Source organism: Rhinatrema bivittatum, chromosome 7 (assembly GCF_901001135.1).
Source record: "Rhinatrema bivittatum chromosome 7, aRhiBiv1.1, whole genome shotgun sequence".
In the NCBI taxonomy this organism is placed as follows: Eukaryota; Metazoa; Chordata; class Amphibia; order Gymnophiona; family Rhinatrematidae; genus Rhinatrema; species Rhinatrema bivittatum.
In genome coordinates this window covers 188,229,104-188,290,051 of record NC_042621.1, presented here as the reverse complement: position 1 = coordinate 188,290,051, position 60,948 = coordinate 188,229,104, and the positions used below count along the sequence as shown (strand labels likewise).

The 60,948-nt window shown below is 41.4% G+C and overlaps 1 protein-coding gene across 1 annotated transcript; it reads left to right on the top strand.

Moving 5' to 3' along the window:
- The first annotated feature begins 18,032 nt into the window (after window positions 1–18,032).
- Window positions 18,033–56,579, top strand: ZNF488 (zinc finger protein 488). The gene is made up of 4 exons (XM_029609651.1): window positions 18,033–18,049; window positions 34,266–34,488; window positions 52,957–53,185; window positions 54,704–56,579. Coding segments are annotated over exons 1-4 (1,572 nt in total). The 5' UTR covers window positions 18,033–18,047; the 3' UTR covers window positions 55,822–56,579.
- Window positions 56,580–60,948: the final 4,369 nt, after the last annotated feature.

Sequence of the window (60,948 nt, the reverse complement as noted above, 5' to 3'; positions counted from 1 at the left end):
ACCCTTGTAGATGTGTAGTAAAGATTTCTAATAATGTTTATGTTTTCTTTAACCCCGACCATTTGAGAGAATTCCTGATTAGTAAGAGTCAGCCTCCATCTACTTAGAATAAGAGAGTAATCTGTGTGGGTTCTATGTTTTTGTGTTAACTTTGATAATTTACCTATGATCTTCTCAAGTAATAGTAAATACGCTCCCCCCAATGTTACCTCTTTAGTTTCTATTGAGATACTAAAAATGAGAAGGACTATGTTAATAGTTGTATATCATATGATTATATGAATATGATCTTTTTTTTTTTTTCTTACAATAATGTTTTCTTGTATCTCATGAAACTGTTTCAAACAAAATTATATTTTGTGAATTTGTGTAAAAACTGAGAAATAAAGAATTTAAAAAAAAAAAAAAAAAAAGAGGATTGTTGATCCATCACCAGATCCAGTGGAAGGTTGAAATTGCCCCCGAAGGGAGGTCAGCATGATTGCACAACAAGGATGAGAAATCCTGAAAAAATATAGAGGCATCAGAGTTAGGAGCATACACATTAAGAAGCAATAGAAAAACATAAAAGTTTTGCAATGATTGCTATCCATCTGCCCTCAATATCAGATTCCTGGTGGAGAATTTGCGTTTGTAGTCATTAGTGAAACAATATGGCCGCTCCTTCTTTCTTCGATACTGTACCAGTGAATGCCACAATCCCTTTTTAGCTTAAGTGATTCCACATGAGATAAATGTATTTCTTGCAAAAAAAAAAAAAAACAATATCAGAATGCAGGGATTTAAAGTAAGAGAGCACTTATGCTTAATACAGTGATTCAGCCTGTTTACTTTCAATGACAAACTCTTTAAATCTGTGGTCATGAGAATAAAGGTAAAAGCTGGAGACTCAAAAAAAGAACCAGTAGTGCACCCTTGAACAATAAATCACTGCAAAAATGTTGATAGTGAAGAAAACAGTGCTCACCAAAAATAGAAAGTAAACTCAGACCAGACAGCCTAGTCAAGGCACTACAGCTGCAGGAGTAGGACAGAAAGGAAAAGAAAAACCAGATGAAGGAAAAAATAATAGGCACAGCAAAAAAAAGACCATGCCATCACGCCCAAATTCGGGCTTGGGTAGGGTTGAGTGTGCTTCTTGCCACAGGACAAAGAGTCATAATGAGAACTGCGGCAATGAGGAAATAAAAAAAAAAAAAAAAAAACATAGATAAAAGAGCCAAAGACTATATATTAGAAACATTAAGTACAGTACAATAAAATTTAAAACGGAGAGGACTTAGGTACTAGAGAACAAAAGTCAAAGATAAATAGTCAAGTAATTGCTAAAAGCGAGAGCATAACATGAAACACCTTTGATCTTCCGATACTGTGAAAATGAAGATGAGGAGAGACACCATCAGTCCAACATGGATCCCTCCAAGAAACTTCGTGATCATCTCCATCACAAAAAAGATATTATCAAGAAAGGATTGGAGGTCTTCAGAGACTCATAGGCCTTGGTTGTGTTGAGATGTGCCACCCTCATCCAGGCAGGATACAGAAGGCCATACTGCGCCCCAATGTCTTTCAGCTTAGGCCACATAACCGAGAACAGTTTTTACAGTGAGCAATGATGGGAGCCAGATCTGGTACAAAATGTAGGCGCATGTCTTTGTAAGAAACTGGTGCCTTCCCTTTCACCATAGTGAGGATCGTGAGGGCTTGCTGGTATCATAAGATTTTCAGGATCATAAGAACATAAGAAAATGCCATACTGGGTCAGACCAAGGGTCCATCAAGCCCAGCATCCTGTTTCCAACAGTGGCCAATCCAGGCCATAAGTACCCAAAAACTAAGTCTATTCCATGTTACCATTGCCAATGGCAGTGGCTATTCTCTAAGTGAACTTAATACCAGGTAATGGACTTCTCCTCCAAGAACTTATCCAATCCTTTTTTAAGCCCAGCTATACTAACTGCACTAACCACATCCTCTGGCAACAAATTCCAGAGTTTAATTGTGCGTTGAGTAAAAAAGAACTTTCTCCGATTAGTTTTAAATGTGCCCCATGCTAACTTCATGAGTGCCCCCTAGTCTTTCTACTATCCGAAAGAGTAAATAACCAATTCATATCTACCCGTTCTAGACCTCTCATAATTTTAAACATCTCTATCATATCCCCCCTCAGCCATCTCTTCTCCAAACTGAAAAGTCCTAACCTCTTTAGTCTTTCCTCATAGGGGAGCTGTTCCATTCCCCTTATCATTTTGGTAGCCCTTCTCTGTACCTTCTCCATCGCAATTATATATTTTTTGAGATGCGGCGACCAGAATTGTACACAGTATTCAAGGTGCGGTCTCACCATGGAGTGATACAGAGGCATTATGACATTTTCTTTTTTATTCACCATTCCCTTTCTAATAATTCCCAACATTCTGTTTGCTTTTTTGACTGCCACAGCACACTGAACCGACGATTTCAATGTGTTATCCACTATGACGCCTAGATCTCTTTCTTGGGTTGTAGCACCTAATATGGAACCCAACATTGTGTAATTATAGCATGGGTTATTTTCCCTATATGCATCACCTTGCACTTATCCACATTCAATTTCATTTTCCATTTGGATGCCCAATTTTCCAGTCTCACAAGGTCTTCCTGCAATTTATCACAATCTGCTTGTGATTTAACTACTCTGAACATTTTTGTGTCATCTGCAAATTTGATTATCTCACTTGTATTTCTTTCCAGATCATTTATAAATATATTGAAAAGTAAGGGTCCCAATACAGATCCCTGAGGCACTCCACTGTCCACTCCCTTCCACTGAGAAAATTATCCATTTAATCCTACTCTCTGTTTCCTGTCTTTTAGCCAGTTTGAAATCCACGAAAAGACATCGCCACCTATCCCATGACTTTTTACTTTTCCTAGAAGCCTCTCATGAGGAACTTTGTCAAACGCCTTCTGAAAATCCAAGTATACTGCATCTACCAGTTCACCTTTATCCACATGTTTATTAACTCCTTCAAAAATGTGAAGCAGATTTGTGAGGCAAGACTTGCCCTGGGTAAAGCCATGCTGACTTTGTTCCATTAAACCATGTCTTTCTATATGTTCTGTGATTTTGATGTTTAGAACACTTTCCACTATTTTTCCTGCCACTGAAGTCAGGCTAACCGGTCTGTAGTTTCCCGGATCGCCCCTGGAGCCCTTTTTAAATATTGGGGTTACATTTGCTATCCTCCAGTCTTCAGGTACAATGGATGATTTTAATGATAAGTTACAAATTTTTACTAATAGATCTGAAATTTCATTTTTTAGTTCCTTCAGAATTCTGGGGTGTATACCATCCGGTCCAGGTGATTTACTATTCTTCAGTTTGTCAATCAGGGCTACCACATCTTCTAGGTTCACCGTGATTTGATTCAATCCATCTGAATCATTACCCATGAAAACCTTCTCCATTACGGGTACCTCCCCAACATCCTCTTCAACAAACACCGAAGCAAAGAAATCATTTAATCTTTCTGCAATGGCCTTATCTTCTCTAAGTGCCCCTTTAACCCCTCGATCATCTAACGGTCCAACTGACTCCCTCACAGGCTTTCTGCTTCGGATATATTTAAAAAAGTTTTTACTGTGAGTTTTTGCCTCTTTGGCCAACTTCTTTTCAAATTCTCTCTTAGCTTGTCTTATCAATGTCTTACATTTAACTTGCCAACGTTTATGCTTTATCCTATTTTCTTCTGTTGGATCCTTCTTCCAATTTTTGAATGAAGATCTTTTGGCTAAAATAGCTTCTTTCACCTCCCCTTTTAACTATGCTGGTAATCGTTTTGCCTTCTTTCTTTGCTTTGTCGCAGCAGCCGAGACAGGATCTGGTGCACCCATTCTATTTCTAGTGGAGGATCAAATTGCAAACAGAGGCAAGCCAGTATCAATTATCGGAGGAAGAGAACATGTCTGGATCTTCCCGACTCTCAGGAATGCCTAAAATGTGAAGGTTGTTTCTTCTGTTTCAATTCAAAAGATGTTCCATTGTGCACTGTAGAGCCACCAGTGAGTAGTTCAGTGAGACCAGCTTCACAGGTGTCAACCCTCTGTTCTAATGTTTCGACACGAGGGTGAAAGGCAGCCATAATGTTAGCCAGGTCCGTCAGATCCAATTTAATGGCACATGTGGTCTCCATATTCTGTCGCAGAATATCCTTAAGAGTGTGAAGTTCCACCATGACAGGTCTGCAGTAATGGAGGCCTTGTGAGGCACTGATTTCTCCGGAGTCAGAAGATCATGTTTTGTGCATTTAGTGCCCATGTAGAGGGCAAAAGCCACCTCAATTTTACCAGTTTTTGGGGCTGACATAACTCCAGAGAAGTATGACAAAGTCTCCAATGAATAAGAGCCAAGCCGCAGTTTATCAGGAAAGAGATAACAGAGAATCGAGGAGCTTAGGAATCGAGCAGCCATCTTTTAGTGATGCTTACTAGCACTCCCCAAAGTTCATTAAATTCACTGGATCCTGAAATTCAAATTTTGATGTTAACTGTTAATACAATCCCTAAAACTAGAAGGACAATCAACACTGGAAAATATTGTCCTCCAGTCTATAGGAAAAGAACCTAGTTTTGCTATTAACAGTTCAAATGGTGGAGACTAAGAAACATGAAAAATATGGATGTGATAGAAACACATTTGACAAGTTTATTGACCAGGAACTTTTGTCATAATCAATACCTGACACTGTATATGGTCTGATAATAATACATCCACCAATAGTTAATCAATAATAAATTACACTTTAATAGGTATGTATGAATATAGGAATTAACAAAGCAAATCCTATCTGCACTATACTTTGAGTCACAGTGCAATAAGCCTCTTATATCTTTATTATAGACAACAAATGCATCACTGAAAACATATTGTCTTTAGTGTATAAAGGGGCCTATGGTCCCTTCACTGAGGTTTATGCTTCTCACAGCAGGGGGAATATTGGAATTGTAAGGAGTGGCCACGTTGGTGCAGTCCAGGGTGTTGGTCAGAGAAACCCCAGAATATTCTGGGAAGAAGGGTTTAGAGCTGGGAGAGATAGAAGTCAAGTCTCTTTTTCTCTATGCAGGACTTTGGAGTTTGTGAAAGAGGAAAAGGTTTGCTTTCTGTCCCCAGTTCTCCACAGTCCCATAAATATAGAGGGCCACACAAAAATGTCCCTTTGGTGGTACATCTGATACTTTACTATAAGTAGCTGTCCCTGGGGGGGGGGGGGGGGGGGTTCTGCAGTGGTGTAGAGGGGGTACCCACTCTGGGGATGTGTAATAATTGTCATTTTAAATTGTAGCAAATATTCTTATTTTTGGAACATTAATTCCTTGTGTGAAGTGTCTCCTTATTGCTATACCATTTAAACACTTTGGTTCCTCAAGGCAATACTTCTCCCTGTCAGAGGACACATGCCAGGGTTTTACAAGACTGAGTTGTAACTAAGCCCTGGTATTGAGTTTGTTCCCCAGACCTGGAAGAGGTCTGCATATGGAATATAATAAGAAGTTCAAAAACATAAAATCCAATCCCACTTCTCTGATAGAGTTCACAGGAATCAGCCCAAGGACTCCCATGGCTATATCTTCATCTGAAAAACTAGCAATAAAATAAACACAGCCTTAGAAAATTGCTGAATTTCATATGGTTTTCCTGCTGGCAAATTCATTCTTGTGCTTATCTGACCTCTCTTTTCCCACATCGCATATTTTAAAAAAACTGCATAATTCTGAGTTAAAAAAAGACTTCAGTTTTCCCTCTGAATAGTTTTCAAGATGCATCCAACCTTAGAAGAAAGCAAGTGCTTTTTTTTTTTGTAAATCATTTTTCTTTATCCGGATAAAAAAATACCACAGGATAAGGATTAAAAAAAATGTATGCTTGATGTGGGACAATAATCACATGTTGAAGTCAACATGTTAGACATGAATTGAAACGGAAGGTCAAAACACTTCATATAGATCAGGAGTGACTTTTAGATGCTGTATGTTATGAAATAATATTCAGAACTGTTGGCCACTATAGAATACACCCCCAATAGACCATCAGATAATTAGCCAGATGGACTGGGATATCTCCATCTCTTACTTCTGGGAGGGAGCAGCAGGGAATGGGTTTTCCTATTAGCATCTGATGAACACTTCCAAGTGACTGGGCTGGCCATTGTCAGAGACAGGATGTAGGGCTTAATGAATTATCGGTCTGACCCAGCAATGGCACTTCTTATATTCTCATGATTAGCCTATATATATCTATATACTTATCTAAATTACAAAACATTCAAGCAAAGCAGAAATTCTATTTGTTACTAGTACAATGTTAGTTGTTAGGTATTCGTAGACCAGGGCTTTCCAAACTTGTCCTGGGGACCCCACAGCCAGTCGGGTTTTCAGGATATCCACAATGAGAGACTCAGAATATGCAAATTGATCTCATGCATATTCATTGTGGATATCCTGAAAACCTAACTGGCTGTGGGGTCCCCAGGACAGGTTTGGGAAACCCTGTTGTAGACACAAACATCTGGAAAACCCATGCATATTAACTCATACACACACACACACACGTGCGCGCACACACACACACTATCTACATGCATAATCACATCACAGACCCAAAGTTTTGAAACCATGGTTTAACTGCAATATGAATTAGAATTTAAACTTCATTTTTAATATGATCTAATATTTGGATTCCAAAGGCAATAATCAGATAGGTTCTGTTATTTCACTTGTTGACGTGTTCATAAAGACTTCCTACATGGCGTAACATACATTTATATGGAAAGACATCTTTCAAAAGTAATATAGCTATTGCAGATATGGGGATTATTTGAGTGTGACAAAACAGTTGATCGCTTATATCAGATTATATTTTACCTTCCAGCAAGCAAATCCATAATTATTACTCCTCCAAAGAGGGCTTAGGACGAGATGGCAAGTCAAATGTATGAATGTGTGTGATGCTAGTGATCAAATCTTAAACATAAATGCTAGGGATGTGAATCGTTTTTCAACGATTAAAATTATCGTCCGATAATGTTTATATCGTCTTAAATCGTTATAGAACACGATACAATAGAAATTCTAACGATTTATCGTTAAAAATCGTTAAATCGTGTTAGTGCGCACTAACTCGAGTTAGTGCGCACTAACTCCCCGTTAGTGCGCACTAACTCGATTTAGTGCGCACTAACTGAAAATGATACAAATAAACACTTTCCAGGTCACTGAAGGTCAGTTAGGAATGAATATGTGTTCCTATTGGCTGGCTGCCCTCTTATCTATTGATGTTACCAAGGTTACCACTGAGGTGATGGTTGGGGGGATGGGAAATGGAACTGGAAACTAACGAACACCAACAGAAAATGAAACAAAGTGTTCACACTTCCCAGGTCAGTAAAGGTCACTTAGGAATGAATATGTATGTATGTATTCCTATTGGCTGGCTGTGCTCTTATCTATTGATGTTACCAATATGGTTGGGGGGATGTGAAATGGAAACAGTTGGAAGCTTGACAAAAAAAGTAATGTAATGATCAGCACTCACCTGACTAGAACTTGTTTGTTTATTATTTTTGTTAGCAGGCACCTGAAATGCTAGTGCATGTTGAATTTGCCAATCACTGTGCATTTTAGAAAGGTGGTCCTGGCTGGAACTGTACACAGTTCAAATATATGTAATTGATTGTTGGTAAGTGTATTTTTTAAGTAGCCACACTGGCACCAGTATGTTTACTTTTCCTCCTACTTAACTCACTAGCTCAGCTTTGTAAGAAGGGCTTCTCTGCTTGTGTGTTGTTTTTGTTTGGTGTGAGGAGAGCAGAAACATCAGATCTTTATTCAATCTACTACAGTCATCTCTTACAGTGCCCTATCCCTATTAATACCAGGAGTGTTGTGATCTTCCTGCACACAGTGCCCTAACCCTGATACCAGTCTGAGACAGCTCCCTCCCTGCATTACTAGTGAGAGGCTGGCTTCACAGACAGGGGGGAGCTGCCTGACCCTCACTCCTGACTTCCCCCATGTCCCAGCTAGTGAATGGTGTGTGGGTGAGGGGGGGTGGGGGGGAGGATGGTGAAGTCTGAGACAGCTCCCTCCCTGCATTACTAGTGAGAGGCTGGCTTCACAGACAGGGGGGAGCTGCCTGACCCTCACTCCTGACTTCCCCCATGTCCCAGCTAGTGAATGGTGTGTGGGTGAGGGGGGGGGAGGATGGTGAAGTCTGAGACAGCTCCCTCCCTGCATTACTAGTGAGAGGCTGGCTTCACAGACAGGGGGGAGCTGCCTGACCCTCACTCCTGACTTCCCCCATGTCCCAGCTAGTGAATGGTGTGTGGGTGAGGGGGGGGGGGGGAGGATGGTGAAGTCTGAGACAGCTCCCTCCCTGCATTACTAGTGAGAGGCTGGCTTCGCAGACAGGGGGGAGCTGCCTGACCCTCACTCCTGACTTCCCCCATGTCCCAGCTAGTGAATGGTGTGTGGGTGAGGGGGGGGGGGGGAGGATGGTGAAGTCTGAGACAGCTCCCTCCCTGCATTACTAGTGAGAGGCTGGCTTCGCAGACAGGGGGGAGCTGCCTGACCCTCACTCCTGACTTCCCCCATGTCCCAGCTAGTGAATGGTGTGTGGGTGAGGGGGGGGGGGGGAGGATGGTGAAGTCTGAGACAGCTCCCTCCCTGCATTACTAGTGAGAGGCTGGCTTCGCAGACAGGGGGGAGCTGCCTGACCCTCACTCCTGACTTCCCCCATGTCCCAGCTAGTGAATGGTGTGTGGGTGAGGGGGGGGGGGGGGAGGATGGTGAAGTCTGAGACAGCTCCCTCCCTGCATTACTAGTGAGAGGCTGGCTTCACAGACAGGGGGGAGCTGCCTGACCCTCACTCCTCCGGGGTATTGTGATCTTCCTGCACACAGTGCCCTATCCCTGATACCAGGGGTGTTGTGATCTTCCTGCATGCAGTGCCCTATCCCTATTAATACCAGGAGTGTTGTGATCTTCCTGCATGCAGTGCCCTATCCCTATTAATACCAGGAGTGTTGTGATCTTCCTGCATGCAGTGCCCTATCCCTGATACCGGGATGTGTGCAAGAAGATCACAACACCCCCGGTATCAGGAATAGGGCACTGTGTGCAGGAAGATCACAACACCCCCAGTAGCAGGAATAGGGCACTGTGTGCAGGAAGATCACAACACCCCTGGTATTAGGGATAGGGCACTGTGTGCAGGAAGATCACAACACTCCTGGTATTAATAGGGATAGGGCACTGTGTGCAGGAAGATCACAATACCCCTGGTATCAGGGTTAGGGCACAAGTTCTAGTCACATTGACTGATCACATTACTTGTTTTGTCAAGCTACCAACTGTTTCCATTTCCCATCCCCCATATACTGTCAGTAGGAAACTTGGTAACATGAATAAATAAGAGGGCAGCCAATAGGAATACATATTCATTCCTAAACTGACCTTAACTGACCTGAAAAGTGTCAAATTGTATCATTTTCAGTTAGTGCGCACTAACTCCCAGTTAGTGCGCACTAACTCGAGTTAGTGCGCACTAATCGGAAAAAACGATTTTTAACGATTTTTTAACTAAAAAATCGTGCCTAAGACGATTTTCTTGCCCTGCCACACGATTTCTATCGTTAAGACGATATGGAAAACGATTCACATCCCTAATAAATGCACATGCTAAAAATAAAGAATATACCTTTTTTAAACAAAATCGATCTGTGCAGATTACTTTCATTAATTGTGTAGTTTTCTACAGAACATTTTTAATGACTATTTTTTAAACAAATAAAAAAACTTGCAAAGATTTCTTTAAATGTGCTGTAGTGTTGCTATGCATGAATGTTTCCCATTCTCTCACCTTTAACAAGTAAAGACTATACTGTAAATTAGAACTGGGCCCTTTTTGTCAGTGGCATAGCTAGGACTGAGTTTTTGGCAGGGTCCAAGTTTAACATGAGTGGGCTCCAGGCAAACAAGTCTGAGCCATGCTAGTTCTTATTGACAAATAATGCCTTACGTGCCCTTAACAATGGATTTCTAAGTAAATGGTGTGCATCAGATGTCATGCATCATAGGTGACACTTCAAATATTTTGGGCCGGATTTTAATAGCTATCCACGGGCGTAGATTTGTACGCGCAACCCGGCGCACACAAATCTACGCCCAATTTTATAACATGTGCGCGCAGCCGACGGCCGGCCCGTGATCCCGGGCACAGCAGCAAATGGCCACTGTGCCTGGAGGCTCCGGCCACGCCCCCACCCCGCCCCGGACCACCCCACCCCACCCACGCCCTGCCCCTTTTTTCGAGCCCCGCGACATTCACGCGTCCCGGGGCTTTATGCGTGCTGCCGGGCCTTTTGAAAATAGGCCCGGCGTGCATAACCCCCCCTTCGCACGTAAATCTGCCTGGATTTACGCGCGTGGGCTTTGAAAATCTGCCCCTTTAAACTCAGTGACCTCAAGTACTTACCAATGCTAAACCATATACACAGAAACACAAATATTTAAATTATATTTAAAGATGTCCCAAGAAGCAGTATCCCATAACATAATTTAAACATGACCAGACACAAGTCTATTATAAAGACAAACATCTCGACATATATCACAATATTCTGCAAAGTATTTAAAAGCCTGTTGGATGTTATGAGAAAATATTTACCATAATTTAGCACATATCCTTCAACTCTGTTTTATGACAAATAAATGACTTACAGTGTACAACACATATTGTTACAGGGAAGGTTTCAGTGAACAGCACATAGTGTTACAGGGAGGGTCTCAGGATACAGCACATAATGTTATAAAGCGGGTGTCAGGATACAGCACATGAGCACATAGCGTTAGAAGGAGGGTTTTTCTCTCAACACTCCCCTACTATTCCCTACTGTCTTTCTCTCTAATCCTTCAAATCTCCTACTTCAAACCTCCTACTTTCCCTTTCTGCTTCTTATACATATCTCTTACTGTGTCTCTTGCAATAGGCAGCAAATCAATAGCTCTCCTCTTGCTCTGTGTGAGAAAACCGGTCACCATTGTCCGCTTCCTTCCTCTTCTAAGTTATGCCAGTGCAACGAGTGGCTGCTGAGCACTGCCAGTGCCCACTCTTCAGTGGCGGCTCGTGAGTGCTGATGTCATCTGTACCTCTTGAGCCTGCGCCATGGCTGTCCCTGGCCCTATCTTCTCCCTTTGCACCACACAGGCTAATGCCACTGTTGATAGCATTTTTAACAGGTGGACCTGAATCTGATTACAAAGTGGGTGGGCCACCCATGGCCAGGCCTCTGTTTTCTGCAGGGTTTTGCTGGATTGCTGAGAGCTTTGTCAAGGGTAGGCTGAACTGTAGCAGATTGGTTTTGGATGAAGCAGGGTGTTGTCAGAAAAAGAGGTTTATCTGACTCACTGACTTGCCAAAAAAATTAGAGTTTGGGTAAGGAAGGACATGAATTAAGAATGAAATATTAAATTCAACCATGTGTGGTAACTAAATCTACATTTGCAGAAGTGTTTAAAGTATCTGAAAGTGACCCCTGCCTACTTCAGAGAGTGCCAGGAAAAAGGGGTTACACAGAGATTGCAAAATCCAAACATACACACACTCCCCTATTGTAAACACGGGAAGGTCTCTGATGGGGACAACATTCTACAAAGGCAATCTGGCTGAATTAGGTATGAATCTTGGCTAATTGCTTGAATAGCTGTTTTGCTCCCATTTGAAAATATAGCCCTAGGCATCTAGCAGAAGGTAGAGTCCCAAACTGTAGTAGTTCCGAAGGGAGGCTGGTGTTAATTATTGCGAATGTCAGTGGCAATTATTGAGTGCCAGGGAAGTGAAAAAAATAAGAGGAGCAAGAGATGGGAAAAAAGAGAGAAAGAGGACTAAAAAGGAGAATAGAAGGGTTCAGATTGGGTTTTCCCTACCTTTAGTCCTACTGATCTGGCACACTGGACCTTTGGACCTCTGCCCATGTAAGCAAGGCTGTCACTGCTAATAAGCTGCAGCAGAATTCAGTTGGTCTTCTGCCTTCTCTCCTCTCCTCCATCTTGGTATTTTTTTATTCTAGACTGCCATTCTGAACACAAGGATTACCCAAGGCAGTTTACAACATAAGTAGCATAATAAACATATAGTACATACTTAAGAACCATATAATATATAATAAAAAAAACAAATCAAAGAACAAATGAAAAAGCACAAAATAAAACAATCTATAAAAAAACAAATACCAAAAAGTAATTATGACCAGAGCCCATTATTACAGAGCATAATTCAAAGTTGCATAAAATCAAATTTAGGGCACAAACAAATTAAGAAAAATAAAATGGCACCATAGAACATTCTGTCTCCAGGGAAGCAATGAAAAGACGGGGAGGCACTTTGAGTCAGCATTTGCAATGGCCGCATTAGCTGTAGAGGGAGGGAGTTTGCAAGCTCAGAGACCCAGTTGTGTTCAGGCAAGTCAGGGGCTGGGTGTCACTAACTGATAGGCCTGATCTTATTAGGGGGTGAGGGATGTTAAGGCAGAGAATCACATGCCCAGAGACTCAATCATATTGGTGAGTAGGGGGTGGTTCATAGACCCAGAGGCTTGATCATGTTTGAGTAATTGTGGCATTTATGGATTAAATTATGAGAAGGTTGTGGGCAAAAAGGCCTTATTGCTATTCTGAGAGGGGGGTTATCATGAATTCCCCACACTAATTAGCCCGATCACTTTGGGCCCGGTATTACAGTAATCTTGATTTGTTGCTCATAGCTAGCCTTACCATGGTTGTATTGTCTTTCATATGGCCACAGTAACACAGGTTATTATCTGTATATTATTAATTAGTACATCAGCATCAAACAAATTATGGGGATGATGCATCAAGCTGTGTTAGTGCTCTAATGCATGTTATATTGTGTATATCATATGATATATAAGATATTTAGCATCTCCCCACTCAGATACCCTCTCTTATTACAATGACCTTCATTGCATGCAATTTGCATGCATGAATAATACAAATGTATGCGAAGAAGGTCATTACTAGCCAATTTGATGTAAATATTTTATCAAGGACAACCGAGAAGGTGCCAGCTGTGATAAAATAATGACACCTATTTAAAATATGTTAGATGTGAGGTGGGAGGCCCGGAACCCTAATGTGGGTCCTGAGGCTCCTGCTGCATATTTAAAGTGGCATGAAAAAAAAATTGCAGCACGTGGGGAGGTTGAGCAGTTGTATTAAATAGCTAGTCAGAAGGCAGGCAAAAAACTAGGAGTTTTGTGTGTTTGTATTAAATAGCTAGTCAAAGGGCATGCAAATACCAGGAGTTTGTGTGTTTTGTATTAAATGGCTAGTAAGAGGGCAGGTAAAAACAGGAGCTTGTATGTTTTATATTAAATAGCTAGATGGAAGGCAGGCAACTACCAGGAGTTTGTGTGTGTTGTATTAAATAGCTAGTTTGGAGGGCAGGCAAAAAAACAGAAGTTTGTGTGTTTTGTATTAAATAGCTAGACAGAGGGCAGGCAAAAATCAGGAGCTTGTGTGTTTTTGTTTTAAATAGCTAGTCAGAGGGCAGGCAAAAACCAGGAGTTTGTATGTTTGTCTTTCCCTCCCTCCTACCCACCTGTAGCTCATCCTTTGATTTATAGGCACATGACACTTTCACACTAAAAAAAGAAAATTAATCAGCCTTTTAACTTAAATTCAGAAATTCCCCATGCCTTATCAAGAGTTTAGTCATCCCCTTGTAGTTCACTGTCAGATAAATAGTGAAACTGAATACACTAAAACATTTAAAGGACTCTAATTGTACGCATTCCTATTCCCATAGCAATCTAAACTTAATTATTAACTGAACAAAATTAAGATGAAGGCATCAATCCAGCAGCAAGAGGTGGGGGGGGGGGGGTGGCTTCTAGTTTTTTGCATTGAGTGTCACAAGTATGATTTTTTATCTACTAGTGAGAGGTTGTATATGTGCACCTGGTGCAAACAGTTCCTGTCTCTCAGACAACGAGTCTGATCACTAGAGGCTAAAATGGCAGACCTGAGGGAGCTGAGGCAGACAGAGAGACATAGTAGCCAAGTCCCAACTCCATTCTGGCAACCCTGGTGCTGCCTTGAAGAAGAAAGGTCTCTAGTTGGAGAGCATCAACTTGGTGCAGCAGGAAATGATCCTGTAGCAAGGATCTGCTCTCCTGGTGATGCATTGTCCTCTTGCACCGAGGATGTGTCTCCCAGGGCTACTGTTCAGGAGGGAAGAGTTAGGTTGTCCGTAATAGTTGGTGATTCAATTATTAGGGATGTAGACAGCTCGGATGTGCCTTACTGCATGTTGACATACCACATGGCTACCTGGTTGTCAGTGTGGATCAGGACAACTTTGTTGGACAGCTGATCTCTGGAAGCCCATAGTGCATACAAAGAGCAGGGGACATACAAAGAAGTTACTGGGTAATACTTTAAAAACTAATAAGAGAAAATATTTTTTTACTCAACACATACTTAAGTTCTGGAATTCGTTGCCAGAGGATATGGTGAAAGCTATTAGTATAGCTGCATTTAAAAAATGTTTGGACAGGTTCCTGGAGGAAAAGTCCATTAACAATGATTAAAGTAGAGTTGCAGAAATTCACTGCTTATTTTTGGGATAAGCAGCTTGGAATCTATCTCCCCCTTGGGATTCTGCCAGGTACATGTGACCTGGCTTGGCCACTGTTGGAAACAGGATATTGGGCTTGATGGATCCTTGGTCTGACCCAGTATGGAAAGCCTTATTTCTTATGTTCTTATATACTTGATGACCTGAAGCTCTAGCAAATTGATTTGACAAGAGCGTTCCTGAGCGGATCAGAGACCCTGAGTGCTGAGCCCATCTTCATGAGCTCCCCACTCCAGGGTGGATGTATCCATGATTAGGACAATTTGGGTAGGGGGACTTTGAAAGATAGCCCCTGTTCCAGATTTGAAAGTACCCGCCACCAGGACAATTAGTCCCGGAGAGACGGGGTGACTCAGATGCAATCCTGGAGGCTCTGAGTGGCCTGGCACGAACCCTAGTGATTCCAACACCCGAATGGACAAGAACATGGACCTGGTGGCCCCTGCCTGAGAAGTGCTCTTAACCAACTAATCATCCAGATATGGGAAAACATGCACTCCCAACCTGTTGAGGTGCAACACCACCATGGCCAGACATTTTGTGAAGACCCATGGGACTGACGCAAGCTTGAATGGCAACACCTGGTACTGGAGGTGCTGTATTCCCACCACAAATCGGTAATACTTCCTGGGATTGGGTAAGATCTCAATATGAGTGTATGCATCCTTTAGGTCAAGGGAGCATAGCCAGTGCCCTTTTTGTAAAAGGATGATCAAGGTGCTCAGGGAAACCATCTTGAACTTCTTTTCTTAGAAACTTGTTCAAAGCCTTTAGGTCTAGGATGGATAGAGTCATAAGAACATAAGAATTGCCATACTGGGTCAGACCAAGGGTCCATCAAGCCCAGTATCCTGTTTCCAACAGTGGACAATCCAAGTCACAAGTACCTGGCAAGTACCAAACATTAAATAAATCTGAAGCTACTATTGCTTATCAATTAATAGCAGTTTATGGATTTTTCCTCTAGGAACTTATCCAAACCTTTTTTAAACTACCTCTAGTCTGGCTCCACCTCTAGATCTATCCCTTACCCTTGGAAGGTTCCAGTAGAAAAAACAGTTGCCTTCCTAGGTTAAGGGATGGGTCTGGGGGGAGGCAGACTGGGGAGGGAGTATTTGATTGTCAGTGGTCAGTTGGTGGGAGGGGGAATTGCAATGTCTAGGAAGGGTTTGCTTTGTCATCAAAGCATGAGCTATGTGATGGGGGTGATCACAGTGTCTGAAAGGGATTTTTTTCATTAAGGGCTCAAGGGTTGGGGGGATCCCAGTGTCAGGAATAGGGGTTGTTCTTTAGAAGATCAGAGTTCCCGCTTTATAAATTGTCAGTAAGCTGCTGAGTAGCTAATACAAGTGAATTGTCAGCCATAACCTAACTCGCTAGCTGGAAATTCATCTAAACTTAGTCAGCTATAACTTCTGACTTTCTTCAAACTGCTACTTATAGTAGTTTTTAATAAACTCTCCACTTCTGATGAACAGAAGAGCCACACAAGTGGTATAACCATGGTTCAACCAGAATTAGATCCTAGACTTTCCATACTGTTAGTCCTAGATTCTAACTAATACACCATTCTCTCCAGGTAGAGGTTTCAGCCCACTAAAGGCATTAATCAGGGAAGTTAGATAGCTGGCTATCTTGGTCTCTCAGTGGGTTTCTAAAAATTGGTTGCTTAGTGTTTCTAAAATGAGTACATTTTTTAAGTACATTTATTTAGTTAAACCTTTCCCTCTTCCTCACTGTCCTTTCATGGTTTTGAACTTGTACCATGAACTACCAGAATGCTTCACAAAGCATCTTCTGTGAATTCACAGTACAGTATCTCCTTCTGCCTCTCTCCTTTTCTTCACTTCCCCCTCCTCTTTTCCCCTCTCTCTTTCTGTCTTCACCACCTCTCTCTCATTTCCCTTCACTCCCTTTGTCACTCTCATCTTTTCACCACACTCTACTCTCACCTCTGCTCCTCCTCCCCCTGGGTCTGAGCTTTCACTTAAGCTCCTCCTTCTCTCCCTGTGCCGCTCTCTTGCGCCCCTTCCTTTCCCTCCTTTTTGCTTTACTTCCACCTTCCCCCTCTTTCTCTCTCCGCCTTTTCATCCTTCTGCTCTTCCCTCCCTCTTTCTCAGGGCTGGCGATACTTGACTCTTTTCCTCAGTGTGTCACTCACTCTCTAACTCTCCAGCTGACCGCAATGAGCTCCTAAGGACTCTTCTCTACTCCCCGCCTAGAAGCACAGCAGCCAAGTCGGCAGGCAAGATTTTTTTTTTTTTTTGCATTATGTTTTATTAGTGTCCAGCATCAAATGTACAAAGCTGATTTTTTTTTTATTTATCACCAGATATTGGGAGCACAATTGGAAGGTTGTTTTTTGTTTTTTTTGCTGTTGTGGTTGCTTCAGATTTTAGACCATAACTAGAAATGGGATGCAAGAGTTCTTCATCTGTGTATGAGTTTGCTTCAGACCTAAGTTACAGAAAACAGATTTAAGCAGGTCTGTGGTGATTCTGCTGATGCCTTTTTTCGTTTGTGCCTGGTAGTTCACAGGATGTAGTTTCTGGTTTGTTTGAGGGCTGCTCCTTTCAGCACTGAGAGAGGGAGCAGAGCGTGGCACGCTGTCATTCTCTTCTTCCTACTTCTGCTGATGCTCTTTTTTTTTTATCCCCTCTTCTTTCTCCCACTGAGCACCTAATGCTTGGCTGAGCACAGATTTGGGTTCTTTCACATTGGTTTAATGGTAAAATACAGAAAGAAAAGGCAGTTGGCTAACAGATGCACAGACAATAGAAAGGGATGGGTGTCCGGATCTTCTGCCAATAAAAGGCAAGAACAATTGGAAAGCTTGATCTTGCAGCCAGTGGTTTAAAGCATTCAGAGGAATGGAGGATCCAGTTCAGATTGATGTCTTTGAGATGAATGCATCACAGACCAAGCCCCAGAGATGTCAACTGAAATAGTGATGGCCTTAAAGCACTTTCGGGGGAGGTCTTTGCTTACTTGCATAGGCTTGTGTTCACAGAGTGGGCTATATAATGTATCAATATTATTACCAGATGGTCCCACTATATAAAAATCCTTGACTATAACAAGACATTTCTTATCTTGCACTATACATTTTATACAGTATTTGTAATAGCAGTACCATTCTGCTACAACAGACTCTTTTTTTTAAAGAGACATATGTATTGGCAAAGAAGGATTAAGCTTGGGTATCTGTATATTTGGGTCAAAAATGATGATTGCAATTTTCCAGCTACTCATTAACGAGGTCTTATTTCCCTGATTATAACGTTTTCATTAATGGCTTATTTGTTTAATTTTTTTCTACATACAGTTTGGAGCAAGGAAGGCATAAGAAGGCATGTGAGTATATTATATAAACTGTGGTATGGAACAGTGAGAAAATCTCATTAAAGCTGAGTATTTAAAGACTCAAAAAGTCTCATGTGAGCTGAATGCAATCTTTGTATAAGAATGAAACCTGTCTGTTAAATCTGAATACCAATAACGCTAAAAAGAAAAGCTGACAGTGGAGAAATATAGAGACCCAGTATTTATGCATGGCACTATGAAGTCATTCGTCTAATTAGGTTTAAACCAGGGTGACTGGAGTTAGATGTTACATTATGCATTATGAAAAACTTCTGAAGATAGTGATGTTTGGATTCTTCTCCGTTGTTAGTCTTTGTTTCTGGACTTGTTTAAGCGATTTTTCAGCATCCAGATTAAGCGATTTTTCAGCATCCTTCAGGGCAAGATTAAAATATCTTGTTGAATATATATATATATATATATATATATATATATATATATAATTTTTTTCTTACTTTCTGCAAACTTACTTTGCTTCTTTACTGTTTTTTGCTCTGTATCTGTCCAGTTTTTTTTAAGTATTTTCTCTTTATGGTTAGAGTTCTTGTGGTAGAAAAAAAAAAAAGAAGAGTTAGTGTATATTTGGGGGAATTCTTTTCAGGTATTGCAAACTATTAGTTCAGCAGAGTACATCTTCTTATTTCCCAAAAATCAGGTGAGAAGTTTGCCACCCCATAGAAAGAGTTTTTAGTGGTTTCTCTTTATAATAAACCTTAGTGATACCAAACAGAAGTGCTGGAGGCCAATGTTGCATGCAGGTGCAGTGCAGTCTTGCTCGTGTCCTGTTTTTCACTGCCCTGTTAAATATTTGAGTTACCAGAAGACTGTATTATCCAGAGTTAAAATAATGAATCTCCTTGCTGTTCGAGACTAATACAGCAATAGACTCCTAGCACTGGTGTTAAGAACTGGCATAACCAGTTTCCCCATAGATTCCTAGTTTTACTAGTGCTGTAGTATTTACATTTTTTTCTAACAATAATCTACTCAACACTGTGAAAATAAACATACCGCTAAATCAAAATATCATGAAGATCTAGGCTGTTTAAGATTGAGCCTGGTTTTCATCAGCGTTAAATTTTCAGGGTCTCTGGCAGCACACTTTCACTCAAACTTGTCATTTGAGAATAATTTACATTTTAAACACCTATGTGGTTTTTTTTTGCAAATTTAAGTGTTTTACACACCTTCTTATATATAAGGGCAAGCGCTCACTGTTCCATGACTAAAGAGTGCCAGAATTAGGGCACAGTTTTGCTTTCCCCCTCACTCATAAATCTGGTCACATTTTAGTGCCATCCCTAAGTGGTGCAGAGCTCCTAACTGTTACTAAACATTCATACAGCGGCACCGTTGTCTCCAATATACATTTTCTGCACCATTTGCTCGAGTAGTTACAAACCTTTGTAACAAAATGCACAAAGGACTCTTGCCATACAAAGGATCAACACTGCACCTAATACCATATTTAAATCAATAGTACCCTAGTTTTTTGTTTTTTTTTTTTTTTGCAAAACTGCATACTGCTATTTTGCCATGCTAAATATTGCTTGCAATATTTTCCTTTACTGAGTGTCTCATATTGAGGTTGCCCTACTAATGAAAATGACACACTGTTTAAAAAAATAAAAAAAAAAAGAAGGTCCACACAGTACTAATAAGCTTACTTTCCAGAATATGTGTGTGCATAAAAATGTGGATCTTCCCGCCCCCATAAAACCTACCTCTTGGTCTCCCTGTTATGTCCTGAAAATTTGATGTTGATACGACACTAAACAAAAAATGTGTTAAGCGGGATACATGGAAAGTAGGCTAAAATGGTTCTGCATATGAATGGTTATTAAGGGGGCAATAATCAAACTACCTGCATTGGTACAAATACTGCGGGCACTTTTTGCTCATGGGGTTTGCTACACAATTTAGCTTTGATGATTGCCATAGGTGCCTGTGATAGTTGTGCTTGCTTTTTGAGCTGCAACATTTTTAAACAAAATAAAGCACATGGGATTGCAAATGCGATCTGCAGCACGCGAAGAGAGGTTGCGCCGTGCAGCTCTCTCATTACATCTATTGAATGCATTTCCTACTTTTCCTACCACGGTTAAGCGGACAGGGCGTATCGGGAGGGCTCTTCCATTAACTTCTGAAGGAGCCCTCATCCGACAGTTGCCACTTGATAGCTACCTGGCCCAGACAGCAGGACCTGCTCTGGAAGAAGCTTCTTTGGCTGCATGAGAACAAATGGCGCTTCGGTCAGCAGCACTTTAAACGTCTCGGAGTTGCAGCGCTGTGACAGTCCCGGAACGTCCTCGTCCCGATGAGGCTGTTCGTGTTTGCTCCGCTCCCCCTCCTGGTGCCGATGGAAACAACACAAATTAGGGCCATGCTTGGGAGGAGCTCGAAACTCTTACCAGGCGTTAGCAGAGGAGAGCATTTGCCCGAGGGAGGACGAACCGGCACAACTGTGAAATACCCACGAGGCTACACCAGGAAGTGTAAAAGAGAGCAGTCCTTTGGTGAAACCTTCCGTGCTTCTGGCTCATTAACGGTAAGATGATCTCCTTTGGTTAAGCCAGATATGCTCATGATGGATTCTTTGTGGACTATAATAAGTGCATCCTTGGAACAAGCACATTCTTCTTTGGTTACTTTGTGCATAAACACAAGTCCAATGCGGTATCTCTCAATGCACAAGCTTGAGCAGCATGCAAATCAAGTTTTTGATCCCCAGACTGAAATGGTTTTAATTTAAATAACTTGATGATGACCTGTAAGACTGAGAACCCGGAGAACTATTCACGGTGCTTGAACAGATACGAGCCATGTTTCCATCTGAGGCAGTTCCAGCTATAAGTGTGCAAAGCTTTCTTTCTGCTCTCAGGTGACAGTGTTGTTGAGGAAATGAGCCAGGGAGCTTCTCAAGAGTAAGGTCACCTTTCTGCAGACAGTTTGACTATTATGGATATTTAAGAAATATCTAGTAATGCAGGAATAACGAACAGAGGAATGTTCCTAGTCACTCTTGTTTTTCCCCAGGATAAGGACTTCATTATGAAGTTTTTCTTTCGAAATAAGTCTGCATTATATCATGGCCAACAAGTCTGGCAATTTCCTGATATTTCAAAAACCACACAAGTGCAGAGCAAAAAGTTCTTGGCAATGTGTCAAGAGGCTCGAGCCTTTGGCACATTGCTCATTATACGTTTTCCTTGCAAATATATATTCTGCATTTAAAGTATTTAGCCTTTGATTATTTTTGCACTCTTAAAAGACCGCAAGGACCCTCAAACATGAAAATAGTAGTGAATCTGTCTAAGAGTATTTAAACTGCTGTCTTCTCAGTGTGAGATTACCTTACCTTCTTTTTCTTCGATTGGTTCTCGCTCAGAATCTTCTTGGATCTCTTCCTAGTTTGAGGTGTCTATTGGGCACAACTGTGTTTTATCTCTTCTCTTTTACTTTTTTATTATTGTAATCTATTAACTATTTGTGTCTGAATTTCTAAACGTTAGTTCTTGTGTTACATTGGAAATTAAATAAAAACATGGGTTTTTAAAAAGAAAAAAAACCCCTCCTGATCTCACAAGTATCCATGCCTAATTTTACCAGCACTGAGGGTGGGCACTTTTTAAAAAGTCAATTTACATGGGTCAAAGGTTTTACCTGGTAAAGCAGCTTTCAAAATTGCTCTCTCCATTAACTGAAATTATCCCTGAAAAATGTGCTGGTGTAAGGGCAAAACATGGAGCTCCCCTTTAAAAGATCTTTGCCTCATTGCTTTCGTATGAGCACTTTGCAGCTTTTATTTCAGTATCAATGTCACCAGCCAGAGAAAACACCAGCACCTCATTTTTCATGCAAGCCATCTTTTCTGTTAACAAAGGATGGGTAGGAGTTCAGGAATTGTTTTTCTTCTGTTTTCATTTCTTCCGAGTATTAAATCTAGAAGGTTTACTATGTGCGCGGGAATTAGGGTTGCTAACTGACTCCAGATTTTCCGGGCAGGTTGATCCAGCCCTGGTTTTACCCGATTGCATGCAAGGGCTTGTTCTGATTTCTGTATTGCAGTCCCTCAGAAAAGCAAGACTATAAGTACCTGCGTATCTGAAAATCTGGAGCCAGCTGGCAACCCTAGTGGGAATTTCGATTTTTCTCACAAAGAAGACTTCTAATACCACTGCCACTGTTCTCCCAAACTTGCAGGTAAAAACCACCTCACATACTAATACTATTACTGTATTACTGCTCCTGCTTCTTATCATTTCTATACTGCTATTAGACATATAAAGTACAATGAGCTTAAACACTATTCAAGACAGACAGATAAGTAAGAGGTTTCAGGAAGTTTGTTTATTCTGACAAACATGGTTAAAATCGACAAGGTTGTAATTGGGAAGAGCCAGTGTTTATGATTTAAAGGCAACCTTAAAAAGATGGAATTTTGGCTGGGAATATGGCCCTATAAGAGGGTATCACCTACAAATACGCTAAATATACATCTTAATATGTGTGAAGGGGTTTCAGCAAGCCGGTATTACATCTGGCTATCACTCATAGCCGACGCTGGTCCTCTTGATCATAAACCCAAGAGAGTATATATATATATATATATATATATATTTTAGCACATTTTCAATACGCTTGTGCAAAAAACACAATTATGTCACCTTTGAATAGAACTTCTGAAAAAAAAATCCCCTACCACTTCAAAAAAACACTTTGATATTTTCAGAAGAGCTAGTTGAAGGTAGCATGATTGTTTTTTTGCTCAAGCTTGTTGAAAATTTGCTAAAAAAAATAATCTCTGTGGTTTATAATCGAGAGGACCAGCATTTACTATGAATGATGGCCAGATGTAATACCGGCTTGCTGAAACCCCTTCATACATATTAAGATATATATTTAGCATATTTGTATGTGATAAAGTTAGCGATCATTTTTTTCACTCTGGATTTGACTCTTTTTTTTTTTGCGTGGGGGAATTATTATTATGAACACATTATAGTGTTTTTCTATTGCATTTGTTATCCATATAAGAGGGTATGACACAGCAATTCAGGATGGCTGTTCTAGGTATATAGTGCAGCAAGGTACAAAGGTTCATCCCTGGCCAATCACTGCATTCACAGGGAGAGATTATGTTCAGGTTGCAGTTCTCAATGGCAAGGGATCTGAGATTCATAGCCATCCGAAATCAGTGCTTTTCTGGGACAGTTCCATTCCTGTAGAATCAATTATCCTCAATTTTTGTGACAGTGAGATTTCTTGGTGCTTAGCTGCCAATGGAAAATCTGGTTATTTGCTGCTCTATGAGATATTGCAGGTAGAGTGGGGACTTTCCATGGGGTGAGGGAGAATGCATGGGAAGTTTTAATGAGGGGAGAGAGGGTAGGAAGAGGTAGAGAGAGGATTAGGTATAAGTTGTGTTATATGTTGCTTGTATTGTACGTTTTATTGATTTTGTAACCACTTTGGGTGTTGTGCAAAAGGGCAGGAAATAAAACAAATGAAATGTAATGAAAGTGCAGAGTTGGCGATGGAGAAGAATGGTACAGATAAAAGCAGTTTATACCTAACTGGAGGTTATGAGGAGAGCTGTATCGGGGAGGGGGAGGGGGGGGTGAGAGGTAATGAGAGACTGCAGTATGAAGACACATAAGTGAATCGGAGAAACTTTAACCATATGCGGAAGCAGCTGGGGAGACAGGTAGTGAAATGAGAAGAAGGGTTATGTAATCATAATGGCACTGGAAGAAGAACCTAAGGGAGCAATATTCATCCATTGATTGCCGCTGAATATACCCAGCTATCTTAAAGTTATCCGCATATGTTTATGCAGCTAATTTTAGGATAGGTCAGTGGCACAACCAGAGTTAGCCGCTTAACTTATGCAGCTAAATCCACCCCCCTAAACTCCTCCCACTCACCTCCAGAATGTGCTGGTTTAGCCACTTAGATGGATAACCTTTGAGTTATCCATCTAAATGGCTTTTGAATATGGACCTCATATAGTTGAGACAGAGCAGACACAGGAGCCATTTCCTAGAGTGGAGAACGTGTGTGTTAGCAGAGGAAGATGAGGGCTGACTGTCACTGTTATACTCTTAGGGGCAGATTTTAAAACAATACGCGCGCCGGTACTTTTGTTCGCGCCACCGGCACGAACAAAAGTACACCAGATTTTATAAGATACGCGCGTTATAAGATCCAGGGTCGGTGCGCGCAAGGGGGTGAACATTTGTGCAACCTGTGCGTGCCGAGCCCAGCGCGGCCTGCCTGTTCCCTCCGAGGCCGCTCCGATTTCGGAGCGGCCTCGGAGGGAACTTTTCTTCGCCCTCCCCCCACCTTCCCCTCCCTTCCCCTACCTAACCCACCCCCCCGGCCCTATTTAACCCCCCCCTTACCTTTGTCGGCAAAGTTACGCCTGCTTTCAGCCGGCAGCCCCGCTCCGTCCTCCGGTCCCGGGGGCGTGGTCCGGAGGCCTCGACCATGCCCCTGGGCCGGTGCCACGCCCCCGGGCCCGCCCCCAAAACGCCGCGGCCCGCCCCCGAAACGCCGCGTCGTTTCGGGAACGCCCCCAGACACGCCCCCTCCCTCCCCGTTTCGAAAGCCCCGGACTTACGCGCATCCCGGGGCTTTACGCGCAGGGGTTTTAAAATCCACCCCTTAGTAAACCATTCACTTTGATTTTAAAACCAGAAGAGAAACACTGGGAAGAGATGACCTTAAGCTATGGAGTACTTGTATTTGGAAGAGGAGATGAGGAGACAGAGAGGGTTTGGACTGTGATTGTGACATATTTGCGGTTGGACCACACATTTCATTTTTAATGAGACAGGCCCAAAAGGCCAATGCATGCACACAGGGCAAAACTGAACAGAAAAGGGAGCCTCGCTCCCACTCAGTACTAGAAGTTTTGCTTATAAGGACCCTAACAAAATTACAGAAAAGATGATGTAAAGCATTGAACTTCACAGAGGAATTAAACGGATCCACTACCAAAAAGCTATTCTTTTCCTTTCTCTATTTTATTTATTTGAATTTATGAATAGCCCATTCTGAGGCCTATGCATTGCACACTACATTTTTATTAAATCATTTTCCCAGAGAAGAATTTATATGTCTATCTCTTTTTTTCCTATAAAATATGAGGAAAGGGATATGATTAAGATTTTCAAATACCTTGTAGATACACATAATTCATCTGAAGAAATTATTTTTAGGTGAAAAAGAAGTTCCAGAACAAAAGATGAAGTTCAAAGGTAGTAGACTAGACTGAGACATAACATAAGAAAATATTTCTTTAGGGAAAGGGTGGTAGATACATAGAACAGCCTCGCAATGGTATTGGTGGAAACAAAAACAGTAAGAAAGCATGGGAAAAGCACAGAAGATTCTTATTTGAGAAGAATTGAAGGTAATGCCAGTAGCCTCTGTGGTATTGCAACAGGAAGGGATAATGAGCCAGGAATTGTTCACCAGCAGAGGTGGTAATACCAAAACTGTGAGAAAATGCAAGCATGTTTAGGACAGATTCAAAAGCTTGTGGTAAGGACAGGGTGAGGGAGGGGTAGGGTAAAGAAATGAGGAGGGGGATGCTGAGTGTTAGTTTAGGTATTAAAACACATATACTGATCTACAAGGAATGGTAAAATGGAAGGGCCAAAAATATGAGACAACATATATATAATATGGAATAACAGTTTGGCCATGTCAAGTGCTGGATTTGTGCAGCTGAGATGGCAAACCCAAGGACTCACCTTGCCTTGCTGCCTGCCTCTTCTCAATGTGTGTTTCCCCAGCTGTCACCTCTTCCCCAGGATACTGTGCTGTGAGTGGCTCTGCCCCTTCTGGCTGGTACCTCCCCCAGTGACATCATCAACCCAGAGACTTAAATCCTGGAGATGATGCCATGAGCACTGGGTCATGTGCATTTTCTGTTGCATCACAGAATGCACAAAGGAGTGCCCCTTTGTTGTGTTCCTTTGTGCATGTTTTGTGCGCCTCCTGTGCACTGCCTGCCCACAGGACCCGATCATCTGTTACACTGCTTCTGTGCTAATAGCGTCTTCTAATATTTCATCTATCCCAGTCATTTGTGGCAGGTATCACTACGGGGCTGTTCAGCAATTGAAGTATTACAGTGGTGTTAGTCCTGTCTGTTTATCTTATGTCACTTGCTTTTCTTCTCTTCTTGGTTCAACTCCCTTGTCCTATTCTCCGTTCTCTTTGTCTCTGGGGAATGCTCAGTCTATTAAGAAAAAGGGTGATATGCTTTTTCATTTGCTGTCTGAGGAATCCCCAGATATTTTCTGTGTGTGACTGAATCATGGCTTCTTCATACTGACTAGGGATGTGAATCGTGTCCTCGATCGTCTTAACGATCGATTTCGGCTGGGAGGGGGAGGGAATCGTATTGTTGCCGTTTGGGGGGGTAAAATATCGTGAAAAATCGTGAAAAATCGTGAAAAATAAAAAAAACGTAAAATCGCAAAACCGGCACATTAAAACCCCCTAAAACCCACCCCCGACCCTTTAAATTAAATCCCCCACCCTCCCGAACCCCCCCCCAAATGACTTAAATAACCTGCGGGTCCAGCGGCGGTCCGGAACGGCAGCGGTCCGGAACGGGCTCCTGCTACTGAATCTTGTTGTCTTCAGCCGGCGCCATTTTCCAAAATGGCGCCGAAAAATGGCGGCGGCCATAGACGAACACGATTGGACGGCAGGAGGTCCTTCCGGACCCCCGCTGGACTTTTGGCAAGTCTTGTGGGGGTCAGGAGGCCCCTCCAAGCTGGCCAAAAGTTCCTGGAGGTCCAGCGGGGGTCAGGGAGCGATTTCCCGCCGCGAATCGTTTTCGTACGGAAAATGGCGCCGGCCATACGCGTATGGCCGGCGCCATTTTCCATACGGAAAATGGCGCCGGCAGGAGATCGACTGCAGGAGGTCGTTCAGCGAGGCGCCGGAACCCTCGCTGAACGACCTCCTGCAGTCGATCTCCTGCCGGCGCCATTTTCCATACGGAAAATGGCGCCGGCAGGAGATCGACTGCAGGCGCCGGCGTATGGCCGGCGTATGGCCGGCGCCATTTTCCGTACGAAAACGATTCGCGGCGGGAAATCGCTCCCTGACCCCCGCTGGACCTCCAGGAACTTTTGGCCAGCTTGGGGGGGGCCTCCTGACCCCCACAAGACTTGCCAAAAGTCCAGCGGGGGTCCGGAAGGACCTCCTGCCGTCCAATCGTGTTCGTCTATGGCCGCCGCCATTTTTCGGCGCCATTTTGGAAAATGGCGCCGGCTGAAGACAACAAGATTCAGTAGCAGGAGCCCGTTCCGGACCGCTGCCGTTCCGGACCGCCGCTGGACCCGCAGGTTATTTAAGTCATTGGGGGGGGGGGTTCGGGAGGGTGGGGGATTTAATTTAAAGGGTCGGGGGTGGGTTTTAGGGGGTTTTAGTGTGCCGGCTCACGATTCTAACGATTTATAACGATAAATCGTTAGAATCTCTATTGTATTGTGTTCCATAACGGTTTAAGACGATATTAAAATTATCGGACGATAATTTTAATCGTCCTAAAACGATTCACATCCCTAATACTGACAATGTTTTATTGAATCAACTTTGTCCTTCTTATTTAGTGATTTCTAGATTACAAAGCTGTAGGCATGGGGTGGTCTCTTAATTCTCTTTAAACAGTCTATTCCTTTGAAACAACTTGTGGTTGATACTCCTATCTACTCCTTCTTGGGCATTTGTTTAGTCTAACCATCTCCTGGCTTGCTGTCCTCCTCTCACTTTTCTTTTTTTGAAAATGTTCTCTCTGCAGATTGATTTGAGCAAGTTAATAGTTCTGGGGCAAATCAACGTACATGTTGAAGCGGGTCAATTATCTGCATCTTGGGGCTGATGCAATATGGTGCGCTGAAGCTGCGGTGGGTTGGTGTGCACCTCTACACGCATTTGTATGCACATTTTCCCATGCAAAGCCCTGTATGGGTATGTAATAAGGGTTTTGTGCATGGGAAAAAAGCGCATACATACGTGCTTACAGACCCACGTTTTTCTGCAGGAGGGCATGCTAATGGCATGGAACGGAGGTGATTATCTATTCAATGCAGGGAGTGGTGCTAAAAGGGAGATCGGGTTAGTGCGGGTTTTTTAATACTTTTTTTTTTAGCACCTGGGTCAGGGCAGGAGGTATGAAAGTACTGGTGTGGAGACCGTTTTTTTTTATGCTTTTGCAGGTCTGCCGGGCGGCAGATGGAAGGGGTAGAGAGGAGGCAGCTTCTCGATGAGGCAGAATCGCCAATCTGCATTTCACTCTCTCACCGGCAGTCAGAGTCCATTCATGAAGGAGTTAGACATTGCTCTATATATCAACTTACAGACCCCTAATTTATTCATTTTTTTGAAAAGAAAGGCTTTCGACCTGAGAGTCAATCGCAAGAGTTCACACTCCGATGGTTTTCTGCACGGGATTCTGTGTGGATTATCTGCGCGTTTTACTACATAGGGCCATTAGCATACGTTACTGCGCCCATTACGGCATGTATGGTTGCTGTGCGTGGATTTTATGTGTGCTTCTAATTAGCATACATGGCCGTTATTACATCCCATGCTGCCACTGGTTTTTGTCACGCATGCCAGAAAAGTCCGCACAGAAATATCAGCGCAGATTTCAGTGCAGGTCTTACTACATCGGCCCCCTTGTGAGGAGGTCTTGGATCACATGTCCACTCTAGGACAGGTGCAAAAGATCCATGTTCTCAGCCATTGCTGTGGGCTTACATTGAATCTCATTTTTCTTAATAGCAAGTGGGACTACCTGGTCAGATTGCATTCTCATTAAAGCCAGATTTATGCGCTTTGTTTCCGAGGCTGCAGTTTCTAACTTGTCTCCCTGTCTCAAGAGAGGCCATGTTGAACTGGAAGTGCACCATGAGCACTTGATCTCCAACTTAGATGTTACAATTTGTCCTGATATTGATTCAGCTGTGGCCCATTGGCAAGATACATTAACCAAAGCTTTACATTTGCTTGTTGCAATTAAATCTGTACCTAAGGCCAGGACTCATTCAGCTTCCTGGTACTCCATAGAGTTGAAATGCACCAAGTATCTTGTTTACTGTACTGAAAGGTAATGGCATAAGATGCACTGATCTACTGATAAGTCCCTCTTATCTGAACCTATTTGCTGAGTACAGGGGTCCTAGCTGAAAGGAACAAGAGATATTTCTGTTCATTGTGCATTCAGTCTTCCCTTAATCGTCCCTATGAATTGTTCAGAACTGTGAGTTTTCTGACAGGTTCCTTTGGTGCCATTGCCTACTCTGATATCAGCTGTGATACTTTTGCTGAATTGTTTTCAATAGAAAATGAATATCATTTGTGTATTATTTTGTTCAATTGATGAGCTTGATGCTCCTTTAATTGATCATGATATTGAATTATGGAAGTATTTTTCTCTGGTATCAGCTCAGCAAGTTAAGCAGCTTATTATTTCTTTAAATAATTCTGTATGAACTTCTAATATTTGTCCTGCTACTGTCATGAAATTCCTCAGGTCAAACATCAGCACTTTTCTATCCCATTTGATCAATGGCTCTCTCCCATCTGTTCTGAAGCAGATTGCTGTTTGCCCATTTGTTAAGGTCCCAAAAAAAAAGCAAGGAAGCTAATCCAATGTGTTAGAGATACAGACACAAAAAGAAGTGGATCGATGTCAACGGAAAGACTTTTATTTAATCATGCAGCAAAGAAGTTACCCAACTCGGGCCGAGTTTCGCCCAAACCAAATGGGCTGCCTCAGGAGTTGTGTAACACTCTATATTTTTATGTTGTTAATTAGCTGAGCAAGATATTATCTTCATAGGGTATCAATGTGTCACTCCAATTCTTTATTGTTTTATTTCTCTGGATGGTAGTGCCTGTGTTAACAATAATTTTTGAAGGTAAATAAACGGTTCCTCACTTCAGGAAAACCATTGACCAGTGTCCTTAATAAAGTTTATATATTCTAGGCTAGTGGAAATAAGGCACTGCTCAGCGTTACTCTGAACCGGATGTGTGTAGGCACTACCATCTAGAGAAATAAAACAATAAGGAATTGGAGTGACACATTGATACCATATGAAGATACTACCTCGCTCAGTTAATTAACAACATAGGAATATAGAGTGTTATACAACCCCTGAGGCAGCCCATTGGTTTGGGTGAAACTCGGCCCGAGTCGGGTAACTTCTTTGCTACATGATTAAATAAAAGTCTTTTCCTTGACATCAATCCATTTCTTTTTTTTGTCTGTGCCCATTTCTTAAGAAACCTTTTTAAACCCTATTGTGCCTGCCCATTACTGACCTATTTCTTCGCTCTCATTTTCTACTAAACTAATTTCAGAAAGCAGTTCTGACACAACTCCAAGAGTTGTTGAGCTCATCATATTTTGGATCCGTTTCAATTTGATTGTCACCCATTCCAACACTGAGACTTTGCTGCTTTCACGTTTTTGATGTCTTCTAGCATGGCTTTGACACCTGGATGAGATTTATTTTGATGTTCCATGACATCTCATCCACTTTTGACACTCTGGACCACTCTTTTGCTATCCTGCCTCCGTAGTTACTGTTTATCTGCCACAGTCCTTCAGTGGTTTACTTGATTCCTAACAAATTGTACTCAATGAGTAATTAGTAGCTCATCTTCTTCCTGTCTGTTCTTGCCGGCTACTGGTGTTCCTCATGGATCAGCGCTCTTGGTGCTTTTTTTTTAAACATGTACATGGCTCCTTTGTGTAAAATTGTGGCCAATTTGGATATGGTGTACCATTACTGTTCAGTTAATATCCAGTTTTTTGTTCCCGGGTCTCGGTCTACAGCCCTTTATGAAGCCTTCCATAAAGATACCAGCTGTTTGGCTTCGATTAGGAGATGGATTACATTGAGCAAACTTGTTCTTAATTAGCTTAACTTTCAAACCTATACACAGTATTGCATTTGCAAATGTAAGCAGATGCAGAGATATTTATCCTAGTATTTTATAAACTGTGCAGCATGACCTGCTTTGAAAGTACGCACAAATATTTCCAATGCAAAAAAAACACTTACTTTCTCTTCCTATTTTATAAACATACTTAAAATTTAGGCACAAAAATATAACGTGTATGCATAATAACCCTGATTTATATGGAGAGACAGAGATTTTATAAAGTATGCACACATACCCTTTTGAAAATACTTGCATGCATACTTGAAATCACTGTCAGTTTAACCATTCCATCTCTAGTTCATCTACACCATCAAGCACTTCATTCTAAATCTCCGACAATTCACTCAGACCTCCCATCCAAATATTGCAGACAACAGACAAGACCAATTTCACTTGTGCTAGTCAATTAGCAGTGTCAAATTGTACAAATAAGTTTGATAATGTATATTCATATATTTCTTATAGGAACTTCTACACATACTTCTTGAACTTTGGAACACTCCTAGACTGCCCCTCTTTTGTGCCTGTAAAATGTGTGTACAAAACAAAAAATATGCATGTACTTCTGATATTTATAAAACAGCATATATGCAGATACATCCTACATATGCATGCATTAGGTATTTTTCTGCATGGAACCCCTTTGAAAACTTACTCAGGTATTGCTAAAACAGAAATTCTAATATTAGATCATTTTTGATTAATAGAAAATCTCCACTTTTTCATTTTGAAAATATTAAGGTACCTATTTCTCATGAAGTACATAACCTGTGTCATACCATCTCACTTCCTTGTATTTCCTCCCTGTTCAAGCCCATATCAAATTTAAGATCCTAGTTCTAATTTATAAGACTCTGAGAAGCAAAGCCCCTGGGTTTTTCAGTACACTACAGAAAATCTACAGACCATCTCATGCTCTCTACTGCTCTGAAAAAACCTCTTAGATATACCTTCAGTTAGACTGGCACATTTAGCTGAAACATAGGACAAGATTTTTCCATTGCTGGCCCTTCTTTATTGCGGCATCTTTGACAGGTTAAAAAAAGAACAATTAGAAGCACTCTTGAACATCCAGGACTTTGAACCTTCAGGGCTGAATTCTGAAGCTGTTGGACTCCTGCTTGAGGTCTATGTGGAACTGACAGTATAACAGCTGTAACAATTATTGATCTAATAGGCACTCTATTGTTTTTGGTCTTCCATAGTGGCTCTTGAATGTTCTTTCATTTTTAGTGTGTTTTTATTTTGTTTCTGTTTGTTTATAAGATTGTTTTATGACTGTTATAATTATACTCCACTTAGAATTCTGGATAATAAATGCATAAATACATAAATAAGTGCCTAGGAAAAGGTATCAACCAGCATGGAGTGGCAGTAGGGCTTTGCTACACTCGTAGGTATAATTGGGAGGAGGTGGGAGGTTGCCTAACATGGGTTCCTCAATAATTTGGCTATAACCTCTAGTAAAATGGATAAAGAGTGACATCCTACTCATGGTCAGCCTTGTATGGCTAACAGTTGGGAGAGAGAGCATGTCTCTGTGTGTGAAAGAGCATGGGAGAGAGAGAGAGAGAGAGAGCATATCTGTTTACGTGAAAGAGCATGGGAGTCAGAATGTGTATGTTTGAGAGCATGTGGGTGAAATCAAATGTGTTTAAGAACATGTGTGTCTGTGTATTAGAGAGAGCATGTGTGGGGGAGACTGTGTGGGAGAGTATGTGGGAGTGAATGTGTGAGCATGTAGAAGTGATCATGTGTGTGGGGGAAAGAACATGATGGAGAGAACATGTGTGTGTGTGTGTGTATGTGTGTGAGAGAGCATGTGTATGTGTTGGAGAGAGTATACTGGGAAAGTGTGTGTGTGAATGAGAGAGAGAGAGAGCATGAGAGAGAATGTGTGTATTTGGGGGGGGGAGAGGAAGTGGGGAGAGCATGTGGGACTTAGCATGTATGTGTGTGGGGAGAGCATGTGTGTGTGTAAGAGGGAGCGAGAGAGCATATGGGAGAGTTAGAGACAGCATGTGCATATAGGTGAGAGATAGCAGAGAAAGTTTGTACATATGCTCCAACACACTAATCCACAACAATCCCAGGGTGATGGGAAATCTAAAGTTCCTAGTTATGGAGAGTGGGGGATTTTTAAAATTTTTTTTTTAATCCTTATTAGTTTTATTTATTGGATGTTATTTGATGTGTCTGGTGTTTTGAAATAGTTTATTGGTGTTTGGGAAATTTTTAAAATTTGCATGAGTTTTTAATTATTGATGTTATTCCATTTGTCATCTGTTTTGAAATATTATTTTTATTAATATAGTTTTACTATTATGATGTTTTATATTTCTTGTTTTAAGTTTTCCGAGGAATGGTGGTAATTCTGCTTTTTCAAAGTTGCACTACATATAGAGTCTGGCTTGTGGTTTCCAGTTCAGTTTTTGTCTGCACATTTTTATTGTATTTAATGTTCTCTTTATTCTATACTTGATGAGGGTCTGACTGTGCTCTGCTAGCATGTAGCTTCTGAGTAGGGGTCTATAGCAGCCTGCCTTATTCTGTTTTAACAGGAGGTAAATTTGTGTTTTAGGGTCTGTTTTTATATCTGTAGTGTTGCAATTTCATAGGGGGGGGGGGTTGTTACTGTTTGAGTAATGGCAGTTAGTGTTATTTTGGTGTGGGAGGTTTACTATATTGTAATTCAGTTTACTCATGGCTTTCTGAGGGCCAAGCCTATACCCAATAAGTGTTACAGTAGACAGGAATACCATATGGCTTCCAAGTGTCTTTTTTTGCAAGGTTTTCTGGTTAGCACCATAGTACTGCATGCAGATACAATATAAATGTTGTTGTAAGTGATATTTTTACCTCAGAATATCATTTTTCATGTAAAATCTGTTATTATGAATACATCATTTTTAATTGTGTGTGGGGAAGTCAGGAGGGGAGGGGGTTGAGGTCACAAGGCTGAAGGTTCCCCTAGGGCACCTAATATCCTTACATTAGCCCTGCACATCTTCCTTACTTTAGATGCATGATGGAACTTGTTCATCCCTAACACGTAGTAGTGTACATGTATCCTTCCTTATTAACAGTTATATGACTGGAATATGTAAATCTTTAACTCTTGTCTAGCGTACACATCCTTGTCCAAAGTTAGATATCTGTGACAGCATTTCTTCTTCTCTTAAGCACATAGTATACATGTTTTATATCTCTTGTTTGTTTCCAGGCTTATGATGGAGTTTACATCTTTTCCAAAACTTCTTTGGAGCAACGACAGCAAATTCTTACATCACCAGTTTCAGGAAGTATTTGCAACGGTTCACACTACACAGGATATCCCCGAGGGAACTACTTTTGGGCCTTGCATGCTTCAGTACACCTTTTTGGATACCATAACTTTTATTGCCCTCAAATGCTCTGACAGAAGAAATATCCATTATGTTTTTAAGGTAGGATAAAAATGAGGAATTTCTGAGCCTTCCAAACTGATCGTCCTTCTCTTTTCAAACCTTTCTGATGTATCTGACTTAATTTAATAGGTATAAAAGCCTCAACTCTTGGTGACCATTACATTAGCACTATTCTTACAGTATCAGTACTTTTTGGTAACTGACTTTAGTTTTCACTAAAGTCAGTTGGTCTCCACTATCCAGTTGGTTCCTAGCTTAATCCCTTTAGTAGTTTGCAGACCATCCCTGCAGGCACCTCCCCAGAAGCTTGTCTGGATGGGTCAGCAGAGCACTATAAAAGCAGGATGTGCACAAGGAGCAGTGTGCATTTTTCTGTGGTTTTTGGTTTGGCTTTGACTTGCAGTTTGTACTGCTCCCCATTTGTTGCGCCCCACAGCCTGATACAGGGGAAGTGGTGCTTTGTTAAAGTTTTAGAGAAGGAGGAGAGTTGTGGAAGTGATTCCCTACCTTGGGATCCCCATCTTGGTTCATGGGAAAGAGACTTTGCCCTGGCCAGCATCCCACGATCCGGAAAGGATTGTCTTGGAAGAGGGGAAGAGGAGCTTTGAGAGAGCTGTTGGTATTCCTGAGATTTTTGCGTTTTTGGAAGCTTGCTCCTGCCTGAAGAGGATTGTCACCCCTGCTTTGGGAGGTCAGGATTAGGTGCTGTGATTCCCTGCCGTCTAGCTAAGGAGGCATCGCGGTGATGTGACAGAGGTGTGGTTTTTGTAGAGAATGTTGTTCCTGTTTTGGGAGGAATTATTGCAAGCAGTTTCTGTCACTGAGGAGGAGGAGCTGGAGAGATTTGGGATTTTTGAACACTTTTGGGACTTTCTACCACAATAAGTCCGAGCTGTTACCCATCAAAGGAAGAGATAAGAGATCCCAACCCTACTAGGAGTCCCCTCTCCCTCATTAGCAGTGATGGGTCTTTCCTCGTGCTTGCTTACCATCCTAAAGGACACTGACTCAGCTAAAAGAACTGGGAAAGAGACACCTTTGGACTGTTTATTTTTGTGTGAAGATGAATTGGAGAGTTTTTGTCAGGAACTGGATTTGGAGTATTTTTGGTTGCAGTAAATGTTTGTTGAACACCCCACCTGAGTGTCCAGTGTGGTTCGTCGTTGCAAAGGTTGCCCTCAAGCAAGGACAGCGGGATAGTGAGTGAGTACACCTGAGAGAGACCGAGAGATGTATTCTCTTCTGCAGCAGAATGAACCCCGGCACCCGGGGGCAAAGTGGATTGGGTTTGTGTGAGAAAAGAGATGTTAGCAGCAGAAGATGCCCTGGAGACAGCAGTGTGCCCCTGCATTCCGAGAGTTCCCCAAAGAGGTGGGAGGGGTTTACATAAATTAACTATCATATTACAAAGGCGGGGCAATCGGAAGTTAGGGAGTGGTTAACAGAATATTATATTTTTTTGTACTCTGCCGTATGATATTTAAAAGTAACAGATAAAAGAGAAGCATTAATGTCCACAAATAACCAAAAAAAGAAGGAAACGTGATAGGGAGTTATACAAATAATCACTATGACAAATGACAGAATAACTAGTGAATGAGGGCGCTATCATATATACATGAGGTATGAATCCATTTGTATAATGTTTACAGTTAGAGGGTAATTTTCAAAGCATTTTTTTTTTGTGTGTAAACAGCTGAAAATTGTGCCCCACCCCCACCCCACCCCTCAGTGGGTTAAAGTACAGCAAGGCAGAGACGCGGCAGAGGGAAGATTGGGGAAGACAAAGTATGCCTGAGGCTTTCATTGTGAAAGCAGGAGTAGATGCATGCACTGACGCGAGAGCCCATTCATGGTCTGCCACAGGCCTGCAAGACTTTCCCCTTAATCAGCTAACCCCATCACAGTCTGAATAATTACAAATTAAATGTATTTAATTCAACACAGAGCAATTAATAAATCCCCTTGAGACAGGTGTTATTATCAAAACATGGCCACGTTGGTGCGTGTACTAGCATGACCTGCGTTTTACATTTCAGTTTTATATTTGTAATACCTTTTATCAAATAAATAAATGGCACTTTTAAATGGTGTTTTACGCACATACTTGCCCTTTGTTAATATTTTAGCTTTTTAAAGTATCCACAGTAATGAGCTATTTATCTTTTGCAATTGTCTGTATGCCCTTATTTCTGAATTCCTTAAGCGGCTCTCTTGCAGTTTGACCATGTGAGTACCTTTGACTGTAACGGTGCCGCATGTAGACCTCTTTTCTAGTTGCAGCAATGAAGGCCATACACAGTCTCAGCAAACTCTAGTGTGCATGCCCTGAAAGGGAGGGGGGGTGATAAACCCCCAAGGCCCAAGGCACAGTGTAAATCTCTTTCTGAGGGTGTGAACTCAAACTCTGTATCTCCGTAACCAACGCCAAGAAACAGGCTGGACACACAAGTAGATGGTCCAAAATTAAAAGTTTGCTGTTTGGCTGGTTCAATGGAAATTAATTGGCATCAGGTACATTTTCTTCTTATCTCATCAATAATTATCTCACAATAAATCAAGTCCAAATATGATCTGTGCCTGTGGTCCCTTAATTTTTTCTTAAGGATCTCCTTTCTTTCTGTGAGTGGATTATATAAAGCTTCCCAAGGTGCTCTGGAATAGTTCTCCTACCCTCACGGATCCCCTTTTCCAAATACTTGTGGTCTACTGCTTGATCCTGAAATCTTCAAACCTCTCTTTCCTGTTTTCCTTGGCAGAAATTCCTTTGTGAAGCTTCAGGTTTCTCTTTTCTCCTCCTGGTTATAGAATCCAATTTGTATCCTTTCACTTTCTCAGACTCCGCTCAGTTGTTAATGGACTCTCTTGGTCTGAAGGATCCAAAATACTGCAACAAGGAAAAATCCGTTTCTTTCCCACTCCTTTCGAGCAGGAAGAGTAGACAAAAGCTTCCTCCCAGCATAAATTTGCACAGAATCAAAACATTCAAAAATCACTGAGACCCCTTTACTAATCTCTGGATGTAGGTTAGCCACTGGCCTCTCTTCTTCTTAAACCACTCAGCAAAGGTATTGAGCTGATACCAAATGAAAATAGGGGAACTACAGAAAGCAGACCTTTTCCTTCAGACTCCAAACAAAATGCCACACTGACTTGGGAAGTCACCTGCTAATATGCAGGCAGTAAACTACCATTGCATCAACCTCCAGTGGGAGGCACTGTGGCAAGATGGTACATTCCTCTGTCCTACACTGCTTGGTCATAACCACTAGGCCCAGTTCACTAATAGAGATCACAATGGGGTTGTATACACAAATGTCCTCAAATGGAATATTTATTGATTGATTGATTGATTGATTGGAGACCCAGTGTATGCAGATCTGTCTCATGCATGTTCATTGTAGATGTCCTGAGGGCCCTACTGGATAGGTGTACCTCCAGGAGAGTACTGAAAAAACCCTGATTTAGAAAACAGTTAAAAGCAAAGCTTTTTCAAGAGGTAAATGTAAAAAAGTTGCAATTTTATTTGATGATTATGCATTTATTTAAAAATGTTTCAATGGTATTGTTTGTTTATGTGTACATGATGTATGCGAAATTGTTATCTGCATTGAACAGCATTGTTGGAAACTGCGGAATGCAAGACTGTGTAAACAAATAAAATATATTTATTTATCTGTAACATTTCTTGCTCGCTTAAATCCAAAGAGACTCAAAGCAAGGAACAAAACCCAAAAAAGGGAAATCAAATAAAATGCAGAATGGTTAAAATATAAAACATAAAAAGGGTTTAAAAGAACCACAAGATAAATAATACAAATACAAACATAAAAATAACAATACACTAACCTAGGTAATTATTAATAACAAAAATACTGTAATAATGGCAACAAATAAAACATTGATAACTACCATAGGTTATTAGTTACCTATTTGAGGGTATAGTATAATTATAAAATGTCTCCTAACATGACTCTAAATTGAAATAAAAACAGTACAACCCAAGATTAAAAAGCATGAGTAAAAACCATGCCTTTAGTTGCTTCCTAAACATAATTAATTCTTTCATAGAGCATAATTTACTAGGGAATGTGTTCCAAACTGATGGACCAATGCATGAGAATGCTGTATTTCAGGAGTAACTTAAGCAATACCAAAAACAAAAATCCACTTGTACAAGCAACAATATTTTTGCTGCCTTCACTTTTTGTTGTCCATCTCATCATCTGGCTGTGGAACCTCGAATAGTGAAAATATGATTTTGTATGATATTTTTTCAAAATAAGTTCTTTAAATATTTCAAATATATATACATTGAAGCAATGAACTTATGGGAAAATAGGTGCATTTCTTATTTATATACTTTTCTGGACTACATAGTTTTTACTTGCAAAGAAAAAAGCAAAAAGATGAAGTACCTTTCTGTTGGACTCAACGACCTACGATTATAACCCAATGAATGAGCACTTTGTGGATATAGATCATAAACTGGATTTGTGCAGTCCTTATGTTTTATATGATGGTCATAGTTTTGCAATCTTTTGATTTTGCATTTTCAATATTGTTGCTTATGCTAGTGAATTTTTGTTTTTGCTATTTTAGGGGTAGGCAATAGGGATGTGAATCGTGTGCCCGATCGTTTTAACGATCGGGTTCGGCTGGGGGGGGGGGGGGGGAATCTGATCGTTAGAGATGTGAATTGGAATTGGTTCCGATTCCAATTCACATCACAAATTTTTTTTAGTGAGGCCCGCGCCAATAAAAAAAAACAAACACCCCGACCCTTTAAAATTACCCCCTTAGCCTCCCCTACTCTCCTGACCCCCCCCCCCCCAAACTTTTTACACATACCTGGTGGTCCAGGGGGACCGCGGAAGCGATCTCCCGTTCCCAGGCCATCAGCTGCGCTAAAAAAAAATGGCGCCGATGGCCCTTTGCCCTTACCATGTGACATGGCAAAGGTAGTGCTGGCGCCATTTTGAATATATTATAAATACGGCCTGAGTGCACGAGATCGCTCCCGGACCCCCGCTGGACCCCTAGCTCAACCTAGCTTGATGGACTCTCTACCTGGGTAACATCAAGCTAGGTTGACAGAACATTGCACAAATCTCATTTGTGGGTGAGTTTCCTCACTCCGAAGATCATCAAATCTTCACAAGAGAGAACTGTTCTGTCCCTTTTCACATGCGATATCGATAGAAAATGACCCCCAATGTTTGCTATCAGGCAGTGGTAGTACTGTCTATACAACAACAAACAGCCAGAGCAACACCAAGACCTTTGAGTTTCCTCACTCCAAAGGTCATCAAATCTTCACAAGAGAGCACTGTTCTGTTCGTACGTCTCACTTTGAATGTCAAAGTGGCCCCTAACCCCTACACTAATACCTAAACCTCACCTCGAGTTACTAGGTGGGCCTCCCAATGCCCATAGAGATATAAATGTGAGGGCATTATGGCTAGCCTCAGTCTCTCTCTCTCTCTCCAAATGAAAAAGGTTACTGTGAGACCACAAATCCTCCCCTTTTTCTCATTTGCATCACATCGTGCGTTATGGTGCTTTCACATGCTTTAAGGCATTTTTGCAAGTGTTAAAGGTGTTTTTTGCATGCGAGAACGCCATATAGCACTTTGATAAATGATCCCCATTATCCCTTAAGAGGTCCATATTGAAAGAACTGCCGAGGGGGTAAGTTATGTGGATAACATTAGCTGGTTAACTTGACTCAGATATTCAGCAGCGCTTATCTGAGTAAAACAGCTATAGACTATGTCCAGATAAAGTTGTTTGAGTAACTTAAGGACAGAGATTTGTTTGATTCAGAGCCTCCTGGGTAACTATGCCCAGGTAAACACTGAATGTCATTGCTGCACAGGCAAAGTGGAAGCAGGTCCCAGGAAGGCCCCCAGCACCACCTCTTTTTGCCCAGGTAAATTTTGTGCAGGCGACAACTTGCGTAGGCAAAGGTTAGCCAGGGAGCAGGGGGAAAACTCAAATCTGGGGGCGGGTCTGGCTTACCCTAAAAGCCAGACAAATCCTTTGAATATTGACCTCTTAAGTAACATGGTCAATACTGTTTGGTTGCAATATGATGAGTATTGCACTTCTTTATCTCTCAGTGATGTTGTCAGTATCCTTCAACTTTCTCTAACTGGTATAAGCATTTTCTTACCTCTCAAGACAGAATAACCAATTATGCTTGCTTATTACTGTTATTAGCATTGTGCTAGTTTTAGTTAATACAGGCCCTCCTTTTTATAGTAACTGAATGTAATCCACTTTGAAAAGCCAAAAAGCAGAATGCAAATAAATAAAATAAATAAATTGTGCTCAATATCCACCAGTTCCTTTCAGTAACTAGGTACTGCCTGCCTGACTCTAAGTCACAGGGTGGAGATGATCCAGTCTTGGGTTTCAAAAATTGTTTTTCACGATGAGGAATACCTAGTTTGCTTTTTAAGCAGAAGTTACAATATAAAAATCAGAATTAACTCATTTGCTCATTATGACCTATAGCCAGGTGGTAACTCTCTCGCTATGATCAATCACTCAGCCTTGGATCGTGTTAGCAGTTATGTCACATGTACACATGCCCACACCACCTACACATACAAACCTAGTCTCACTATCTACTTTCATGCTTTGCAAGCACATTAAGGCAATGCAAATTTTCTATTGATCATTATCACCAAATTTGATCTGCCTTCTGTTTCTTGTTCCACTGGCTCCTGCCAAACTAGCTTGTCCTGTTTCAGAGCTCTGGCGGAAGGTGGCAGCTGGTGATAACAGATTCAGCAATGCCAGCAATTAACAGCAGGAATGCCGCTAAAGTGAGAGGGACTCTGGACGAGAGGAGCAGCCAAATGGAAGAAGTTATTCATTGTTTAAAATAAAGAGGTATTGCACATAATGAAAGATGCTCAAAGAAAATGACAGATACTCTACCGAGAAAATTTTGTGAACCTCAGCTATAACAATGAGAATTACAAGTTCTTTACATCATATACTTGTATAATTGGCACCATTCTTTTTCTAGCAATAAAAGGGTATAAATTAAACAATTATGTGTTTCTTGAGACACAATAATATATAAAAAAGGAACCATGAGGTCCATATTCATACACAATCTGGATAGCAAAGTTAGCCAGATAAACTTATCTGGCTACCTTCAGAGATATATTCAATAGTGCAGCTGCACCCATGTAGCCAACTAACTTTAGGACAAGTCTTTGGCCTGACTAGACTTAGGTCTGGATTTATCAAAATGCAATAAGTATTGCATTATGCTAATATACAGTTTATCACAATTTGCACTAATTACCTATGTGAAGAGCTAAGTTAGCACAAATGGCAATAACATTTTCAGACTTTGTGATAAGTCTGAGACCTTTTGTATTTCCTGCATTCAACCACTGGGGGATGAGAGAGAGAGAGGGAGAGAGAGAGAAAGAGACCAGCTGTGGTGCCCTCTCCCTAGATAGGTATTTGTATCCCTATGGTAGGCCCACCTAGTAACTCGAGGTGAGGTTTAGGTATTTGTGTAGGAGGTTAGGGGCCACTTTGACATTCAATGTGAGACGTACGAACAGAACAGTGGTCTCTTGTGAAGATCTGAGGACCGACAGAGAGAGGAAACTCACTCCAAGATGAGATTTGGGCAATGTTCTCTCCACTTAGCTTGATGTTACCCAGGTAGAGAGTCCATCAAGCTAGGTTAAGAGAACATTGTCCAAATCTCATCTTGGAGTGAGTTTCCTCTCTCCGTCGGTCCTCATATCTTCACAGAGACCACTGTTCTGTTCGTACGTCTCACATTGAATGTCAAAGTGGCCCCTAACCCCCTACACAAATACCTAACCGTCACCCCGAGTTACTAAGTGGGCCTACCATAGGGATACAAATACCTATCTAGGGAGAGAGCACTATGGCTAGGTTGTCTCTCTCTCTCTCTCTCTCTTTCTTTCTCTCTCTCTCTCAAACAGGCCTTTCAGGAGACATCACACACTGCAATAAAACCTTACCACCTGGTAAGGGGAAGCTATCACATAGAGTTCACACACTGGCAAACCCAGCCCACCCTTAACTCCTCCTCTTTTTGAAATTTGCATCACACCATACAATATGGTGCTATCACATGCGTTAAAGACATTTTCGCAAGCGGTAAGGGCCTATCGCATGCATTAATGGGGCTTTTCGCATGCGATAAACCCTTAACGCATGCAAAAATGCCTTAGCACATTTTGATTAATGACCCCCTTAGCCGGCTAACTCAACTCCTCCCAGCTATGCTCCCAGAATGCCGCTAACTTAGCCGGCTAAATTCTAACTGACTGTCTTATTATCTGGCTATAATTTATCTAGATAAGTTCCTAAATATTCATTTAGCCCACTAAATTCTGAGTTATCCATCTAAATGCTTTTGAATATTTTATTTATTTATCTGATTTTTATATTCTGCTTTTTGGCATTTCTAAGCAGATTGTATTTAGATACTGTAAAATAGTAAGTGAACCTCTAGTTTCCTTAGCACAATTCATCAGGTAATTAGAATTGAGTGCTTAAATAATTGGGTAACAAGTAAACTAAGCTGTGAAGAAAACCTGTACAAATGAGTTTGGGCAACTAGGCCTATTTAGAAGTCCAACGAGTTTTGAATTTGGTCTTCACCATAAAGAAATTTAAGAGGGCCTATGAAAAAGAGTAATTGATGCTTATCTATCTTGACAGGGTTACAAGGCTATTTATAGGGCTCCATCTATCCACTGCCATCTATCCACTGCATAGTCTACAAATGAAAAAGACAGAGGGTCGACAGGAGCTAAAAACAAATTACACAGCCACAATTGTAACTAAAATTGGAAACTATGGACTGCTTGGCACTTTCTTCTAGTTCAAGCCATATCGAAAAGAAAAAACAAAACAAAACATATTCAAACACACCATCAATGGTTTAAAAGTCACAGAATCTACAGATTAGAGTTTTATCTTCCTTCCTACCCCTATCAGGGTGTTCTTTAGAGATGCTTCTGCCATTGGGGCTTTCCCAGTTGCAACTTAAGTAAATTTGCAAGAGTTTTCCTCTTTAAGCAGGAACCTGTCACTTCTTCAGTTTGCAAATGAAATCCTTTCTCTGGTTGAGGATTCCTCAATTTAGAGAATCCTCTAAAACACGCCCACTACTAGCCTCTGCTTCCTTGATGCAGGAGCTCCTGGGGTAAATCCACATGCCTGATAGCTCAGGTCTGCTGCGGATTACAGATCCACCTCTTGAGACTGAAAATATAATCTTCCCTGGAAACAAGGAGTATAGGATGTACTCCTTTTCACTAAGGATGGGCTTTCAAAGTATCTATTGCTTTGCACACTTGATGCATCTGCAGTGAGGGATGCCCTAGGGCTGGGACCCAAGGAATCTATGGGAATCTACGCCTGAAGGGACCTGATAGATACAGGAAAAAAGCATGGCTTTTCCATTGAAGCATTAAGGCAGGTCGGCCTCTTCATGAGAAGCAAGAAGAATTCATGATCTGATTCAAGATGTTGGCACCTGCTGGAATTCCACTTGCATGATACTGCAGAGGTGAGTGAAGCAGCAGACACCCCCTTCATGATCTGCCTCTGGAAACAGAGAAAGGTTTTTGTTGTCCCATGGGGAATCATGATTGGGTGGTGATGAGGCAGTTGGTAAATAAATAAATAAAATAAATCCTGAAGCCCTTCAAGTTTGCCAAGGAGGATCTGAGTTCCAGAAGTGCCACCCTGGGTGGGGCCATCCCTCCATTAAATATTCTGGAAGAAACGGTAAAGAGCTTCTGTGAGCAAGAGGGAATGGCAGCAAAGGTGTTGCAGTTTGTGGACTCCTTGCAGCAGCAGGTGAAAAAGAGACCGAAAATTCTCACACAAAACAATACATCCGTGCTTGCTACACCTTGTGATCCATGGGTGAAAGGGAGTCTCGCCTTCCAGTCTCAGCATCTCATATTCATGAAGGAGATTCTGAGAGCTTGAGTGTACGAAGAGGAGCACCAGAGACAGAGGCACAGTGGGGACGTAGCACAGGAATGAGTGGCCACCTCAAAGAGCAGAGCAAGCAGGAATAACACCCTGTCAGTTTCCACTTCCTCCCCCACTTCAGTATGCTGAAGTCACATTCCCTGCAAAGAATCATCTCTCTTGACACAGGCCATAGCTAAAGCAGCTGGCAAAAGAGACCCCAGGCCCACTCCAGCAAAGGAGACCACAACAGAAATTTCTGTGAAACACTATCTCTCAGAGCTCATCAAAAACATGGACACTGGCATACTGAGCTTACAAGTCTGCAGTCTGGCCAGACCTACCAAGGTGGCTCAGCGATATCTTTCTTGCCCAACAATCAGCATGCCCAGTCAACATGCCTTCTTAATGGCAGGGGCACTGTGAGCCCTCATTGCTCAAGGATGGTGCCAGGGTTGATGGAAAAGCTGGTCTTTTTGAAAATCAATCTGCCTTTGCTTGGTTTTTCAGAATTTCCATTGTGAATGGCAAGATGAGTGAAAGCACCTTGAAGGTCTTGCTGCCGCTCTGTATATCTGCCATGCCCCAGATGCACCACCTTAGGGGTCGTGCTGCCACATACCTGCCTGCCATGCTCCTCTTATATCACCTTGGTGTTCATGCTTTTAATATGCCTACCTGCCATGTCTATTATGTACCAGCTGCAGTGTTTTGGTTCCCCATGTTGTTCGCTGTTTGGAGCTCAGCTTAGTTGTCACACTCTGTTTTTATGTTGGTTATACTGGGGTGTTTTGTTCTCAGAAATAAAATGTGAAAAAATACAATTTTCTCCTCGAACCTCACCTCTTTTATAGTTTTTCTTCTTGCTGCCAAGGCCTGTATAGGCCTTTGTGCTGTTTGTGATTTCCTGCACTGTATGCCTTGGTGGTGTCATTTAGATGCCTAAACACTAAACTTCTTTTAAGCCTCCAGAGGACCAGTCTGGATCTTTGGGGGCATAGCTGTGTTATGGGCTAACAACTGGTCTGAGGCTGCCTCATTTTAAATAGGGATGTGAATCGTTTTAGGACGATTAAAATTATCGTCCGATAATTTTAATATCGTCTTAAACCGTTATGGAACACAATACAATAGAGATTCTAACGATTTATCGTTATAAATCGTTAGAATCGTGAGCCGGCACACTAAAACCCCCTAAAACCCACCCCCGACCCTTTAAATTAAATCCCCCACCCTCCCGAACCCCCCCCAAATGAGTTAAATAACCTGCGGGTCCAGCGGCGGTCCGGAACGGCAGCGGTCCGGAACGGGCTCCTGCTCCTGAATCTTGTTGTCTTCAGCCGGCGCCATTTTCCAAATGGCGCCGAAAAATGGCGGCGGCCATAGACGAACACGATTGGACGGCAGGAGGTCCTTCCGGACCCCCACTGGACTTTTGGCAAGTCTCGTGGGGGTCAGGAGGCCCCCCACAAGCTGGCCAAAAGTTCCTGGAGGTCCAGCGGGGGTCAGGGAGCGATTTCCCGCCGCGAATCGTTTTCGTACGGAAAATGGCGCCGGCAGGAGATCGACTGCAGGAGGTTGTTCAGCGAGGCGCCGGAACCCTCGCTGAACGACCTCCTGCAGTCGATCTCCTGCCGGCGCCATTTTCCGTACGAAAACGATTCGCAGCGGGAAATCGCTCCCTGACCCCCGCTGGACCTCCAGGAACTTTTGGCCAGCTTGTGGGGGGCCTCCTGACCCCCACGAGACTTGCCAAAAGTCCAGCGGGGGTCCGGAAGGACCTCCTGCCGTCCAATCGTGTTCGTCTATGGCCGCCGCCATTTTTCGGCGCCATTTTGGAAAATGGCGCCGGCTGAAGACAACAAGATTCAGGAGCAGGAGCCCGTTCCGGACCGCTGCCGTTCCGGACCGCCGCTGGACCCGCAGGTTATTTAACTCATTTGGGGGGGGGTTCGGGAGGGTGGGGGATTTAATTTAAAGGGTTGGGGGTGGGTTTTAGGGGGTTTTAATGTGCCGGTTTTGCGATTTTTAGATTTTTAGATTTTTCACGATTTTTCACGATATTTTACCCCCCCAAACGGCAACAATACGATTCCCTCCCCCTCCCAGCCGAAATCGATCGTTAAGACGATCGAGGACACGATTCACATCCCTAATTTTAAACCATTCTATGGCCTCATAAGAGATCTGATACTGAAGACATACAATATACATACACAGACTAAAGCTAAACCCTCAGTCAGAAGGAAAAAATGCAGGCACAACAAAAAGCATGCATGGGAGACATCTTTTATATGTTTTGAATGTGGAAAAGGTTTCAGTAGAAAGAGAGAACTAATACAATGCCAGAAAATCAACAAAGGGAAGAGACTGTTCAGCTGCAGAATATGAGAAAAGATTTTTAATAAAGCGAATCTCACAAATTACTAGGAAAGAAACTCTGATGAGAGACCATTGTCATGTTCTGATTGTGACACTTGGTGTGTCAATGCCATTCTTTGTACTGCTTTGTCCTTTATTCGGTGCCTTAGGGTTTATTCTGCCATCTTTTCTGCTTTGTTCCTTCTTGGTGCCTTAGGATATTGATGCCATTCTTAGTGCACTTTGCCTCTTGTGCTGCCTTTGAGAGTTCATGTCAGTGTAGTTGGTGCCTTCTTTGAAGCCTTGGGATGTTTTCCCACTCTTGCTGCATCTTTGCTCCTCTCACGGTGCCTTGGAGAACTCCTGCCACTGCTGGTACCCCTTTACCCGTTTAAGTGCCTTGGGCTATTCATGCCACTTTTGGTGCCACTTTGCCACAGTTTAGGTGCCTTGGAGTTCTTTCCCCCTTCAGATTATGGTTTCTTACAAATTTCATTAGAATTGATAAGAAATCCAATTTTGGAGTCCAAAATAGACTGCAATGATACCTTCCTTGACTTTAATGGTAAATGAATGAACAAATAAAACAAATAAATGAAATTGGTTTCTTTTTTCATTTGAAATGAACCAAACAATTGGAGATGTCCTACAAAACAAATTAATAAACCAAAATGAAAATTTTGCCTCTGCACATCCCTAGTAAATATTAAGTGCCAGTACAGCTGACAGTTCTAGGCACTTAATATTCATTTATTTACTGCCCTGCAGGATGAATAGTCCGATCCCCATTCAGAGCTCAATAACGAAAGGGGATTGGCGCCTTCCCTGCCAGCGAGTTCTGAATGGGGATTGATCTATTCAGCCTGGAATGCAGAGAATAAATGTCAATGAATACTAAGTGCTGGGAGTTATCAGCTGTACCAGCATTAATATTTAGCCCAGCAGATAGAAGTGGGCTTCGTGCACACTTTTAAGGGATCAGAGGTGGGTGTTGGGGTAGAGATTTAACCCACAACTTTTTTTTTATGTAGTTGATGGGGGGATCAGAATGCCTCCCGGCCTTTTCTTTAGCTTGGGGGTAAGATGGAGGGGGGATTGAGTGCTGCATGCCCCTCAGCTTTTTTTTTTTTTTTATCTTGCAGGTGGGAAGGAAGGGGTATTGTGGTAGTCACTAGCCCACTAGGGCTTTTAATATTGAAAACCTGGTGAGCAGCAAAGTTACCTGGAATAACTTTTACTCAGATAACTTTATCTGGATATTAAGCAGACTTATCTGAACAAAGTTATTTGGGTAATTTTCCACTCACTGAGATTTTGAATATGGTCTTCAGTATCAAAATAAGGCTTTCTGGTTATCCAGTCTATGTCTGAATGCAGGTGCATTCTTAAACTGATAGGATCTTGGATACAAAATAGCTTACGAGGCCAAACAATGCATTAGTTATTTTTGGGTGCTCTGGCTGTTTCTTCCTGCTTCTTGGGGTTTCCAGCTGAATCAGAACCAACTTCTATGGTGATATGAGCTTTTATTAAAAAATACCTGGGGTTTTTCCTCCATTGTATAAGCTCTCTCCCTCTCCTATCTAGCCCAGCGATTGCAGTGATGGTCTTTCACCAGGATGCGGTCACAAAGTATCACCATAGTGCAATGGCTGAGATTCACTCACCCCTGGGAGCTGTGAATGCTGCCTCTGAACATTCTTAGCTCTGACTCGACTTGAAATCAGATGCTAACCTCAACATTCAAACCTCTCTCTCATGCATGATATTGTACAGTATTACTGACCTTCATTAAATGAATGAATTCCAATTATACCATCACTGATAACTTTAATAGTTACCTCCATGTTAGTTAATTACTGCATTCATGTGTAGGGATCCCTACTAAGGAGTGTGGTCTAGTAGCTAGGTCATTCAACACAGAGAACTGTACTAACTTTGCAACTGCACCCCCAGTGGAGGCTGCTGCAATAGTATATTCCTGCTTGCATATTAATAGCAAGTAACCTCTAGTGTCTGTGGATTTCTTGATTTGGATTTGAGAAAGCAGGAGCTATTTTCTTCAGTTCCTGTAAGTTTTCAAATTATAGGTCTAAAGCCTTGGCTGAGGATTCTTAGTTAAGAGATTTATTTCCAAATCACATTAAGTGGTTAGTAACTTACCTCTCTTTTGTTTTTTTGAAGTTGTTTTATCATTTGTGTGATTTTATTGGGAGGACATTTTACCCACCATTCCTACCTGACAGACAGAAAGAGAGAGAGAGAAAAAGAGAACTTGAGTTTTTTTGTTTTCAAATCATCCAGATGTTCCTCAGTCCAAGGGCTTTTGCTGCCAATCCAGCAACTGGTTCAGAAGAAGTGGATATGCCACTAATAGCATAATCAGAAGGAGAGAGGAGTAGAAAAAAGCCACTTCCTTAGTGCAATCAGATAGCGAGATGTGTAACCCCTGGGCAGGACGGATCCTTTAACTGGCACTCGGGGCCACATAGAAAGAATTAGAGGCGGAGCTTTTATGCACCACTACTCAAAGTCTCTCTGAAACTCCTGTCCTCCCATTGGATAGCTTTACATTCTGAGACCCAGACTCCTAAGTGTGGGGATGAATGATAGCTCTTCTACCCTGCTTCTTTGCATTTCCAACCTTCTTTCCCATCCTTGGTTCCAGCATTACTACCTAACACAGTCTCTGCATCCAATAAACACACAATGAGAAGAATGGTGGTTTCCAACTTATCTATTGATAATTGATTAGATGACTGGTTAATATTTACACTTCAATTCACTTCTCAAATTCAGTAGATAAATGATAAGACAGCAAGAAGATATAACAAACTTGTGACTCTACATCATTAACAAAGTATGTTTACACTGGAAGCTCTTAGCTTTACACTGAAAGTCTCTTGCTCTCCAATTCCTTTACTCCAATGTCTCTTTAGATTGAATGTAGTCCAATCCTTCCTAAAATCCCAATTTCATCCTTAGATTTTCCCACTGAAGGTGGTTAGACAGTTTAATCAGAACTTAGTCCCAGATTCAATTCTTTTCCAAACATCTTGTTTAATCCATCTATTCCTTAGTCAGTGCCTGGAGGGCACCTCTCACACCCTTGATTAATGCTTCCCTCAAAAATAACAAAGTTCTTGTTAACTTCAAGTTGTATCTTCTTTATTTCTCCTGGTGGTGCCTTTACTGGGATCCCTTGCTTTAGACATAACTTGTAATACTCCTGTTTCTTTCTGGATGAAGACTTCACTCTTCCAAATGTTTGGTATACTGACTCCTAGGTACCATAAGTTATCAGTTCCAAGTGGAAAAAATATTAGATGAACCCAAAAGGGAAAAGATCAAGCAAGAAACAGGAAGGCTGGTATACAACTTCTGTGTCTCCATAGAGAGGAGATAGTTAAAAAAGAAGGTTAATGCAAAAATATTCTTCTTTTGTATCAGGTCACTGGCAGGTCTATACTCTGAAGGAGATATAGCACACTGCAGATCTTCCTTACCCCAAATCCAGTCTTGAATACAGGGACACCCCAATCCAATGAAACAAAGGGTATTGGCTCTTACAGGGAATCTTCAAACATTTTCTTAAAAAAGTCCAAAGCAATACTTAAAAGGATGGCATGTCAAGGCTGACTGCTAAATGGGAACTCATCCTTACTCTTGTCCCATAAATTAGAAGGAATTAAAGCAGGAGATAGAGAGCAACCTACTTTCTTGAAAGGATGACTAAACACCCACCAGGAAATACTGTGCTGTGGGATGATAAACAACTAGGATACACCACCTGCATGTTCCCTCAAGGTGGAGCAAAACCCAAACCTTTCTCAATTATCTCTGCACAGAACCTCCCCAGTTAATTGGTATACTCCTTTAGTAAGGGGAAACCAAAGGTCCCTAATAGATGCCTACAAGATATAAGAGGGGGAGGATTGAAGAATTCAAGATTAAGTAGTGAACCCAGATATTTCAGAAGAGTCCTTATGGAATAAGAGGACCCATTCCAGTTTTCACAGGGCATCTTCATATTCCATCCAAAGATACAAAAGGGATTCTGAAGGGTAAGCAACCATAGATTTTATTGAATTTAGTTGCATTATAGACATGATTTATTCTTATTTATTTACTGATTTTATATACCATCATTCGGTGTAGCCTTCACAACAGTAATAAAAAATACAATAAAGTAAAATTACAATTAAACAAAATGGTTTACAGCAGTAATAAAAATACAGTAAAGTAAAAAACGCAATAAAACAAAATACATTAAAAATTATCTTAGCATAAAATACCACATAGAAACATGTGCCAAAATTATTCATATTGAATCATTTTTTCAGTAAAATTTTATGGTGGAATACCATCACAGTGTCCAGTTTCTTTATTGGCACCCAGAAGAAGATATCACCCATAATGCCAAGGAACTTGGAAGACCTGGATTTGGGACTGATAGAGTGACTCCAGGACTTAGACCCGCTATTGAGTGTGTGCTCCAGCACCTCTATGAGAGAGCCTGGGCTAGGGTTACAAATATTCTCAGCAAGGTAAAAGGAATTATTTCTGGGGCAGTCTTTGTGGCTTGATGGCATATGTGTTGTAGAGGTTTTATTTCCATGCCAAGATTCTGTTGCCTGGGCTAGCCAGGACTGGGAATGCTGCAGAGCCAGTGTTCACAGCCACTGGGAAAGTAGGTGTCCAAGTAATTACCCAATGATCAAACTTAAGGCTTGTTGAGTGGCCTCTAGCTAAGAATTGCCAGTGCAATGATTGGGCTAATCGATTTGAGAAAAGGATATCTGTTGTACCACCACATAAAGTCTAGACGATGTGAATGAAGAGAAGAAGCATGGGGGTGGCTTGCGGGAATGACGGCTTCTATCTGGAGATAATACCTTTATTCAATAAACATACACACGGTTAATGTGACTCCAACATTGCTCTATGCTTCAATGGCAAGAGGAAATGTGGAAAATAGGATTTGCATTCACAAAAAAGAGAGGAGTAGCTTGCTTGTTACGGCGGTTACTACCCCAAACCAAATAATGCTTGATACTTCACTTTCACTGCATATCCAGCATAGCTCACTGCTTCAACGGCAGGGGGGAATGAAGAAAAGATGAATTATATTCAGACAACAACCAACAAGGACTGAATTACATAGTCTGGATAAGCAAATAAGCATGGGTGTAGCTTGGTTGTTACGGCGGTTACTACCCCGAACCAATTAAGCATGATACTTCACTTGGAATACATATCCAGCGCAGCTCATTGCTTCAATGGAAGGGGGGAATGAAGTAAAGTGGAATTATACTCAGACAACCAACAAGGACTGAACTGCACAGGCTGGGTAAACAAATAAGCATGGGAGTAGCTTGCTTATTGCAGCAGTTACTACCCCTAACCAATTAAGCTAGATACTTCACTTAGATGCAGCTCCAGCACTACTCTCTACAGCAATGGCAGGGGTGGAAGTGAAATAGAACCAAAAAGTTTCTAAGGGCCAAGAGTAACAGATAAGTATGAGAAAAAAATAAGTGTGAAAGCTTGCTGGGCAGACTGGATGGGCCGTTTGGTCTTCTTCTGCCATCATTTCTATGTTTCTATAAAACTGCTACTGCCTGCATATAGTGCTGATATTCTTCCAGGTTACTGTCCTGGAGTCTTTTTCAGCTGTGGTAAACTGCTTCCTTTTCCCCACTATGGCTAGAGTGGAAGGAAGATGCTGCTGCTGACCCTGAGTTTTGTTTTGTATACCATTGCATGTTTCTGATATGGTACAACTATTTTTATTTATTTTTTATTTAAAATTTTTTATATACCGACATTCATCCAGGATATCACATCGGTTTACAGTGTAACACAAACAAACTATGAAAGGCAATCTATGAATCTGGACATTTGTCATTATAATCATGGAAATGAGCATTCAATTGTAAATATGTTTGTGTAGCTGTACAACACTGCATATGCTTAGTAGCACTATAGAAATGATAAATAGTAGCAGTAGAGTAAACATACAGTAAACAACTATCCTGACTGATGGATAAGTAATGGTAAGAAGCTCTCATGCTCGCATAGTGAAAGGAAAGGCAGGATTTGACTGTCATTATAGCAAACCATTATTTTCATCTTGATTATCCCTGACAGGTTGATGCAGCATCGGCGCATAATTCAGCCGGACTAACGTGGGTGAGACTTGTCCAGGCAGCACACAATAGCAAAGAGCAAAACGTGGAAGCCTACTTGAAAAACAGCCAACTGTACTTGCGCTCTACTAGGCAAATCAACAAAAACGATGAGCTCCTGGTCTGGTATGATGAAGAGCTTTCCCGCCTCCTGGGCTTTGCGGACATTAAAGCGAGGGCTCCTTTGCACGGTGAGGGGCACTGCTGGGAGGCACATGGCAGAGAGTCGGAGCTCTGCAGATGTGCAGCGAGGGCATCCATCAATTTGTGGGCGCAGGGCTGACATTGCGATTGCTTTGTGTATCTTAGCAATAACCAGTTCAGAAATAACTTGAGGTGTGACGTGGTTAATCAGCAAGCAAGATACCTATTTTTCTGTGATTTTGTAGAATGCAAAGTCTGCAGAAAAAAAAAAAATGAATCCATGGGAAAAAACAATTGTGGAAGAAAATGTGAAAGTGCTGCTAGACTTCTGCTGCTCAGTGTTAAACTCAAGGATCAAACCAAAGTCCTGCAATGTTTTTTGCTCGGGATTTTGCTTGTACCATTTTTTTCCCTTGGAATTTATTTTCCGTCCTAGAAGCTGCAGGCCATGATACCCTTGCATCCTAGATGCACCTTTTCAGAGCTGAGCAAGCAAACTGTCTTACGGCTTCTTTTTGTCCTGATATTTCCTCAAGTTTTAAGTCTGGCTCCTACTATGTACAAAATAGGGGTGAATGATGTAATGGAGACTCGGTGTGGGCACCTGGGACCTGGTCCACCAAACCAAAGGAAATGGAAAAATCTGGTTCGCCATGAACGTAACCTGGCTCCAACCCTTTTCCAGACATGTTTGCAGTCCTTGATAATTTTTCTGGGATAGAGGTTTCCGAACCTTTGCTGTGCTTGAAAGTAATGAAGTCCTTCACAGGCATGAAATGGATCAGATATGAACCAGATTTTTTCTCATATCAACCAAAATTTCCCACTGCAGAGAGCAAAAGAATTCTGTCAAAACTCAAGGCATCATAATCTGTCATTAGTATGATCAATTGTGACAGAAAAAGAAACTCTGCATATACAGCTGCTGCTCCTCGCTTACAAGAAAGCTAAATAATATTTTTAAATGCCTTTTGGTACAAAATGTCTAAAATAGAAGAAAAATATTATAGCAATCAGTATTTGCATAGTTGCATGGGTAAAACATTATGGGTTCAATATTCAAAATTAAATGTTTATTTAAGTTAAGACTTATCCGGTTAACTTAAATGGGATATTCAGCAGCACAGCTATGTAGCGGCTGCTCAACATAGCTGATATTCAGCGACCACCACTTACCTGGAGAAGTCCTGTTTCAATATTGGCCTCTATTTCTTTTGTACATGAGAAAAAGAGGTTGGTGTGGGATTAACAAAGAAGAACATAACACTTGTTTTCTGTAATCATCTTGGTCACATTTTTGCCAAAAGGGACTGATCTCTAATTTTTGGCACAATAACATATGTTACCTGAGCAAGCTGATGGCCAATTTTTGCCCTGGTCTAGAAGTGGTTTAGTTTCTGTATTAACCTGCTGCTATTATACAGATAAATGACTATGGATGACACCACATTACTTTTTGTCACTCATTCACTGCTTATCTCTAAAGAATAAATCATTGCATGCTGTTTTATGTAAAACGTTTCTGTATGTTACTTCAGTACCTCAAATATTTCTTCTTTCTGTAGAATTCCGGTGCCCAGAATGTGACCAAGAATTCAAGTGGGAAAACCCCTATCTGTCCCACATTCGCTTCCTCTGTGTCCCAGAACACAGTTTTCTTCTATGGAAAAGTCCTCAGGAAAGAAGGATGACCAGAAGCAGCTTAACTCAACAGCCAACAAACTTTCATAATCTGGCAAGGGACCTTGAAGTTAAAATGGCTGTCAGAAAGGATGCTTCAGGCCATGCAGCAGAGAAGAAAATGAAATCTGAAGAAGGGGAAATCACTAAAAGCAAAAAAATGGTGCTGCTGAAGAAGACCAACAACTTAGGAGGTGAACAGAATCATGGCAACATGGAAGATGTTTCAGAAAATGCTGCTTCAATTTTGAAATACAGTTCTGTGAAACAGGTTAATAAGGGTTCTTCAGATCAAAAGCAGAGTGCTTTCACGGAGGTGTGGAAAATGAAGGACAAAATGAGGCATGGAAAATCCAGGAATTTTGAGCCAGAAGCCAGAGTTCTTCAGCCTCAAAAGGAAGAGAGTGCCGAGGACTCAGCAGTGAATTCTTCGGGGAGTGCTTTCTCCTTTGTGTGGTCAGCGAGAGTTGAAAGAGAGCAAAAAAGTGCTTTTAGCAAACCAGCCAAGTGTGCAGAAAATAGGTCAAGCTCTTCCCATCCAATGGCTGACTCAAGGAAAAGCCTTGGGGATCTGTCTGGCTTCATTACCAGCACTAATATCATGTCTTATGGAAATCTGCTCAGTTCCAAGTGTTTTGTCAGCGATGTATGTAACTCTCAATTGTTGCACACAAATATCACCAGAGGCCATTCTTTCCTATATCCTACTGAATCATGGCCAAACAAAACTGGCATCCAGTCGCAGACCTCATCTTCATTAACTCTCCTGCCACCCACCTACAGATCCCTTGGTGTATCGGCACAGAACTGGTGTGCAAAATGCAACCTTTCCTTCCGAATGACATCAGATTTGGTTCTCCACATGCGATCTCACCACAAGAAGGAATATGCCACTGAGACACAGTGCAAGCGGAGGCGGGAAGAAAAGCTGACATGTCCAATCTGCCATGAGTACTTTAGGGAACGTCATCATTTATCCCGACACATGACATCACATAATTAAGATGATAACTGAAGGTTCATCCCCTTTTGTGTTTCAAATAATTTCTTAGATGAATGCAGATTTGCAATAATTTATGGCCCGATATTGAAAGCGCATTCAGCACTTGATAGCCGGTTAAGTAGGACATATCTGCTGAATATCAGCAGCTTCTAGATAGCTGGATAAATGACTTATCCATCTCTCCTTTAGCCTGTCAATTTGTGGGCAGGCAGTGGGCGGATCAGGGCATGCTACTTATCCGGTTAACTTAATCAGATAAGTTGCAATATTTGCTCTTATCTGGTTAAGTTAATTGGATAAGTTAAACCAGTCATAAAGCTTATCCGATTAAGTAGCGAGAAATACGCGGAGAATCAGCGGCATGGCTATGCTTCTGAATATCCCTTGTAACTTAGCTGAATAAGTCATATCCAGATAACCTCTTTAACTGGCCAGCTCTCAATATCGGACCCTGTATGTATTCTGGAAAAAATATATGTACAAACATGTAGGTTTTAATTTTGAAAAATAACTACCAGGCACTTAATATATATTTAGAAAAGATAATAATGAAATGAAATGTAGTGTAACTTTTGAATCATTTTGCTATTACAGTTTATATTTAGTTATTTTCAAAGGTGTATATAAAATCGGTACATAGGTATGGGTACAAGCACTCATATACTCATTGCTCGATACCATTTGATAAGCTTGGAGAGATGTATTACTACCACAGTTAACACTTCTTCTTAGAGATGAAAGTTGCTTAGTGATTAACCTCAGACATAAGTAAAACCATTCTTTAATGTTCTTGTTATCACTAGTACTTACTTTAGTTGGCAAAGACCAAGTGTAGTATCAGTCAATCACAATGTACAAGGCATGAGAAGGTGAATTATTTTTGCTTTTCACATGTCAAGCAGAGTCTACAAGATAAGGAATCCCTGAGACCTCCATTCTGCAAATTGCCTGAACAGTATAAATGACTGAATATCTGGAAATATTTGACCTATGAAATGTTTTCTTTCATGCTGCAAAAAAAAAGATGTTAGAGCAGATTCCAAGAATAGCCATCTCTAGCCTTCAGAAATGTACTTCTATGGGCAATTTTTATTTTTTTACTATTTATTTTGGCCATTTTCCCTTGTACTTTTGGACTTCCAGTGCAGTTACAACTAGCCTCTGTTGGGCTATTGAGCCATGAGCCTTCATTCTTAACTTACTGTGGTTTCGCCCTATTTAACGTCCCTCTCCCACTGATCTTGTCCAGCCATTGCAGCGATAGTCTTTAACCAAGAATCATGCACCAAGGCTCCTCCAAAGTCCTGCAGCTATGGTCCTTCTACTCAACTAGTAACTGTCATCATTTGGCAATGGCTGGGGCTCCTTCCTAGGGCCTATAAAAGTGAAAGTAAGCATGTAGCTAAGGACTAGCTGGTTGATGTAGTACAGGGATAGGCAAGTCCTGTCCTCGAGTGCAGCAAGCCAGTTGGGTTTTCAGGATATCCACAATGAATATGCATGAGATGTATTTGCTTTCAGTGGAGGCAATGCATGCAAATGCATCTCATGAATACTCACTTTGGATATCTTGAAAATTCATCCAGTTTGCGACACTTGAGGACTGCAGTTGCCTATCCCTGTTAAAGTTTCTGGATTTTCAGAAAGTATTTGTAAAAGTTCTTCCTCAGATGCTTCCCCAGAAATGAAAAGACTGTGGACTAGGAGGCTAGGTCTTGTTATGGAATGGTAACTGGTTAAAGGATAGAAAACAAAGAGTAGGACTAAATGGTCAGATTTCCCAAAGAAAAGAGAGTGGAGTGCCTGATCAGTGCTGCTTAACTTATTCTTTAATCATCTAGAAAAGGAAGCAATGCTCGAGGTGATCAGATTTGTAGATGAAACAAAATTTTTTAAAACACAAACGTGCTGTGAGGAATTGCAGATGAAACTTGTACGACTGGGAAACTGGAATCTAAATGGTAGATGAAATTTAATGTGGACAAGCGCAAAGTGATACACATAAGGGAAAGTAATCCTAACTACTGTATATGTATGCAATGCTATGTTCCATATTAGAAGTCAGCTCTCACGAAATGGACCTTGGAGTTATGGTGGGCATTGGGCAATACATTGAATTCCACCATTCAGTGTGCTGTAACAGTCAAAAAAACAAATAGAATGTTAAAGAATTATTTAGAAAGGAATAGGAGGCAATGTCCTATTGTGGTTGATAATTGGTTTAAAGATAGGAAACAAAGACTAGGATTGAATGGTCAGTTTTCCCAATGGTGAAAGGTAAATAGTAGAGTGCCACAGGGATCTGTACTGGGACCAATGCTGTTTGATATAATCATTAATAATTTCAAAAAGGGAGTAATTAGTGAGATGATCACATTTGCAGATGACACAGAATTATTGAAAGTTGTTAAAACATAAGCAGATTATGAGGAGTTGCAGGAGGACCTTGCAAGAATGGGGAACTATATGACAGATAAAATTTAATATAGACAAGGGAAAAGTGATGCAAGTAGGGAATAACAATCCTAATTACAGGTGTGCAATGTTGGCTTCCGTTTAATAAATCACCACCCAGGAAAAGGAACTTGGAGTTGTTCTGGACAATATATGAGGTGGCAGTCAAAAAGCAAATAGAATATTAGGAATTAATCTAAAAGGAATGGAAAATACAATAGAGAATATAATGCTTCCTTATCAAACCATGGTGCAACCGCATCTTGAGTATTATGTGCAGTTCTAATCACCCCACCTTAAAAAAGCTGTAGCAAAATTTAGAAACAGTACAGAGAAGACCAACAAAAATGATAAAGGATATGAAGTAGCTCCCTTATGAAGAAAGGCTAACTAAACAGATTAGGACTTTTCAGCTTGGAGAAGAGATGACTGAGAGGGATATGACAGAGGCTTACAAAATTATGAGCGAGTTTGAACAGGTAAATGGGGCATGATTATTTACCCTTTCAAATAGTACTAAGAGACATTCCATGAAACTAACAAGCAGCAGATTTAACACAAATCAGAAAAAGTACTTTTTATCATTCCATGCACCTTCAAACTCTGGAATGTGTTGCTGGAGGATGTGGTGAAAGCATCTAGCATAACTGGGTTCAAAATGGATTTGGATAAGTTCCTGGAAGAAATATACATAAACAATTATTAGCCTGGTAGACTTGGGAAAACCCCCTCTTATTTCTTGGAGTAAGTAGCAAGAAATAGATCTACTCTTAGGGATCTGCCGGATACTTTCTATTGACCTGGACTAGCCACAATCAGAGACAGGGTGCTGGGCTTGATGGACCTACAGGTATCATCATATAATCTATGACAGAGCTGTGACAAATTCAAGGAAAATGTACTACACCAATATAATTAACCAAGCAAAAAGCTCAAGCAAAGAACTATTCTAATTTACAATCTCTCAGGATCTTTTGCCTCCCCCACTTCTGCACTATCGTCTGAAAAGCATTGCAACAACCTAGCAGAGTCTATCACAAATAAGATTGTGTGCATTAGATCAGAATTTGATGTGGTCTCAAATATCAGCCTTCCACAAGAAACACAAATTCCTCTTCCACCTACTACTAGAGAAGGTCATTAACAATTTTCTCACTGAACTAAGGTGCAACAACATGCAATGAGGACTCCAGCACATCCTGCTGCTAACCAAGTCTGTGAAATCAGATCTAATGAATTGCCTTGAAGCAATTAATACGTCTCTTTCTGAGGGTCACCTACGTGACGGCCTTAAAAGAGCTACAATCAGGCTAAACTTAAAGAATCAAACCTAGACCCACATGACCTAAGTAACTACTGCCCCATCTCCAACCTCCCATTCTTAAGCAAAATAGTTGAAAAGGCTGTCCTTTTAACTTAATTCTTGCAGAACAGAGATCCCTTTGAGCCCTACCAGTTTGGCTTCAAACTTCCTGAAAGGACAGAAACACTACTGGTAAACCTAGTAGATGAGCTAAGACTCTGCTTGGACCATGGTCAAAATGCTCTCCTAGTGCTCCTAGACCTCTCTGCAGTGCTTGATGCTATAGTTCATGAAGTCCTAATTGCCTGCCTGAGAGACCTAGGTCTAACAGTCTTAGAGCTCACCTAGTTTAAATACTACCTTCAGAATCACTCCCAAAATATCTTCCTGTACCTACTCTATCCAGTCTCCAATCCCTCCCATGTGAAGTGTCAAAAAGATCCATTCTGTCTCTATATTTATATGGACTCCTAAACAATGTTATCAGAGCCCACCAAATCTTTGCCTACTCATATGCAGACAAATTCAACTTGTGGTCCCACTCAGTTCAGATCCAGACAGGACAGTGAAAAACCTCAGTGAATACTAGGAAGACTCTCTGTCTGGCTACATCTAAACAAGCTGAAACGCAACCCACAAAAAATAAAAGTACTGTGGGTTTGAAAAGAAGGTCCCTGCCATCTAGACCCAAAAGTTACTCTCAGGGGTATTCTTTTTCCTATAGCCAGCAAGTCTTACTACTGCTGAAGCCCAAGTCCTAGCAGTGACTTACACAATCTTCTTTTAGCTACAAGTACGACACATCCTGCTTCTTCTTGAAGACTCTGCCTTTACAACAGCCATCCAAGCCTGAGTGATCTCTTGCCTGGGTTACTGCAAATCAATCTATATTGGGATATCCTCCAGATTAAATTGACAGTTTCAAATCTTATTAAACCATGCAATCTAAATGATAAGGAATGTGAGTGAGTATAACAAGATCACCCCAACTTTATAGGCCTTCCACTGGCTCCCAGCAGTCTACCGTGCCAAATTTAAAAGCCTGTCTACAAGTCCCTCACAGGCAACACTCTCTACCTCAATTGTCATTTCATCGCTTATACCCCTTTCTGCTCTCTGCTATTAATATCACAAGCCTGATCGACTGTTCCAGCCCCCAAGGAAATATGCCTCATAAGTACCAGAAAGAGGACCTTATGAGGAGCAATTCCAACCCTATGGAAATCCCTACACTACCCATCAGACAAGTCCTGTACCTATTAGCCTTCAGAAAACAGCTAAAAACAGTATTCGGCCTGCAGTGGACACCCTGAGCTGAACCCTAAACTCCCTACAAATGACCACTGCATTTTATTTATATTACAATAATA

Excerpts from the sequence above, each read along its gene's own strand:
- ZNF488 (XM_029609651.1), top strand. Across the intron at positions 34,489-52,956 it reads ATATCCATTATGTTTTTAAG|GTTGATGCAGCATCGGCGCA; the intron begins GTAGGATAAAAA and ends TATCCCTGACAG. Across the intron at positions 53,186-54,703 it reads AGCGAGGGCTCCTTTGCACG|AATTCCGGTGCCCAGAATGT; the intron begins GTGAGGGGCACT and ends TTCTTTCTGTAG.